Source organism: Elaeis guineensis, chromosome 1 (assembly GCF_000442705.2).
Source record: "Elaeis guineensis isolate ETL-2024a chromosome 1, EG11, whole genome shotgun sequence".
NCBI lineage: Eukaryota > Viridiplantae > Streptophyta > Magnoliopsida > Arecales > Arecaceae > Elaeis > Elaeis guineensis.
The window spans coordinates 20,031,879-20,103,967 of record NC_025993.2 but is presented as its reverse complement, the minus strand read 5'-3'; the positions used below and the strand labels follow the sequence as shown (position 1 = coordinate 20,103,967).

Genomic DNA, 72,089 nt, shown 5'->3' with positions numbered 1-72,089 from the left:
ATCCAATTAAAATCTATATAAAATAATTCATATTCATGTATCCCTGAGATCAATTGGAACAAGCCCTATTATTCAATAGGGATGCATCCAATCAATCCATAACCAATCTAATTGAATCCAATTCAATTAGATCTAATCCAATCTCCATTGATCAATCAAATTGAGTCAATTAATAATCATATTATTAATTAATTATTTTTTTAATTTATCAATCATTAGTAAATTATTTATTATAATATTTGTATAGGATTAATCATCAATCAAATTGATAATTAAATCCTTCAACGATTCATAATCGTCGATCAGTCATTTGATCAGATAAGTACTTTTATGTGTATAACCCCATAAGTTCGAACCTAAGCTGGTAGCACAAGAATAATTTATGTACTAATCGATGTAACTATCTAGCAATGGGATCCGACGTTCGGATAGATCAAATGTATGCTTAGCAACACTCTAGAACTCATGTGGATATAGTTATCGTATAATTCATCCCTTTGACACTCGATGCTCAAGGACGACTTTGGGTTTAACTATCAACCCAAGATGAGTAGTCCACATTGTGTCTCAACCTCAAAAATTCAGTGACTCCTCACTAGGACTAATTTGGCCAAAATTTTGCTAAATTGAAACACAGTGATCTATTATCTCTAATTTTACTTGGAGTGGTCAATCTCATCTTGACTCGCACTCAGACTTCATAAGTATTTGACTGTACCCAGCAACATTCTATCACCGAATTAGAAATTCGGATAGTCCGACATTAAAGCACAATGAGTTACTTCCAAGTCATTAAGACAGCCTCAGATCAGAGGGATACATATACCCATATCCCATCAGAGTAACTCTTGACAGCAGAGTGCTCCGGAAGTGATCACGCTCAGTGAAATATACTCCTATATATCATCTGTATACCATGCCCATGTCATCACACATCTTGATTAAGAGGACAACCAACTAATATGGCACACAACAACCTACACTCGATACAATTATCGTCCTTATAACAATTATATCATTTGATCGTGAGTAGAATTTAAGAACCACATGATAAATCCTCCTTTATCATTTTAGTAGTAGTTCTAAGAACTTCATCATGACATATGAGTTCTATTTTGATAAATATATTTCTTATGATGAATCTACCAAATAATATTTATTATTTTATAATTCATATACTTATATGGAGCACAATCATCTACAACCTAGATGATTGACTTTAGGACATATTTTTCAATAACTCTCACTTGGACTAAAGCCAATCAGATCGGTATCAAATATCCATCTTCCATTTGTGATCATCGAACTCTTTAGATCTGATTGCTCTAGTCAATGGGTCGGTCAAGTTCTCCTTTCGATCGATCTTTTCAAGGTCGACTTTATTTCAATCTTATCAAACAAGATGATTACAATATAGAAAATATTTGGTTCTTAGATAGAATATCAATTCTTCAGCTTGAGCTATGGCTCCAGTACTGCTGTCAATACAGAAAGACTGGACCATCAATAGAGAGTGCCACTCCATGCTCGCTGATGAATTTTTATAACCAAACAACTTCTTTACCAGTATCAGATACCACAAAGAACTCCATATCGCAAATAAAATTGGCTACTAACTATTGCATGGAACCTTTCCAGCATGTCGCTCATCTTTTTATGATAAAAACACAATCTGACACAACTTTATCATTTTCATCTGACTAAAAACTAGAATCAGTATTCCATAAGTTTTAAGTAAGATTCTCCATAAACGCGCCATTGGTCCTTAGTATTTCATAAATATTTAAGGATGGTTCTCATAACCTTCTAAATCTTTATGGAGAACAGAGATGACAACCAAGCTTTTATTCTCTGTAATGTAGGGATGTCATTCTCGATTAACAGAATTTCATCCAAACAGCACAAAGAATGGTTTTATAGAACTATTAGCCCATTTATACATACAGGATTCTATTTCATTCTTAACGAAGCCATATATTCAAAACATATATTCTAACTCTGAGAAGCTTGATTTAATCTGAATGGACTTGAGGATTGTCACAAGAAAATCATCTCGTCATAGTCAATACTATAACTTAGATGAAATCCTTTGGCAATCTGACAGAATTAATAGATCTCCATCTTTTCATCTACGCTTCTTATCCATCTAAAATTCACTCACACTTTATGGGTCTTATGCCTTCAGATGAACCAATGAATGTCCATACATTATTGATCTTCATGGACTTCATTTCAAATTTAATGGCTCCAAGCCACTTCTTAATGTTAGATCTCTGTATTGCATCCGTATGGGAGATCAAATCTCCATCTCGAATCTAGAAATTGAAGTATCTGTTCAGTTGATACGATACTCTACTGTATCTATTCAAGGATACCTTTACATCAGGTTTCAGATTTGATCTAATCAACTTCGATTTTATTGGTTTATATCAGAGTTGGTTTCTCTACCTATCAAGCTTCACCAAGTTTGCTCTTAACGGTATCAGTTCCTTCACTAAGGAACTTCTTTTTCAAAAAGAATGCCTTAAGATACATGAACATCTCATGTCCATCATAAAGATAGAAAAAATATCCCTAATGTAATATTTATCAGACCAAGATCCAAGCTAGTTGGTTTGTAAATATTTTACATAAGTTCGACATCCCAAACCTAAGGTAAGAGAGCATCGAATTATCCAAGTTCATATCTCATATGGAGTTTTTGATGATCGATTTGCTCGAAATATTCTTGAGCACATATCAAGTAGTCTCTAAAGCATAACCTCCGACTGACTAGCAAACCCATAGTAGATCGAACCATGTCTAACAAAGTTCAATTTCTTCTTTCAAATAGTGGTGTCCCAAGAGAGGTCCATTGAGAGAGAATCTAATTCTTTTCAAGATATGTCAAAAACTTACTGTAAAGATATTTACTTCTTCAGTCTAACTGATGAGTTATAATACTCTTTGCAATTTATTTTCTACCTCATTACAGAATCATTTGAACATTTCAATCGACTCAGATTTATGCTTCATAAGCAAACTACACCTATGTCAAGATAGGTTGTCCGAGATTTTAATGTAGTAAAGCTCGCTTCTGGAACTTATATTCATAAGTGCAAATACATTAATATGTATCAAATTTAGATCATTGGCTCATTCGCCCTTTCTAATAAAAGATGAATAAGTCAACTATACCAAAAGCAGGCTTCAATGATATTGTCTAATCTAGGATGCTAGTTAGATATGTACTTTACACTAATAGGCTATAGTAATGAGTTTATATCATTTTTAATTACCCACATATTATTACAATATTATTCACAATGATATCATAATAATCATTCTTATTGATACAATCAATAAGATTAGACAATAGTGACAATCACTTAAAATAACATCTTCAGGATTGAGAGCAAGCTCGATGATTCCTAATGTTAAGACTGAAACAGACTTCCATGTCTTGCATTCAAGAGTCTCTTGCCATTTTCAAACCTTCTACTATCTTGAAATTTTTTACAACTATTTGCAAATATGACTTGCACTATCAATATTCTATACCCTGATAGTAGTATTACCAATAGAGAAACTTCAAAGAGTTATCACATAATATCTTGACCAGCAATGATTTGCTGATTTCTCTTTTAAGTCTATTTGGGTTAGCTTGAGACTTCTTGATTAATTTTTTCAAAAACTATATTCAACTTTCGATACTGACTATCGAAGTCAGGTTTGATAATATTGTCATTGTCTAACAATGAACAGAGCGACAATATTCTAACCATTTCTGAAAAGAGAACAATTGACCTATTAGTATATGAATTATTTTAAGCCTCAAGACTTGATCTTCAGTCTAAAGGTTCTTCCACTATTTTATACGAATTGGTAGCCTCTACCTCCAATTTAAAGAATTACCTTAATTTTTTAGCCCGTACTAGAATCCACACAGATTGCATATAAGCCCAAGGATGGCTAGATCAACCCATATGCATCCATGGGTAGGTTCTCAACCAATTGTTTCTCCAAATAACTTCTAGTATTTAATTTTACCTCAGATTTTATTTCAGTAGGTGATGGGCCTCCACTGAAAGTTCTAATTAGGTCCAACCATTAACATGAACCTACTCAATGATACTAGCTAAAGAATGATCAGGTTCGAGGATGGCTCGATCAACCTAACCATCATCAGATAGTTTAACAGAGTCATCATATGATGAATGATAATTCTATCATTCAGAGAGAACACCAGATAGATGGTGTCTGCAATGTCAATCTAAAGTAATGGACCTATTATCATTCACCTTAATGGGAGGCTATGATCTAGTTATACCCATAATTAGCTCATTTTATAGATCTAATAATTTAGAAGATTTAGTTAATTTATTTTATAAAATATTAGGAGATCTACAAGTCATAAATTCTTCCACTGATTTCACCAAGTCATAAAGAGGACTAGTGACTAGCTGGTCCAATCGACACATCATAAATCCTCCCACTGACTTCACCAAGTCATGAGAAGGACTAGACATAAGTGAGTTTAGGGTACCTAAATTAGTCATACTGATTAACCTTAACAACATGAGTCAACTCGAGTCACCTAACGATCTAATCAGCTTAATGACTCGGGCTCAACATTTGAGCCTCAATCAAGGTCTATTTGGTTTGATCAAAGATATGGACTCGATCAATTACAACTATTATGTTTGATCTAGAGTATCTTAATCTAATCTAAATCAACTATTAGTTAGATTTGATCAACTACTCTTTTTAGTCCATTATGTCTTTGATTCTAATCTTAGGTCTAACCCAATTAAAAAGACCTGATTCGAGCCAACCCATGCCCCATATTTTATGCAATATCATTAGATCTTTAATCATAATTCTAGATCTAAAATACATCTCTTAATTCTCAATTAAGTATAGCATCAATATAGGTTAAGGTTATAAAATAATTTCTTATGTAAACCTTTTACATTAAATCATAAAATCTTTTAGATCAAATCTAAATTTTTTTTATGATTTTTAATTAAGATAATTTTGATTAATCAAGATTAGATGTAACTAGTTTCTTCGCAACTTGTATCACATACAACAACACCTAGGATTTCAAGATCTAGGATTTTGCAAGAAAGTAAGTTTTCTCCTTTCGCTTTCTTCTTCATGGGACCTCACAGTGGCACCTCTACACACCATGAAGAGCACCCCATTGAATAGGAAGAGAGAGTCATGTAATCCTACTTGCTCCTATAATCGGACGGCCTGGTGATTACCCAATCTAAGTACTTTGCTACTCAGAACATCTAATCTAATTCACATATCATATATGCAAAAATTTAGATCAAATCTAAATTATATCAGATCTGATTTTTACATTAGATCATATCTAAAATCAGATCATAGGACATCTCATGCATTGTTAAATCTAGATTTCAACTCTACATGCATATATATTCATGTCATAATGAACCTCTGCTCTGATACCATTTGAAGGGAAGCATGGTGGGTGATGTGCATATATTTTTAAAAATTTTATAGTGAAATATATATAGATTAAATAATTTAATCTATAATATATGCATAGATCAAATTTAAATCACCATACAGGATCTATGACATAAACTAATATGCATGTATGCACATTTGAAATCTAAAATTTAGCAAGTATAGAACATATCTAATTTTTATTTAGATCACATCTAAATATTAATTGAGATCAAAACCTCATACCTGAGTGCGAGTAGTAGATCACCACATTCGAAATCCATGGTAGATGGTTCTTCATGATGCTTGGTAGGCGCACATGCATCCGATCTCTACAGCTATCCACACGAAGTCCTTGTGCTGATCGATCTCCTCGAAAGTGCTAGCTCGTGAAGACACTATTTTTTGATTGATCTAAGAGAAATATGATGAAGATAAAGAATAAGGAGACCCTCTCCTTTTCTTTCTGGATTCATGCATTTGATCTCTACAATAGAGATCAAGAGAAGAACCCTTTCTTCTCAATTTTTTATGCATAAGAGAAAACCTTTCTCTCTTTCATTCACGACCTTAAGAAGAATTTTTCTTCTCTAATTTTTCATGATAAAAATTAGATCCAATCTAATTTCTCATACAAAATCTTGAGATCTAGAAAAACCCAAAAGAGGGATCCAAGAGAAGAACCGTTCTTCTCTCTTCCTCTCCCTTTTTCTTCTTAATCAAGAACTCTAAGAAGCCCCAAACACCCAATCATATTTTTTTGATATTTTTTCTCTAAATTTTCATATGAAATATTAGATCTAATCTAATTTTTATTTAAAAAAAAATAAAAAAAATTTGAAAGAACTCCTTCTTCTTCAAGGCTGCGCATAAGAAAGAAGACCCATCTTCTTCCTTGATCTTTCTCTCTTTGGGAAGGACTTTTCTTCTTTAATTTTCTACTGTAAAACTAACAAAGATGTCTCTCTTTGATGCCCAAAAACCAGTAACAAAAGATCTCAAAACACCTTTCAAGAGGGCAAAAGAAGAAGGGTTGGCGTGTGGATGTTGGGGCGTCCAACTCTTGGACGCCCCTTCTCCTATTTTTTGGGCAACAAGAAAGAGGGGAGACGCCCCTTATTTCTCATGGGAGGAAGAGAGGGGGTGCTCCTCTTAGGTGGGGCATAGGATTTCTTTTTAACATGAAGAAGAGTGGGCGTGGAGAAATTAATTATCATATGAGGTGGCTTGGTTTGGGTTTAGTCCTATTCCAAATAAGATTTAAGATCTTGATCAAATTCTAACTAATTCTTGGATCCAATCCTAACTAACTTAAGAATTAATTATAACAAACTAACTAATTGGATCCTAGCCCAATTATTAGGCTTCAATCAAATTTGTAATTAGTTAGATTAAAACTTTATTGATCCAGGGATTGATTCTTGATGGATATCAGGGAAGCTATTTAATAATAGGACTTGATTCAATCAAACCTATTATCTAATAGAGTTTGATCCAATCAAAATCTATATAAAATAATTTCATATTCATGCATCCCTGAGATCAATTGGAACAAGCCCTATTATTTAATAGGGATGCATCCAATCAATCTAAAATCAATCTAATTGAATCCAATTCAATTAGATCTAATCCAATCTTCATTGCTCAATCAAATTGAGCCAATTAATAATCATATTATTAATTAATTATTCTTCTAATTTATCAATCATTAGTAAATTATTTATTATAATATTTGCATAGGATTAATCATCAATCAAATTGATAATTAAATCTTTCAATGATTCATAATCATCGATCAGCCATTTGATCAGACAAGTACTTCTATGTGTGTGATCCCATAGGTTCGAACCTAAGTCGGTAGCACAAGAATAATTATTATACCAATCGATGTAACTATCTAGCAATAGGACCTAACGTCCAATAGGTCGAATGTATGCCGAGCAACACTCTAGAACCTATGTGGATATAGTTATCGTATAATTCATCCCTTTGACACTCGATGCTCAAGGATGACTTTGGGTTAGACTGTCAACCCAGGATGAGTGATCCACATTGTGTCTCAACCTAAAAAATCCTGTCACTCCTCACTAGGATTACTTTGGCCAAAGTTTTGCTAAATTGAAATACAGTAATGCATCATCTCTAATTTTACTTAGAGCGGTCAATCTCATCTTGACTCGCACTCAGATTTTATAAGTACTTGACTGTACCCAGTAACCTTCTGTTATCGAATTAAAAATTTGGATAGTCCGGCACTAAAACACAGTGAGTTGCTTGCAAGTCACCAAGACAGCCTCAGGTCAAAGGGACACATGTTCCCATATCCCATCAGAGCAATCCTTGACAGCAGAGTGCTCCGAAAATGATCACGCTCAGTCAAATATACTCCTACATATCATCCATATGCCATACCCATATCACTACACATCTTGGCTAAGAGGACAACCAACTAATATGGCACACAACGACCTACACTCGATACAATTATCGTTCTTATAACAATTGTATCATTTGGTCACGAGTAAGATTTAAGAACTACATGATAAAACCTCCTTTATCATTTTGGTAGTAGTTCTAAGGACTTCATCATGACATATGAATTCTATTTTGGAAGATGTATTTCTTATGATGAATCTGCCAGATAACATTTATCATTTTATAATTCATATACTTATATGGAGCACAATCATCTACAACCTAGATGATTGACTTTAGGATATATTTTTCAATATTCGTATGGTCACACTCAGTACTAGTTGTTCCCTAATAACTACTCTCACTCATCACTCAGTGTCTCTACACTGTAGATCAGAGACTCATCTATCCTGAAGGAAGTGATCTGTGTGTCGGTCTATCCAGATCGATCACCATCCTTATGATGATACTATGACTGGAAGCACTTAGGAATTAATTATACATACCTCTAATTCTCAATACCTTGAGAATATGCATCAAAGTATTAATTTCATGGATGATTCAAGGATACATCAATCTTGAATGAAAAAAGAAACTTGCCTATTTATTGATTAAATCAATATATTAAGTACAAAATTATGTCCCAAAAGTATTACAATGTGTCAGCCAGATTAACTTCTAAGACATACATCTAACAATCTCTCACTTGGATTAAAGTCAATTAGCCATTAATCCAAGTCCCATCTTCTCTAGGTGGACTTCCATCTTTGGCTCGCTCAATTGCTTTGTCAGTGGGTCTGCCATGTTCTCCGCAGAGTCTACTTTTCCCACCTCGATATATTTCTTTTTGAAGTAGTTGCGTGTGATATAGAACTGCCGCTCAATGTGCTTTGATTTTTTATAAGACCTCGATACTTTAGCAAGTGATATGGCTCCATTATTGTCGCAATAAAGTGATATGGCATCCGATGTCATAACTTCGAGCTCCATGATGAACTTTTTGAATTAAAAGCCTTCCTTTGTAGCATTCGAAATAGCAACATATTCAACTTCTATGGTCGAATCCATTATGATGAGTTGCTTGAAACTCTTCCAGCTGACTGCACCACCATTACATATGAACACATATCCTGATGTAGACTTTCTATCATCAAGATCGGACATAAAGTCTGAATCAGTATATCCCTCGACTCACAATTCAAATTTTTCTCCAAAGATCAAGAATAAATCTTTAGTTTTTCTCAAGTATTTAAGGATGTTCTTCACAGCTATCCAGTACTCCTCATCTAGATTCGACTAATACCTGCTTGTGACACTCATAGCAAGGACAATATTAGATCGAGTACACAGCATGACATACATGAGACTTCCTATGGCCGAGGCATAAAGAATCCTACTCATATGCTGAATTTTCTCAGATGTGGTCAGACACATTATCTTAGAAAGCCTAATACCATGCTTAAGAAGTAAGAGTCATCTTTTAGAGTTTTTCATATTGAATCTCTTCAGTATTTTTTCTATGTACAGCTTTTGTGATGGACCTAGTATCTTTTTAGATCTATCCTTATAGACCTTTATTTCAAGAATATAGGATGCTTCTCCTAGATCTTTCATGAAAAATTTTTTGGACAACCATCTTTTGACTGAGGTCAGCAAGGGAATATCATTCCCAATGAGAAAAATAACATCCACATATAATACGAAGAATGTTATTGTGCTCCCACTGACCCTCTTGTATATATAAGGTTCCTCTTCATTCATGATGAAATCAAACAATTTGATCGCATCATTAAAATGAAGATTCCAACTCCGAGAAGCTTGCTTTAAACCGTATATGGACTTTTGCAGCTCGCAGACTCTGTGATTGCCATCACCAAATGTAAAACCCAAAAGTTGCTCTATATAGATATCTTCCTCAAGATATCCATTCAGAAAAGTAGCTTTCACATCCATCTGCTAGATTTCATAATCATAATAAGCTACAATAGCAAACAGAGTACGAATGAATTTTAGCATGGTTACAGGTGAGAAGATTTTCTGATAGTCAATACTCTCGCATTGACTACAATCTTTTACCATGAGCCTAGCTTTATAGGTCTCTACCTTACAATCGCATCTATTTTTCTTTTGTAGATCCATTTACATCCAATAGGTATTATACCTTTGGATGGATCCACTAAGGTCTATATTTGGTTCGAGTGCATCGAGTCAATCTCTGACTTCATTGTATCTAACTATTTCTCGAAATCGATGTCAAACATCATCTCGTCAAAGGTAGTAGGATCATCATCATGACCCTTATCTCCCATAAAAATATTTTTTTTACTTCTTCTGTAAGCATACCCATATACCTTTTAGGAGGTCGGGATACCCTGCTAGATCTACGAGGTGGTGGAAGAACATCAACTACTGGCTCATGAATAATAGATTCCTAAGGATTGATAACTCTTTGCTCTTTAGAGACCTTCTCTTCAAGCTCAACTAACCTTCCATTGCCACCATCCTGGATAAACTATTTTTCTAAGAATATGGCATTTTGACTCACAATCATATTGTGATCTTGTGAAAAGTAGAAGTAATATTTCATTGATTCTTTTGGATACCCTATAAAACAAGCTATTACAGATCTATCCTCTAATTTATCAGCCATCTGTCTCTTGACATAGGTCGAACATCCTTAAGTCTTAAGATAACCTAGACTCGGCTTCTTACCGTGCCATATCTCATATGGTGTAGTAGGAACAGATTTTGAAAGAACCTTATTCAATAAATGAATTATAGTTAACAAGGCATGTCCCCAAAGATATAAGGGTAAATTAGTGAAGCTTATTATGGACCTAACCATATCTAATAGGGTCCTATTCCTCCTTTCGAATATCCCATTGAGCTGAGGTATTCTAGAAGAAGTCTATTGGGAGACAATATCATTATTTTTTAGACATCTCAAAAATTTCTGACTAAGATATTCACCTTCTCGATCAGATCGAAGAATCTTAATAGATTTGCTTGTTTATTTTTCTATTTCATTTCTAAATTTTTTAAACTTTTTGAAGACTTCAGATTTGTGTTTCATCAGGTACACATACCCGTACCATGATAAATCATCGATTAAGATGATGAAGTAGCTATAACCACTCTTGATCTGCACATCAAATGGCTCACACACGTCGGTGTGTACCAGGATAAGTAACTCGGTGGCCTTTTTTCTATATCCCACAAAGGATAACTTGACCATTTTTTCTTGAAGGCAAGATTCACAAGTTGGATATGACTCTGAATCAAAAGAGCCAAAGATCCCATCCCTTTTTAATTTGTTTATCCTATCCTCTCCAATATGGCTCAGTCTAAGATGCCACAAGTACTTTTGGTTAATTTTATCTTTGGATCTTTTTTGACTTATGGCGCTCACTATTTGCTCGTTTAAATTCACATTCGCATCAACATGCAAGTGATAAAGACTGTCAATTAAAAGACCACATGTAACTAATTTATTTCATAAATAAATAGAACAAAAGTCTTTATTGAAATTAAAATCAAAACCATCCTGTGCTAGCACAGACACAAAAATTAAATTCTGACTAGCTATAAGAACAAAATAATAGTCTTTCAAATCTAATCTAAATTCTGACGATAATTGAAGAGGATAAGTGCCAACGAGTTCTACAGTAATTTTACTCCATTGCTGACTTGAAGGATCATGTCACATTTTTTTGACCTCCTACTTTCTATTAGACCCTACATTGAAGTACATATATGAGCATTTGAATCAGAGTCTAATACCTAACTAAAAATAGAAGAAACTATAAGGTTAGATTCAATTACGAGTACATCTTCTGAAGGTTTATCATTCTTTTTGATTTTTAGGCTCTCTAGATAAAATGGACAGTTCCGTTTCTAGTGGCCTTCAGCATTGTTGGGTATAAAATACCCCCAGTCGAAGTTCGTAAAAGGCCGATCCTTTCAGGGCTCTTTCGACTTCCGACCTTGTGTGGCATCTTTCTGAACTCCCCCGACCGTCCGAGCTTCCATAATACCATCCAAACTTTTTCGATAATGAGCTCCTCCATTCATCTACCGGGCTGCTCCAAACGCTTTCTGAGCTTCACTATCAACTGATTTTCTACAGTGATCGACTATTCTCCGAATCTCTTCCAGACTTCTTCCGGCCGCGAATGACTTTACTTCGAACTTCTTTCAGACTTCATCAATGTCCAAGCTTCTCTAATAGTAGGACTTCTACAGTAACCAGACTCCATCCAAGTTTTTACGACGGTCGACCACCTTCCAGATTTCATCCAAGCTCCTACGAGAGCCAGATCCCAGCTGAACTTCTACAGCGGATGGATTCCAGACGAATTCCTACAACAGACGGGCTCCACCAGCCGGATCTCTACTCCGAACTTCTATTACAAGTAGACTTCATCCGAGCTCCTACAAGAGCCGGACTCCGTCCGAACTTTTACAGTGGATGGATCACAGATGAACTTCTACAACGGACAGGCTCCACCAGCTGGGTCTCTACTCCGAGCTTCTACAATAAGAAATCTCTATCCGAGCTTCCACGGCAATCGATCTTCATCCGAGCTTCTACAATAAGCGGCCTCCTTTCAGACTCCTACAAGAGCCAGACTTCGTTCGAGCTTTTACAACAGAATTGAATCCCAGACTCCTCCAATGTTCAACCTTCCACAGTGTCTTCAAGACTCCTCCAACGGACGAACCTCCACAACACCATTCGAACTCCACTGTCAGTCGACCCTTTGTCAGATTCCTCATAAAATCGGACCTCTCCAGTGGACGGTCCTCAGATGAGCTTCTACATCATGCAAATTTCAGACGGACTTCTCTAGCAATCGGACTCCTGCTGGACTTCTCCAACAGAAAGTCTCCGTCTGAGCTTCTACAGTAGATGACTTCCACCTGCAGCATCAGCGCCCAAGGCACCCGACAACAGTGGACTCGTCAGCAACCTCAGAAACATCCGAGCTTCTCTTAGATTGCTGAGACAGAGAGCCATTCCGCTCCATCAGATATCCCAATCGAGCTTCAGCCGTCAGGCCTGAACTCTCTGGCAAGTCACGACAACGGACACCACTCCACTCTCTGTAACAGATTCTACGTGGCACCACCACTCTCCGATAAGTCGCGACAACGGACACCACTCCACTTTCCATAACAAACTCCACATGGCTCTGAACGGCCCCCTGATGCCACTACTCTCCGTAACAAACTCCGCGTGGCCCCGAACGACCCACTACCAGACAGTTATAGACGTCGCTGTCAATCAGTTACACTCTCTATCTATAAAAAGGGACCTCCAGATACGTTCTTCTCTAAGCTCTAAATTCTATCTCGAAACTCTGCTAAAATCCCATTCGAGTGCTCTATTTCTATTGAGGCAGAGTACTACTTGAGCATCGGAGGATCTTGTCGGAGCACCCCCAACTCCAGTTTAGACTTTCCTTGCAGGTTCCGATGGCGGATACGATCTCCTCGACTCCAGCTTCTCCGACGTCGATAGAATTTTGCACCAACAAAATTGACGCTAGAACAAGGGCGGTCTATGTCTTCGCAGTACCCTTATTCTTAAAGGAGTACTCAACGGGATTGTCTTTGGTCATCTTCTTCGACATGTTCTCCTTCTCCTGCCAGATCTCCACCTGATGCCTCCCCGAAAGGCATCCACCAAGCGATCCACGGCCTCTGCGGCCAGATCTCAGTGAGACCCACAAGCTCCGGCATCGTCTCCAGTTTCTCAAGCTCCTCCTCCAGCAACGGCAGTCGGCATGGAGTAGTTCGACTTGCTGGTTCAGCAGGTCAGGGGCCTCACCAAAGCAGTGCAAGTCATGCAGCAGCAGCCACAACAGCCGCAGGCATCGTGCGGTTGGAAAGAGCATCATCGGAGTTTCAGAATCCGACGATCGGGCGGGCCACTTGGGCCAGTCACCCTGTCTTTCTCGAAAAGGAGAAGTAGAAGGCGGAGAGCCCTCCGTCCGATCATGATTCCACCCTCGGAGGGTCTCTACCTTCATTCTATTAGAAGACCCTCAAGACTCATAGTCGAGAGGACCTCCTGGATTAAAGATTTTAGGAGATGAACCGGTGGATCGAAGAGCTCCATCATGCTTCCACTGCTTACGGTGAGGACATCGGTACTGACCCTCTTTTTTCTCAAATGATTATGCAGGAACCAATCCCGCCAAACTTCAAGCTCCCCCAATTCGAGAGCTACGACAGGACCTCGGATCTGATTGACCACCTGGAGGTCTTTCGGACAATGATGCTGCTCCATGGTACGTCAGACGCCATCCTGTGCCGAGCTTTCCCATCCACCTTGAAGGGAGCAGCAAGAAATTGATACTCGACACTGAAGTCGGATACTATCTTCTCCTTTGATCAAATGAGCCACCAATTTGTTGCTCATTTCGTCAGCAGCCGGCATCTCCGGAGAGGTTCGGAGTCTCTCATTAACATCAAGCAGAAGGAGGGAGAATCCATCCAAACTTACGTTAACCATTTTAACGCCGTCACGTTGGAGGTTCGAAACTTGGACGAGTCAGTTGCAATGGCCACCCTGAAGAACGGTCTTCAAAAAAATGATCTTCTATTTTTCCTGAAAAAGAAGTATCCCAGAGACTTCACTGATCTGCTGGCTCGGGCTGAAGGATATGCCCGAGCAGAGGAAGCCTTCAAGCTGAAGGACGAGGAGGCCGCGAAAGAGCGGCAGGCGGGTGACTCCAGCAAGCTCGCAGTTGAAAAAGGGCCGAGTGAAGCTCAGCCACATTCTCGAACTCCCCCATAGACACAAGCGTGTCCGAACTCCCCCCTGAGCTCATAGGCAGAGGAGCCCGGACCGTAGGGTTCAACGAAGTTGTCCCTAAGGAAGATTCTACAGCTACGCCCCCCTTAATGCTCCAAAAGCTCAAGTGCTGATGGAGGTCAGGGAGCAGCTGCCAAGGCCGGAAAGAATGCGCACACATCCTGAGAAGTGCAACCCTAACAAGTTCTGCCTCTATCATCGTGATCATGGCCACAACACGGAGGAGTGTATTCAGCTCCGAGATGAGATCGAGGAGCTCATCAGATGAGGTCAGCTCGACAGATTCATTCGACGTCGGCCTGAAGGTAGAGAAGATCGATCGAGGGCTCTACCACAATCAGAGCCACCAAGGAGGGAGGAACAGCCTGAAGATCGACCTTCAATCGGAATCATCAACACCATCTCTAGGAGACCCCGACGGGGAGCAGACCTTCCACAACTATGGGATTCGAAAAATCTACGAATGTATTACCAATAACTTTGTCTTAAATAAAAGTTTCTTTCATATTCGCATATCTTTTTTTTTGGCATGAGCTTGTAATGACAGGGAGTAGCTCCTTCAGAAAATCGAAACTAAGTGTGTCAGGAACAAGAGGAGGACCTCATCCCGACACAAATGAAGGTCCGATTATTTATAGATCGGATGGAGGGAGAGGCCCTTGCAACGGCCCTTATGCACCCCCACAGCCATATTAGGAACAGGAGGAGAACCTCGTCCTAACATGAGCAAAGTCGAAGGCCCGATTATTTAGAGACCGGATGGGGGAGAAGCCCTTGCAATGACCCTTATGCGCCCCCACAGCCATGTTAGAAATATGAGAAAAACCTCATCCTAATATGAGCAAAGTCGAAGGCCTGATTATTTAGAGACCGGATGGGGGGAGAGGCCCTTGCAACTGCCTTTATGTGTTCCCACAGCCATGTTAGGAATAAGAGGAGAACCTCGTCTTAACAAGAGCAAAGTGGAAGGCCTGATTATTTAGAGATCGGATGGGAGGAGAGGCCCTTGCAACGACCCTTATGCGCCCCCACAGCCATGCTAGGAACAGGAGTAGAACCTCATCCTAACATGAGCAAAGTCGAAGGCCCGATTATTTAGAGACCGAATGGAGGGAGAGGCCCTTGCAATGGCCCTTATGCGCCCCCACAGCTCTGTTAGGAACAGGAGGAGAACCTCATCCTAACATGAGCAAGGTCGAAGGTCCGATTATTTAGAGATCGGATGGGGAGAGAGGCCCTTGCAACGGCCCTTACGTGCCCCCACAGCCCTGTTAGGAATAGAAGAAAAACCTCATCTTAACATGAGCTGAAATTAACTGTGTCAGGAACAGGAGGAGAACCTTGTCCTGACACAAACGAAGACCTGATCGTTCAAGATCGGATGAGGGGGAAAGCCTCCTCAATGGCTCCTCTACACCCCTACAACCCCGTTAAGAGCATAGGAAAAATCCTCACTCGAACACAAAAAAAGAGAGAAGAGAAAAAGGGAAAGCGATGAGCCACGCCAGTGATAAGGGAAAAACAAACTACATCAAAGACACAAGGAACCTCGTCTCAACGAGAAAGGAGACTCTTGTCAAAAACCCTCAGTCTCTAAGAGGGAACCCAACACTGGCAGGAGAAAATCGACTTCCTCAAGGTAACGAGAAGTTTGGACCCTCAAGCTCAAGCACCGGGAGGAAGCGTCAAACTCGAGTGGCCTCGAAAAGACCTTCGATCATGAACAAAAAGAAAAAATCAACACGACGATGATCAAGAACCTTCAAATAACATCGACATCGAACAAGACAAAAGACAAAAGAAGTTTGGTAAACAACAACTCAAAGCAAGAATAGATAAGGTAATAAAAAAATTCTTTTTCATTTCATTAGTAAAGTGCGCATTACAAAGCCTTTGAAAGCCAACAAAAAAAAAAGCAACAAGAAAAGAAAGGAATACATAGAATAAAAGGTAAAAAAGCTCTAAGGAAGCTCGGCTTCTTCCGACTTCGAACTCTCTATTCCAGCCATCATCAGGGATTGCTTTAAGTTCTCAACTTCTTCTTCTAGTTCCTTCTTTCTTAACAGCATCTCCTGATACATTTGTTGGAACCGCCGACTCTCGCCCTCCGACTCCTGAAGCCTCTTCCTCAGAACTTCAGACTCTGCCTCGGCATCCTTGACCGCTTGCTGCTCATAGGCCAGCTGAATCTTCAGCCGCTGTAGTTCGGCCTTCTCCTACCCAAGGGCCATGGACAGTTCTTCCATGGTCCCCCTTAAAGAGTGAAGCTCGTCGGAGCCTTGTACCGAAACGGCCTGAACTTTCTCAGACAACTGCCTCTGAAGGCGGGCAACCTCGTCGGTCGCCATCTTGAGCCTCCTTCGGTGGTCGTCTATTTGCCCGCACCAGCCGACTCGATAGGCATTGTAGTTCGCCTCGACGTCCTGCAGCTGCTTCTGAAGGTCGAAGAATTTCTTCGACCAGTCCCGATCGCGGTCGGCCTGAGTTGTGAGCCAGGATGAGCTCCCTTCCAACTGGCCGATCTTCTCCCGTGCAACTGCCAGCTTGACCTCAAGGGAGCTGATCTTGGAAGCCTGAGTCCAAGATCGATCGCTGGTATGTTTTCGAAGTTCCTCAAGCTCCTTCACGAAGTCAGCCTTCCTCCGGGTGTAATCCATGAAGCTTTTTTTGTGGAAGTCCCGAAAGCGAGTAGCCTCCGCAGTGGCTTCCGAATGGCTCTTCCTCAGCCGGTGAAGTTCGTCATCCAAATTCTTTGATTTCTTCGTTAAATAATGAACTTCCCTTCTCAGATCCCGGATCGTCGACTTCAAAGGGATCCCCTATGGCAGGAGAAGAGCTTCGGCAGGGAACTATTGTTGGGAGACAAGAGCGTCACAACGCAAATCAGTGCAAGAAGATAAAAGAGAAGAAAAAGAATGCAGAATAAGAAAAAGGAGCTCTCTGTAAAGAAGAATCCGATTTCATTGACTAAATAGTTCTTAAGTACGAGAGAATGAGGAAAAGTCACAACAAAGGGGAAAAATACAAAATTAGAAGTTTCGGACCTCTGGGGCAGAAGTGGAGGAGCTCGGTGCCTCCGGAAGGTCGGTCGCAGCAGTCACGGTAGTCGAAGAAGTTCCGACTGGAGGAAGACCGGCAGCGGCTTCAGAAGGTCCGGCTTCATCATCGGATGCCTCATCCAGGAAGCCGAGGTCCAGTTCGGAAAATTTTTCGATCACCTTCTCCTGGCGGAGCTTGAAGCCCTTGATGTAGGCAGCCTGGCCGAACTGGACCTTCAGATCCCTCATCTTGGAGGAGGTTTTGAACTCCTCCACTGCTCGGACAACTAACAGAATCATTATTGTATCGTACCTAGAGCAATGCTCCAACAGAGAATTCTAAAAAAATCTTTTCGGATCGCCTCTATTTGAAAAGGCTCCAGCACCAGCGCGCCAAACACCAAAATATCTGGAAACAACCAAGTACAGAATCGAGGGAGGCAACTTCGGCTGTAAAATTTTTTCTGTACTTCCTTCATTCGGAACCCAAACTTGGAAGTAGAGAGACTGGTGTTGGGTATAAAATACCCCCAGCCGAAGTTCGTAAAAAGCCGACCCTTCCAGGGCTCTTCCGGCTTCCGACCTTGTGTGGCATCTTTCTGAACTCCCCCGACCGTCCGAGCTTCCATAATACTATCCGGACTTCTCCGATAATGAGCTCCTCCATTCATCTACCGGACTGCTCCAAACACTTTTTGAGCTTCACTATCAGTCAATTTTCTACAGTGATCGACTATTCTCTGAATCTCTTCCAGACTTCTTCCGGTAGCGAACGACTTTACTTCGAACTTCTTCTGGACTTCGTCAATGTCCGAGCATCTCCAACAGTAGGACTTCTATAGTAACCAAACTCCATCCAAATTTCTACGACGGTCGACTGCCTTTCGAATTTCATCTGAGCTCCTATGAGATTCGAATCCCAGCCGAACTTCTATAACGGATGGATTTCAGTGAAATTTTTACAACAGATGGGCTCCACCAGCTGGATCTCTACTCCGAACTTCTATTACAAGTGGACTTCATTCGAGCTCCTACAAGAGCCGGACTCCATCCGAACTTCTAAAGTGGATGGATCATAAATGAACTTCTACAATGGACAGGCTCCACCAGTCGGGTCTCTACTCCGAGCTTCTATAATAAGAAATCTCCATCCGAGCTTCCATGACAACTGGTCTTCGTCCGAGCTTCTACAATAAGCGGCCTCCTTTCAGACTCCTACAAGAGCCGGACTCTGTCCGAACTTCTACAATAGAATTGAATCCCGGACTCCTCCAATGTTCGACCTTCCACAGTGTCTTCAAGACTCCTCTAGCGGACGAACCTCCACAACGTCATCCGAACTCCACTGTCAGTCGACCCTCTGTCGGATTCCTCATGAAATCGGACCTCTCCGACGGACGGTCCTCAGACGAGCTTCTATATCAGGCAAATTTCAGACGGACTTTTGTAGCAATCGGACTCCTGTCGGACTTCTCCAACAGAAAGTCTCCATCCGAGCTTCTACAGTAGATGACTTCCGCCTGCAGTATCAGTGCCCAAGGCATCCGACAATAGTGGACTCGTCAGCAACCTCAAAAATATCCGAGCTTCTCTTAGATTGCTGAGACAGAGAGCCATTTCGCTCCATCAGATATCCCAGCCGAGCTTCAGCCGTCAGGCCCGAACTTTTTGGCATGTTGCGACAACGGGCACTACTCCACTCTCTGTAACAGATTCCACATGGCCCCACCACTCTCTGACAAGTCGCGACAACGGACACTACTCCACTCTCCATAACAAACTCCACATGGCCCTGAACGACCCTCTGACGCCACTACTCTCCGTAACAAACTCCGCGTGGCCTCGAACGGCCCACTACTAGGCAGTTACAGACGTCGCTGTCAATCAGTTACGCTCTCCGTCTATAAAAAGGGACCCCCAGATACGTTCTTCTCTAAGCTCTAAACCCTATCTCGAAACTCTGCTAAAATCTCATTCGAGTGCTCCATTTCTGTTGAGACAGAGTACTAACTTGAGCATCGGAGGGTCTTGCTGGAGCACCCCCAACTCTGATTTAGACTTTCCTTGCAGGTCCTGACGGCGGACGCGATCCCCTCGACTCCAGCTTCTCCGACATTGATGGAATTCTGCACCAACAAGCATCACAGTGGAAACACTTTCTCTTTGATTCAGCCTTCTTCAACCTTCTTTGGCTTGCTCTCTTTCTTCTGTTTCTTTACAGATTTAGTCTTCTTCTTTCAATCAGACTTTCTTTTGAAAGAAGTCTGCTCCACAGCGAAAACAGTATCCCTTGAACTCTTTAAGGTTTCCTCAATAGTGGCTAACATATTGACCAGTTCAGGTATAGTGCAATCAAGTTTATTCATATGAAAATTTATAATAAATTGACTATATGAACTCGTAAGAGATTGAAGGATCAAATTCATCCATAATTTTTTTTGCATATCAAGTTCGAGCTTCTCAAGCTCCTCAATATCCTTGATCACTGTCATACAGTGCTCATAGACAAACTGCCCATTGTGCATCTTTAAATTGAAGAGTCTTTTGGATACTTCGAAGCACGCTATACGGCTCTGCTCACCATATAATTCTTGTAGGTGAGTGATTATAGTCCTATTAGTGGATATATGCTCATGCTAGCTTTGCAACTCATTTGACATGGATGCTAGCATATAGCACTTAACTCGGTTGTCTTCATCCATCCACTTTTCATAAGCTGTTCTTTGCTCAGCAGCAGGATGGTTTGGTAACACTAGAGATTCCTGATCAAGTACATGAGTTAGTTTTTCAGAAATCAAGACAATCTTGAGGTTTTTTAGTCAGTCTTTATAATTAGTTCAGATCAAACGATTGGATTCAAGGATGCGGGCTAGAAGATTTGAAGCTGATATGGTTTAGCTGCGAGAGTAGAGATTCAAGTTAGACTTTTATACTTTAAATTTATATTTGATCTAGAGATTTCAAGAAGTAAATAATAACTCCCACTAATTTTTTGGATCCCTCCACTCTCTGGGTGAAAAATGAAAATCCTAATGCGATAACTGGATTTCTAGTGGATGTTGTGGTCCCACCGATACAATATACCTTATCTAACAGTTATTGATAACATACACACCGATGCATGGATAACTCTTTGCCCAGATGTTTCTCTAAGCATGTTGCAGTGACTTAGTCTTTAAGTCATATGGGCTCACCTAACAGTTATTGACCACACTCCTTAGTTAAACCTGACCCACTGTTCACAAGCAGGTGCAAGGTCATCATTGACACCCTTACCTAATAGTTATTGAGTCCAACCCCATCTTTATCTTGGAGCAACTCTTTGCTAATAGTAAGGTTGTGTGTTCTCGGTGCAACTGAACTACTGTAACCAGTCGATAACAATCAACACCAGTAGCATGCCTGCACTTCTATAAGGGTAGAAAACCTATGGACTTAATATTTATAGGGAGGTTTAGGTTTAGATTTAGGTCTCATCTAATCAGTCATCAAATGATCAATCTAATTGGCATGGGCTAAACCAAACCATCAAGCAACCTTATTCAAGACTTAATCTTTCAAATTGATCAGATAAGTGGAGATCGGTGGGGGTCCCCCTTGCTTTCTTTAGATACCAATAAATTGATCAGATCAGTGAATGAAATCAATTAAATAATCATCTCTCAATTACTTATCTTAGACACCAACAGGTCAATTGATCCAAATAGATTAGCTTAAGCAAATCAGATTTAAGCCATCGATCCGAATTAGGTCCTTAGATTAATCAATTCTACATATAGATTTAATTGATTTGATCAACAATAATTACATGATCTTATAACTTAATTGACCTAACCCTAATTAACACTTGAATTAGATTGATCAATTACTTAATCGAATCAGACCCATTATGTTCAAATCAAAAACTCTAAATGCAATCTAATTATATGACCTAATTTTTGATTTTTTTCATAACCAAAATCCTCATGTACAAACACAAATTTGAGATTTCAAAATTAAATTTTAGATCTAAATTCTTTACATGAAAGATAAGTTTTAATTATGAAACTAATTTTTAGATTTAACATGCAAGCATATATCTCATATATGTATGTAAATTTGGATCTAAACAAAAATTCAGATCATAACATGATATCATATATCTCATATACAAATCATGAATTATATTAAAATTAATTTTTAGACCTAAGTATATGATCATACATCTCATATACGAATCATAAATTAGATCAAATTAATTTTTAGATTTATGTATGCATCTACATATCATGTATATATGGACTAAAAATCAATCTAAAATAAATTTCAGATCTATGCATACCTTCTCATATCAAATATATGAACTAAAAATTAAATCTAAAATAAATTTTAGATTCAAAATAATTATCTATATATCTCATGTATCAAAAAAAAATCAGATTTTAAAACTTTTTTCAAAAATATGTATGTCAATTTCATGCATATAAAATCCGTGGCTCTGATACCACTATTGAAATTTCATGTTGGGGCATGCATGTATGTTTTAAATTTTTTTTTTCTAAATGATGTAGTGATATAGAAGATTAAAATATTTTTTAATCTTAATCATGCATGCATAAAATATAAAACACAAGGATCTACTTCATATGCTGAAATTGAACACATGATAAATTTTATGCTGAAATTGAATATGTGATCGAATCACATACCTATTTCATAATTTTTTTTCTTCAAATCTAGATCTAGAAGAGAGTAGGTTCTCTCTTAGCTGTGTAAGTACCCGATCTATATGGGTATCCATGCAAGATCAGCTTAGAACAGTCCTCTTTAATGTTGATCTTTCTTTTTTAAGAACAATCTTCCTGTGAATTTGAATGAAGTCTGGATCGCGATCAACTCTTTAATCCTTTTCTTGATCTTTTCTTCTCTTTTTCTTTTGCTCTTTTTTTTTTATTATGAAGCAATCAAGACCTGAAAATCAGCAAACAAGAGGATGCCCAAGCTCCTCTTGGGTGTGGAGATGTTGGATGCCCAATACCTTTGGGCATTGGAACCTTAGGGGAGAAGAGAGGGAGAAGAGAAAGGGGGCATGGAGAGCTCTTATGGGGGCATGGGCTGCAGAAAATCAGATCTAAGGAGCCTTAGGAAAGGCTTCTTTAAATAGGCAAAAGATTTGAATCATATTCAAAATTAAATAACCCCTTAATACAAGTCCTACTTGCATTAGGAATCCTTATTTCCTTAGTTATTTGACCCTTTTAGGAAACCCATTAGGCGCCAACTATTGGAGTCTTTGCACCCACTTTTGCACATGCTACATGGCACTTATGGGATGCTCCAGTCTGATCCCACACGCCCTCTTTTAAGTGGGCATGCTTAACTTGATCAAATCAAGTGGTGTCCCATCCAAATAATCAAGAAAATTGATTAAGGGTTTGATCCCTTAATCCATATGATCCAAAACCCTACGCACTCAATAATTAAAGCCCAATAAATCTAATTTATTTAGATTATTAGCAGATAGTTAACTTAAATTAATCTTATCAAATAAATAATTCAAATATAAAAAAAAAATTGGATCCAACTATATGCCAGCAAGGTTATCCTGAACCCAATAAGATTTTTCTAAATCCAATTGAGACTTCATAAGTTCAATTACTTATTCTAGATCTAATTTCTTTATTGTGAGATTCCATAGGTTTAATTCTATCTGGTAGTAAGATATGCAAAGATCTCTATCAAAGTATCATTAAAACTCTTTTAAATAGATCGAAACGATTCTACTCTAACTCATCAAAGATTGTTGATCCTGAGCAACCTTAGTGAGCTCTCATAATCCATTAGTGACACCTAACAGTATGTAATAGCAATCTAGTAGAACCGAAAAAGAATCTTAAGGTATAGTTAACATATGATTCAGTCCCTCTATCATGAGTTTCGACTAGATGGCAGGTTATGGATAAATCAACAAACCTCATCATCAGTCATATGTAGATTCGTTCAGCTCAAGTTCAATTGTGATCCTCATAAAAAAAATTTTCATCAATCACACTACCGTGGCTACAGACTCTCGGACTTAGCCTCTCGAATCTCATAGGACTACTCCTCTCTATCAAGGTCGATATATTTTATTTAGATGCGCACCCTACTTTTGTAGTGGATCAACTATCACCAACATCCACTACAAGATCTCAATGAGGTCGTGTTTATGTGTCAGACAAATTTCAGTAGTCTTACTGTGAGCAGTCATCCCATCATAGATCAAAGAATCACTCACACAACTACAACATTGAGACAATCATTGATGATCGATTAAAAATCTAAGTGATCTCTCATATGGTCACGCTCAGTACTAGTTGTTCTCTAATAACTACTCGCACTCGTCGCTTAATATCTCTATACTGGAGATTAGAGACTCATCTATTCTGAAAAAAATGATCTGTGTATCGGTCTATCCGAATCGATCATCATTCTCATGATGATACTATGATCGAAAGTATTTAGAAATTAATTATACATGCTTCTAATTCTTAATATCTTGAGAATATATATCAGAGTATTAATTCTATGGACGATTCAAGGACACATCAATCTTGAATGAAAAAAAAAACTTGCCCATTTATTGATCAAATCAATATATTAATTACAAAATTGTGTCTCAGAAGTATTATAGTGTATCAGTCAGATTGACTTCTAGGACATACATCTAACAACGATTGATATCAAATTTGGAGTAGAATTCTCTAAATCAGACATTATTGAAGTATTGGCCATTGTCGATGATATGGACTTAAGAAATTCTAAATCAACAAATAATAGACTTCCACACAAAACCTTGTGCATTTTCCTTCATGATCCAAGCTAAGAGCTCTGCCTCGATCCACTTTATAAAAGAGTCAACAGCGACGATAAGAAATTTTGTTTGCCTGATTGCTTGTGAGAAAGACCAAGAATGTCTTCCCCCCAATGGACAGCGGGCCAAGTAGCATTGATTGAGGATAGTTCCACAACTAATTGATGTTGGATGTTAGCATGCCTCTAACATTACTTGTATTTTTTGACAAATTGAGTAGCATCCTTCTGCAACATGAGCCAATAGTATCTTTACCTCAGTATTTTATATGTAAGGATCCAATCCCCTAAGTGGTCTCCATATACACCTTTATGGACTTCTCGAAGGGCATATTTAGTTTCAGTAAGTTGAAAATATTTCAGATACAAAATATTACTATTAAATATTCATAAAACCATTATTTCACAATAAATCATGAGTTTCATAATATCATTCACTTAATACTTAGTTTTTAGAAAAATATGAAGTCATTAATGTCAAACATCATTTTCATCCTTTATAAATTTTTAAGCATCAAATGTAAATCAATAATTAACAGCTAGTAAAGAGTTTCAGGGTTACTTGGCTCTTTCACCTTGAACTCTCAGAATTTAACTAGGTGAATCACTTGAACCTCTAAGGAGTATTGAATAACTTCAATGGTATTAAAACTTCAAGGGAGAGAAAAAGAAGGTGGTTGGTTGGGTAATGGTGCTTAGTGGCTCTTGGTAGATCTGATCTAAGCAACTTGATCAAAGGATCATAAAGTAAAAACACAATCAATATCCAAGATTAATTGACAAGGATCATTAATAGTGGGTTTCAAGAATACCCAGTAAGGGAGGGATGATGGTTCTAACGGCCCGTCGTATCACTACAGTCAATATGGGTCCATAGCAAAAGAGAGATGGGATCATTTGTTAGGACCCATGAATGAGGTGGAGAGAGAAAAATAGGTTGTTGAGATAGAAAAATAAGAGAGGGGCATAACTTCTCTCTCTTCTCTTTTCTTTTTATTGGGTGGATGAGCAGCCCTCTTCTCTCTCATTCTCTATCCCTATTTTTTTGGGGAGTAGAAAGCCCAAACATGAGAAGATTAGAATTTTCTAATTTCCCATTTGGGTCCTAAATAATGGACCTTTCTACTATTTCTATCAATCAAACTAGTCTAGATATTCTCATCCTAATCAGAATGCCTTGCATAAAGAACACCAAGCATTCTTTTCACATAAAATATGGAACTCCAGTTCGAAACTTAAGTGCTCCTTTTGTAGGGTTATAGATTTTTCATGAAGATTTTCATTAGTTATGTCTATATTGAAAAAAATATTTGTTTCAAAGAAATTCTTTGTGCACTGCATGCGGTACAATAAAATTGAAGTGAAGTACACCATCTAATCACATTAGACCACATAGTGCAGTTAATGATGAAACAGACATTGAATGCTGCTCGGCTTTTTCTTTCTCTAATTTTTAGTGATAAAAATATCTTTCCTTCTATAGAATAAAAAAATAATATTATTATTTTCTAATACTTTGTATGACTTTCTGTAAATATATAAGAGATCTTAAATAATATATATAATTTTTTATATTTTTATGACATCCTGAATAATATATATGACTTTCTATGAATATATATGATATTCTGAATAATATATATAGCTTTCTAATACCTTATATGACTTTTTATGAATATATATGATATTCTGAATGATATATATAATTTTTTATGAATATATATAATATCTTAAATAATATATATGACTTTTTAATATCTTATATAATTTTTTGTCAATATGTGTGACATTCTGAATAATATATGTAACTTTTTGTGAATATATATAATATCTTAAATAATATATATAACTTTCTGTATCTTTATATAACATTCTGTTGGTTATTATAACTAACAAAAACTTATATAAGACATCAGGAAGTCATATATATTATTTAGGATATCATATATATTGACAGAAAGTCATATAAGACATCATAAAGCTATATATATTATTTATGATGTCATATATATACATAGAAAGTCATATAAGGCATTAAGAAGTCATATATATTATTTAAGATATCATATATATTTATAAAAAATCATATATATTCTTCAGGATGTCATATATATTTATGAAAAGTCATATAAGATATTAGAAAGCTATATATATTGTTCAAGATGTTATATATATTTATAGGAAGTCATATATACTATTCATGATGTCATATATATTTACCAAAAATCATACAAGATATGAAGAAATCATATATATTATTTAGATTGTCATAAAAATACAGAAAGCCATATATATTATTTAAGATATCATATATATTTATAGGAAGTTATACAAGATATTAGGAAGTAATAACATTATTTTTTCTTTGTTCTATGAAAAAAAGGATATTTTCGTCCTTGAAAATTAGAGAAAAAAAGTTGAGCAGCATTAATGTCTGTCCCATCATTAACTGTGCTACGTGGTCCAATATGATTGGACTATGCACTCCACATCAATTTTGTTGCACTACACGTGGTGCACAAAAAAATACTCTTTTTTAATTAGAAGATAAATGTGACTTGAATTGTTCAAATGCTGACGTCACTAGTATAAGTAGAGGTTCTGTAATTCAATATTATAACTCATTATAGAAGGACAAATAGACTTAGATCCCACTTTTGCTATTTTTTTATATTTTTATTTTTTTAGAAAAAATAGAGTTGAGTGGATTGAAGAAATTTCTTCCTTCTTTTCAGTAAAATTAGAAGTAATATTGTTAACTAGCTTATTATAAAATTTGATCAATAATTAAATAATTTTTTGTATAAATAAAAATGCATGTATTTGCACAAGCCTTCCAAATAGATGGCCGATGAGGGTATGATTTGCAGGTTGGCAAATTTATAGCTGTCATCTGGTTTTGTACTAGTAAAAAGTTATTTATGAAATTGTATGTTTGTTATTCGATAACCTTCTATATAGATAGCGACATGGATACGATTTATAGGTTGGAAAATTTTCTGTCATCTAGTTTGATACTAATAAAAGGTTATCTATGGAATTCTGCGTGTTTTTAGATAATAGGAAGCAAACTTTCTGCATTTTTTTTTGGATATAACTATCTAATGGCATTAACAGCTCAGGGGATGCTAGGCCAGTTTCAGTTGATTGTCTTCCATGCATGTAGAGAATGAATGGAATAAAATGATACTCAAATATGAAATTCTATGCTAGGAAGATCCCAGGAGAGAAAGACTACTCCAATTGCCACTGCTGTGCAAAAGGTTCGTTTTCTAAATTTAATATATGCGGTTTTTCAACAAGAAAAAAAGTTTGCTTCATGAGGCCCTGGATCCAGATTTGCTGCCATCACGGGCAGCCATTTCTTTGAGCTCATGGTCCCAAATGCTGAGTTCCAAGCAATTTGGACTAGGGTTATTGATGTGCATGGCAGGTCCTATGAGCTGATCATTTGATCATTGAGAGTGATTCGGCGATAGTGATAACTTGAATCCAAGGATGTGTGAGGAGAGGTGCCACTCATTCTCTTCTTCAAGATATCGCAGTCTTGTTATTGGATGTACAGTACTGACCATCAGATATATTTTTTCGAAGATGGACATAATAGCGGACTAGATAGTTGCATTTGAAGCGGAGCACTCCAGAAATACTTTTTGATTGGATTTGAGTTTGGTCCTTTAATCTTTAGAAAATATTTTATTTTCTGGCCCTCCATATATATTCACAGAAAAATTATATGACTGATTCATTTTTATCAAAAGAATTAATTTTTTCTTTGTTGGACAAGGGAAGTATCAATTTTTCAAAACTTAATACTGTAGAGTAGGAAAAAGCTCTTACGCACTCCTCTCATCAATTGCCGAGGGACACCGAAAGTCTCTTAGCAAAGAAAAAATTGGGGTGGTGCTCACTGCTCAGAAAGCACAGCACCGTATATTATCGGCCTTCATGCTACCGTGTTGCGACCGGCACGTCATTTTCCAAACATGCGTCAACTCAACTAGCCATCACGAGAAATTATTGTCTGAACCAGGGAGTCATTTTCTTAACTAATACAAAAAAAAATTATTTATCTAAATAATTTAAATTTTAATTTATTTATAAATTTAATATAAAAATAAAAAAAAATATCATTTTGAATGACGTTTTATCAAAGTCACGTCACTTCCATTTTCTAAGTAGACATCGTTCAAAAAAAAAATAAAAAAATATAATTTTTAAATGACGTCTTTAAAAACACCATTCAAAATGGTGTTTTCTAATTTTTTCTTCTAAATAAAAAAAATAAAAAAAATAAAATTTATAATTTTAAATTTATAAATAAATAAAAATTTTAATTTTGAATGAATTGTAAAATATAAAAATTTAAATTTTCAATTCAAATAAAAAAGATAATTTTAAATTATTTTTTTCAAATTATTTTTTTAAAAAAATATCTAAATAAAAATCTTAAAAATTTAAAAAATTAAAAATATCATAGAAAAAGAAAAATTGAGAAAGAAATACGAAAAAAATAAAAATTATAATTTTGAATTTAAATAAATTAAAAATTTAATTAAAAATTATAAATTTAAAATTTAAAAAAATAAAAATTTTAACTTTAATTTAAATAAAAAATATAATTTCAAATTATTTTTTCCTTTTCAAATTATTTTTTAAAAAAATATCTGAAGAAAAGAAAAAAATTGGTATAAAAAATAAAAAAAACCATAAAAAAAGAAAAAAGGGAAAAGAATAGAATTGAAAAAAATAGGAATTGTATTTCTAATTCAAAAATAAAATTTATAATTTTGAATTTTAAGAAATAAAAACTTTAATTATAATTCAAATAAAAAATATCATTTTAAATAACTAAATTAATTTAAATTTAATTTTTAAAAAATATTCTAAATAAAGGAAGAAAATACCTAAAAAAATGCCAAAAAGAGAAAAAAGCAAAAAATGAGAAAAAAATATAAATTTAAAATTTAAAATTTGAAAAATAAAAATTTTAATTTTAGTTCAAATGAAATAGATAAATTCAAATTATTTTCTCTTTTTAAAATTTTTTCTTAAAAAAATATTTCAAAGAAAATCTTAAAAAATTAAAAAAATAAAATATACCATAAAAAAAGAAAAGATGAGAAACAAATGGTAAAAAAAATATAAAGTATAATTTTGAATTTTTAAAAAAAATTAATTTTAATTCAAATAAAAAATATCATTTCAAATTACTTTCTCCATTTAAAATTAATTTTTTTAAAAAAATCAAAAAAATAATAAATTAAAAAAATAAAAAGTACCATAAAGAAGTCATAAATTTAAAAAAATAAAAAAAATTAAAATTAAAATTTTAAATTTAAAAAAATAAAATTTTTAATATTAATTAAAATAAAAAATATAATTCAAATAAGAAACATCATTTGAAATTACTTTTTCTATTTAAAATTAATTAATTTTTTTTCTCATACCACACTATATGTACCTGTTCGTGCCTGTATCAGATCGAGATGTACCAGTATGATCCGATTCATCTCATAATTAAATTATTCGATATATTATTATTATTTATGTTATAATTTTTATAGTCCTTTTATCATAACTTTTTCTCTCCTAATGTTCTAAGACACATTCGAGTATGTGTATCCATATGCACAAAGCATAATATCCGATCACTTGAAATTAAATAATATAAAATAAAATTAATATTTAATATTATTAAATAGAATAAAAATATCAAACGTATAAAAAATAGTATAATAAAAATTTAAAAAATACTAAGTACAAATCTAACAAAGACTAAGTCCCACAAGGACGTCGTGGTGTCCGTGGTCGCTTGGATCTTCTTAGGAAGGTCCTCACCGGCTGCTCCTACTCCTGCTGTGATGGCTCCTCCCCTATATCAGTGGAGGAGATCTGCTGATCATGCTGCTCAGGAATAACTGATGCTGTCGGATCTCTATGGACTGAGTGACCCGCTCAACCCTCTCATCTGGATACACGGATGGACCTGAAAAAAAAGTATCATACTCATGTGGCCAACTGGTATCCGGTGATGTCATCTGAGGGATGTAGGAAGAGAAGGCGCTGCCATCTGTGGATCAAAAGGCGGTGGCATCTGTGCAGCATCTAATGATGACATTTGCGGAATATGCGGTGATGGCATATGTGAAACATATGGTGACAGCGTATATCTCATATCTGGCGTCGGAGTCGCTCCATATCCAAGCGCATAGCTATATGGATCAACACCAATCGCCACCAATGTTCTGAAACTTGTTCTCTCTATCTCCCGCAGTATCCGAATCCGTTCGTCTTTATCAGTTGTAGATAAAGCATGACGAGCGTCCAACACAAGATCCAACATAGAATCAGTCTACAAAATAAAAATAAAATAGTCAGTATACTGTAAAATATAAAATAAAAATATAACACAAATAACATAAAGTAATTTTCGTAATCTTATCAAAAGACGCACAGTAGAACTCTCATCCTCGTATCCGGGAACTACATACCGAGGCTGTCCAATGACTCGCACCGTAATGCTAAAAAACCAAGCCATGTAGTCATCGGTATATGAACGACCTCTTAAAATAGGATCATCATAAACAATGTGATCTCGACGTGCATCCCAAATATCGATGTACTCTGTATGTCTGATACGCCAGTCAATACGAGCTCTCTCTCGTCGATCAATACGATGAAGTCCCGGGCTGGTATCAAATTGCTCTGGGATGCCCTGAATCTGACCAAACTGCCGCAGGACATGATCGGAAAGATGTCACTCTACCACATCAAAACAAATAAGTGGCACCCTAGCAATCCATATGTCGTGTCCAACTGTACACATCTACGGCAGTATAGCCAATATCTTATCTGTATATGACTCCCACAAAAATTGATAGAGTTAAAATAAAAAAAATTAGTAAGCTAAAATTTTAATAGATTATGAATACTGTAAAATAATATTTGTAAAAAATTTAAAATTTACCTGTCTATATGTATCAACTAATGTATCCAACTGGCACCTATAAATCTGTGCCACTCTCGTCGATATGTGATGAACGTTGAATGCAACGTTCCATCTGTTTCACAATCTACTCATGTTAAATAAATTTTATCGAATTTAAAACAGTAAGTTTCAAATAAAAAAAGTAATATTTTTATACCTATATCCCAATGGTCTGTCTAGTCTAAATGGAACATCAGGATCCTGCTACTTTGATGGCATCTCGAGCAACTGTCGTTGTAATGGACTGATAGTCGGCATACGCTCCCATACCCAAATCTGCAAATTTCAAAAAAATCATACATGATATACCCAATGTAAAATATAATTGAATATTAAAAATAAAAAATTTTAATTCACATATCTATAATAATACAAGATAACCATCAATCTCGCTCTGATCAGCATAAGAATCTCGATACATAGCTCTGTATAGGCAAGCTAGTACTGCACTGCCCCAACTGAGTCTACGAGAGAAGTCTAAATCCTCTAATAATAGCAAAAACATCAACTTCATCTTATTCGATGAAGTATCGGATAATAGGACACCACCTAATAATCATAGCACTTGACCCCTAACATACTGCTGCACCATCTCCTTTGGTACATCATCCGCAATATGAAAATGTTGATAACGATCATCCAAACACTCAATCCTAAGTCATGAATGATCGAAAAAGTATGCGTCGGGCTCAAATCCTAGCAATCGCAAGCACAAAGCCTGCCACTCTGGAATGGTAAACGTGGGATCAACTCCGGTAACTGGATCGCCATCAACTGGTAGTCCAGTAAGGATGCTGACATCTTGTAAAGTGATGGTCGCCTCACCAAATGGAAGATGAAATGTGTCTCTGGACGCCATCTCTCAAGCAAAGCAGTAATAAGACCAACGTCCATCTGTATACGACCAATCCGATATACTCTATAAAATCCAAGATATCGTAAATAATTTAGCACTCTATGTGGGATGTCCTCTATCCTCTAGAAGTCAGCATCGGATCATCGTAGACGAAGGTGTCTGGGCTCTTGCAATAAAATATAATAATTAGATAATGTATATGATTTTTCAAAAAAAAATTAAATAGTAAATAAGATTGGAATGCTTACACCGCCATCTAAAATAGTCTGTGATCGATGGTGCTCCTGCAATGTAAGAATACTGCTATCTCGAGGATCGGAATACCACGGATCGTAAGCCATAATACGCTAATGAATCTAAAATAACGATATTATTACAGGTGTATTAAAAAATAAGAAATATGATAGATATTCATTTTATAAGAAATATATTTTCAACACAATATTGTCACACAATACAACTAAAACACAAAATTCAATTCACCTCAGGATATTAAACACGTATATTCAAATACAATCTCATAGAAATACATAAAACAATGACGAAAATAAGTCTTCGGAGTCTTTAATTTTTTTCACTGCTTGAAGTTGATAACATGCCACGTCTAAGAAGACTATCCTAATCCCACGGAGTCTTCAGAGTTCTTTTCCCAAGTCTTCGAAGTTTTCGGAAAAGAAAATAAGTCTTCGGAGTCTTCAGAGCCTTTAAACACGTCTAAGAAGAAGACCACCCTAATCCCACGGTCGATAACACGCCACATTAACCCTTGTATTTCAATTCCTGGTCGAGCGTAATCCACCATGCACGCGCTCTCAGATTTGTGCTGGTCTATGTCCAGGCAACAATTTCCCGTCACGCCAGAAATGTATCGTGTCCGTCCAAGTTTCAACATTAGAAAATTTTCAATTCCGAGCGCATCTGCCCTCTTCAAATGACCAAGGCCCACCTGACCTCCATGGACAGCTCCATCGTTTTTCTACCACTCAAAAACAGAGCTTGGCAAGCCTCCTGCACTTCCCAAGCAATGGCTCTCTACAAGTCTAGTCCTCTCCAGATCTTAGTTCTCTTTCCGTTGTTATTTATCCCAATCCCCCTTACAAGCCCACTCTCTTTCAACTTCACTGGCAATAAACTGGACCAACCGAACTTAAGCTTCTCTGGCGACGCCTACTTTAACGGCAGCATCGTCCAACTCACCAAGAACCAGATGGGCGTTAACCTTGGCGGTAGCGTTGGAAGAGCCATATACTCTGAACCGGTGCTTCTCTGGGACAAAGCTTCAGGAACGCTTGCCAACTTCACAACAAATTTCATATTCACTATCAACAGCTTCGGAGAAAATGTAAGTGCCGATGGGCTTGCCTTTTTCCTCTCACCCTTCCCTTTTGAGGACCCATCGAATTCATCCGGTGGAACTCTTGGACTATTTAAAAATACTGGCCAGAATATAACGAAGAATAAGGTTGTAGCCGTTGAATTTGATAGTTTCATGAACCCTGAGTACAACGATTCGAGCAACAACCATGTGGGCTTCGACATTTGGTCGATTGTTTCCATCAAACATGTGGATTTGAATGCTAGCATCAGAGAGAATGTACAATTCATTGCATCCATTAGTTACGATGCTATAACTCAAAATCTGAGCGTCTTCCTCATGAGTAATGCTTCAAATCGTCGGAGGACTTGGGGCTTGTTTTATATTGTGGACCTGAGGAAGTACCTGCCTGAGAATGTAGCCATTGGTTTCTCAGCTTCCACCGGGATCTATTATGAGGAGCATAGCATCTATTCCTGGGATTTCATTTCCTCCAATTTGAGTTCTCAGGATCGTGCTCCCAGTCCTGGTCCTAGTCCAATTAATGAAACTTCTGAAGGAAAAAAGAAGAGTAAGATGAGATCAGCGGTGGGGCTTGCTGTTGGTATTGGGATCTTGCTATGTGGGTTGGGTTTAGTGTCGTTTGCAGTATGGCATAGGAGGGCTAATGGACGGATGGAAGAAGAAGAAGATATGGCTCTTGAATTGACTATCAATTATGCATTTGAGAGAGGTGGCGGCCCAAAGAAATTTTCTTATCGGGCACTCGCGATTGCAACCAGAAATTTCATTAAGGAGGCAAAGCTTGGGGAAGGAGGTTTTGGGGAGGTTTACATGGGAGTGTTGCATGATACGAATCAAGAAGTGGCAATCAAAAGGATTTCTAGAGATTCTAAGCAAGGGAAGAGGGAGTATATATCTGAAGTCACGATTATTAGCAGGCTGAGGCATCGCAATCTTGTGCAACTCATTGGCTATTGTCATGAAAGAGGTGATTTGTTACTTGTCTACGAGTACATGTCTAACAAAAGCCTTGATTACCATCTATACAGCGAGGAGAGATTGCTCACGTGGCCGGAGAGGTACGAGATTGCATTTGGCTTGGCTTCGGCACTACTCTATCTTCACGAAGAGTGGGAGCAGTGTGTGGTCCATAGAGACATCAAGCCAAGCAATGTGATGTTGGATTCAGGGTTCAATGCTAAGCTTGGTGATTTTGGGCTTGCAAGGCTTGTGGATCACGATAGTAACTTGCCAACAACGGTCATGGCTGGGACCCGGGGATACATGGCACCTGAATATGCTACTACAGGTAGGTAATATTATAATTCTAGCTGCACTTTGAAGGCTCTCTGAATGAATGTTTTTCTGATGACAATTATACATAGAGATGCTTCATTTGTGCTAGTAGAGCTGAATTGCTGATTGTAGCTGGGCCTAGACCAAGGAGAGCCCAAGGCAGCCCTATGGTCTAGGCCTCCTTCCATGTGCACGATCCATTATCAGCTCCACTACAAGATAGACCAATCACCGGTATCCCAATCGCATGAATAGCCATGTTTGATTTTAGCTCGCAAAAGAATCTAATAGTCCTATTTGTGGAGAATTTTTACCATTAATCTTCTTTCCCTATTCTATATCATAGTTGACTTGTTTAGTTGGGTCTACATTAATTATTTTAATTAGCTTGAAATTAATAATCATAAATATAAATTAATTTTTGTTAACTAAATATATCATACTATTTTACAGGAAAAGCTAGCAGAGAATCCGATGTATACAGCTTTGGAGTTGTTATACTAGAAATTGCATGTGGTAGAAAACCAATTGACATAAGAGAGAGGCAAGATAGGGTAAACTTGATAGAGTGGGTTTGGGAGCTTCATGAAAAAAAAATGTGTTTAACAGCAGCGGATAAAAAGTTAAAGGCAGAATTTGATGAAAAACAAATGGAGCGCTTCATGATTGTAGGGTTATGGTGTGCCCATCCTGATTATAATTTGAGACCATCAACGAGACAAGCAGTTAATGTTCTTAAATTTGATGCTTCACTACCTGATCTGCCACCAAGAATGCCGTAGCAATATATTTTCCTCCAGCAAATATTTCTACATCTCTGGATCATCATCATCATCTGGTGGACCTTCAATAAGTAGCCACTCTTCAAGCTCCAACTCAAACACATACAGAGGTTATTGTGAGTAAGAAACCGAAACAAGTTTTTAAGATTGAGCTGTTTTTTTTCCAGAAGGTTTGATATGTTATCCATGGGACATGCAAATTAATCTAATGTGTTTATCAGTAACATGGTAAGAAAATTGCTTCTCAATGCCATCATGTGCCCTTCCCAATGATTGTCTATAGCTGCCCATTGGTAAAGTAATTTTTGTTCTTGACAATTGACATTCCTAATTTTGTGATAGATTTTTACCCAATTTACTTCTCAAAATGGCTGTAGCATTATCTTGATTAATCTTTAACACTGTTGGCTGTGCTTAATGCAAAAGCGCTCTAAGGTCTATAATGTTAAATTAATCAATCATGTTAAGAAATTCTCTAACTTCTTCGTGAATATCACCATTTTGTAATGCACTTGATGTCACGTTGTTTATGATAATATTGGTTATGCAATGGATATTTCTTTTCCCCAAAGATATACCATACATAATTTCTATCATATATTTGGTTATCGATCATCGATTAGTTAAATCTTTAGCCAAAGATTTAGTTTCTAGAGGTATATTACACACTAAATGTTAAGAAATATAAGAAGTACAACATCACGGCCATCATTCAATTAGAAATATGAGAATGAGAGAGTGCAAGAGAGAGTGAGAGATGACGGGGCTCTGTGGGAAAGGGAAAGACGAAACATGGCATGGGAAGTGGTGCTGAAGGAAGGGAACTAGAGAGGAGAGGGCCAAGGGAACTTAGGCATGCGAGAGAGAGAGAGAGAGGAGAAGTGAGAGAGCGTGAGAAAGATCAAGATAGAGGGCAAAAGGGGCGCCATACGTGGAGTGGGAGGAAGAGGGAAGTGCAATGGAGACAGGTGGGTGGTAATGGGAAAAGAAGAAGGCAGGATGCCTGTCTTCTGGTAAGGGAGGGCATATGGTGCCCCCTCTGAGTTCCGCAATACGAGGTCACTGCTTCAGGGTGGGCCTTGTTGGGTTTTGGGCCAAGTATAAACCTGAGCCTCACATCCTCCCAACTTAATAAAATTTTATTCGCAAAATTTACATATTGAATTGTCAAATAATTAGCACGTACACATCCTAGCTCAACCATGGTCGTGGGCTTAGATATCATATCCCTCAATATTATTATTTCTAACCAATTTCAAAACAACTTTACTGTCATACTTCTACTGTCTACTGTGATTCAAATAACTCCTTTAGTCTCTCGATAATTTCTAGCCAAATAATTATTCTACGTTAAGAGTAAGAAAATCCAAATTTTCAATTTTTACAATGGAACTTATACAAAGTTTTGACTTCTTGCTCCTAACTTATCTCAAGCATACTCTACCATGATTAAACCTCTAGTCACCACATTCAAAACTATTACATGAACTAGTTACTATATTCTATTTAACACATTACATAGAACTGTTGCCATTTTCTAAACTGGATTATTAGAATCCTATGGTGCTGCATGCCTATTTATCCGGTAGAATTAGTATATAAATATGGCCCTCAGTGCATGGTCTTTCCCCTTCCATTGCTCCTAAGAAGATGTTTGAGCTATCTGCGCCTAATGCTTTATGGTTTCTGAACTAATTGAGACTCCTAAACATTTTGAGGGCACTCAACTATCTTATAGTCCTGTTGGCCATACTTAAAATAAGCTCCAAACACCCGCTTACGATTCTTGACCTTGTGGTCACGATCATACATAGCACATTTAAAACCATCTTTTTAATTATTCATTTCATAACTTTTTTTTTTTTTCCCGACAGAAACCATATGAATATTGAGAACCTTTTGTTGCTCGAAATTTCATAGATCCTCTGAAACTCTATTTGCGCTAACCATCGTGAGCCTCAAAATCTCTATCCCTTTTCTGTTTCTTCTCTTCTTTTATATTTGGGGTTTCCTTCCAACTAATTTCCATGTTATTAGCCTTGTCTACTATATCATCATAATTTGTTGAGTGCATTATAATAAGACCCCTTCGAATATATGGTTTCAATCCATCCTCAAACCTTCTAATCCTGGACTCATCATCCGCAACCAGGGTAAGAGTGAACCGGGACAATTTGTTAAATTCAGCCTCATATTCATCCACAATCATTCCTCAATATGATAAATTAAAAAATTTTCTTTCCAATTTTCTTAGCTGGCTAGAAGGGAAATACTCGGAATAGAAGGCGGGGTGAAACTTTTGCCAAGTAACTTGCCTGTAGCCACGAGTCATTATATGCACCATAGACTGCCACCAACGATGAGCTTTATCATGAAGCATAAAAACCGTAAATCTAACCTTTTCCTCGTTGGTGCACTCTCTTGCTTTACAGGCTTTTTCTATCTCATCAATCCTACCCTCAATCTCATGGGGGTTCTCAAAAGCTGGAGGAGCCATCTTCCTAAACTTTACTATACTCCTATGCTCAACTGGACTAGGATTACATTACACTAGTTGTAGGAACTACTAAGGTAGCTCTCTCTGTTGATGCACCAACCCCACAACTTTCAAAATTAATTCAAGCATTCAATCCTAATGCCAAGCTAAGTTCCCCAATGGAAGTACTAGCTGATCCAGGATTGGCTGATTTATAGCTGGCTAATCCACCACCGCTTTTTGTTGAATATTAGGATTCGTATTCTAATTCAAATGCTCTTGATCCCGTGGGTTCTCAACAATCGATTTATAAGAAATTTTGTCCCGAAAACCTCCTATCAAGTCACTTCCTCTTCGACTACGAGTTCAGCAGGGCTGCATTCTTGATTTCAATAAAAATAAAACATACATCACAATAAAATTCAAACAAAATAATATAAAATTATCAACAAGAAATCGTACACAAATAGAGACACCTCATAACCTAATTTCTATCCAACTCTCAACCTTAATGATTAGTCCTAAGGATCCTATAAGCTAAACTCTCATACTGCTTCTCTTGTCTCAACCAATCTTATACCACTATTCTTGTCTTAACTAATTAAAATCTCCAGTGTTCTTAAGCCGAAGCTTCGATACCATTAAATCTATCATATCCCAAACAGAGTGCATAATAAATGTTGTATGCTTACAAGATGAACCAAACGAACTATCTGAGTAACAAATCTAATCATTCCATGATAATTTTAAATCAATAACAAAACAATCTTGATCCTAAAAAATTAAGATCTTACAAAAGCTCCAAAAAATCTAGCATGCTTTCCCAAATCTAGAATTTGAGCAACAAAGAAAAAGAATAATAATGAGCTGCCGGCCCAAAAAGCAACATAACACTTTAAAGTAGGTCCAAGCATGTTAATAGATAATAAATCAAATATAATATTATTGACTAAGCAAAATTTCATTCTTATGAAATTCTAGAGAATAATATTTTTTCTTTTCAAAATTATATTTTTTTAGAAACTAATACTAGATCCAACATTTGACATAGGTACTTAACCTAATAGCATAGGTTAGATAATAGATAAGGGTGCCCAAATACTGCTATGCTAATCAATGACGGTACGGTGTTGAATCTAGTTTCTCATATTATAAGTCGATAGGATCAATATATAATCCTTACATGCAGGGCCATAATAAATCATAGCTATACTAAATAATATAAAAATATTTTCATAAGTTATCTAGTCAAATTTTTCAAACCATTATTCAAAACAAATTATATATCCAACTTAACTTATTTATGAGAACATTAAATAGTTATTTAATTCTAATACCATTTTTAGAGACCAAAAGTAACATTATTGATAATTTAATAAAACAGATGCAAGAGTCATCAAAACTATTTTAAAAAAATTAAGAAGCATTAAGTCACTTAGCTTATGGATGTCAATAATCAGATAATTTAATCACCTTATTAGGATTCTTCGAAGCTAATAGTCTAAAATCACACATCTATATCCAATCAATGATATGCTAATATTTTAAACTTTATCACATCTTAACTTGACAGCCCTAGCCAAGCATGTGATAGACAACCGCATACCTTTAGGGTTTAAGCCCATACGATATGCATGGCTTGTCATCTCATTTATACATATTCCCATCATTCCAAACTTAGATAGTGGTACAAAAAAATAAATCTTCTAATACATTTATATGATAAAATAGTTCACAAACACTAATAAGGATGAATATACAAAGTTCAAAACAAATTTTATTTCTATCCAAAATTAAGCAAATGATATCTAAAATCCTACGCTCCTCACTACTCACACCAAGTCTCATTTGCTCTTTTGGATCAAGAAAAAAAATAAAAAATAGGAGGGTTAGCTTATAGACTCAATAAATCTCTATTATCTTTGAGAGATTAAGCATAATTTAAATTTTATTTCAATCATACTAATTTGACAAGAATAAGATATATGTACCAATATATTTCTTTTTCAAAACATGCCATTCATAATTATAAAATATAAAAATATCTCTCTCAATCTTTGATGACTATGACCACAATTAGCTCCATGATAAAGCTCAAAAGAGACTAGCCCCTATTGCCCAGAAAGATAGCAATCTAAGAGGAGGGGTGAATTGAATTTTTTAAAAATTTCAAACAAATCTTAAATCTAAATAAGTATGTGTTTCAAATTAAGCTAATTTAAGTGACTGTGGGTTATATGCAATTATATTGCAATGGAATTAAAGTAATAAAAGTAAAGTAAGAATGTAAAGCAAGAAGTAAAATAAGTAAGTCAATCATAAAAGGTATAATACAAATACAACCAAATTTGTAGTAGTTCGGTGCAATCTCATACCTACGTCTATCCTCCAAAATGTCTCTAAAAATTTAACTATAATCTCTTTGGTTATAGCATATTTGTTTTATCCAGAATCACAAATAAATCTAGTTAGTTTTTTCAAATCACTAACCAAAATCATAGATTGATTATTTTTCGAATTTATAATCAATCCAGTTAGTTTTACAGGCTCACCAACTAAAGTCTATAATGTCCAATTTTTGAATTAGATGGGTCTAAATCGCAAGTTTCTTTCTCCCAAAAAAAATTATAAAGAAAATAAAATATAATAACAAAAATTTCAGCACAAAGTAAAAATAGAAAATTAAACTCTTTGAAGTATGAAGAAGATGCTAAAGGATTGCTCTTTTGTAGCTTTGTCTTCTCTTTATGAATGCTTGAGAGGATTTGGAAATGATGAAGAATATCACTCTTGAAAGCCCTATGAATTCTATATTTAATTTCTCTCTTTTTTCCTTTGTTAAGTATATTCAATGATGCTCTTATCAATTTGATGTTTCACTCTTTAATTCCCTTAATCTTACTTTCCAAATGATTCTCTAGCTTTTAATAGGCTTGAAAGTTGCTAGAGAACAAGTTTGGACCATTGGAAGGCTTGGAATAGTCGTTAGAAGTAAAAAGTAACCGTTAAAAGTAGTACAAAAAACTAGTTGTTAGTACAGTCTGTCTTAGGATTAACTCCATTTTCTCAAGGGTCAACTCCAATTATCTTAGGGTCGACTCTAGCTCTTCAGAAGTCAACTCAAATTGCAGTCTTGAAAATATAATTTTCTGTCTTCTCTAAGAGAGTCGGCTCATCCTGTGCGTCAGTCGACTCGAGCATATGCCAGTCTCTTCCAACATGTCAGAGTCGACTTTCTTTTTTGGGGTCAACTTTTGAACTGCCTAAACTTGATTTTTCTTCTGTTTTAAGTCCATTTCATTATAGGGATTGGCTCCTAACCTCTCGGGGTCGACTCCACTAAGTCTGAAATTTAAAAAATTATCTTTAAAAATCTTGACTTAGCTTCTTTTAGGAGATCTTTTTCATAGATTAATTCTTCAATTTAAGTATCTAAAAAATTCTACATTCATCTTTGAAATGCATGATTACTACCATAATTATTTAATATTTTATTACCATCAAAATCAATCATAGGGTCAATAATCTTTTCTTTTTCGATGATGATAAAACTTTATGCACAATAAAACATAATGTGTTTCAATTAATTTTACCATTATAATCATGAAGTGAATAAATAAATACTTCAATATATGAAAGTTTCAACTCATCTTCAATTCATCATAAATTTATATGCTCAAGCATTTTATACATGATATTCAAGAAGGCATACATCCACAATATATACTCAATATATATGATTATTTCAGGCATAATTTTTTTAATGTATTTAAATTAAACATTGATGCATTTGAGAAATATCAAAACTCAAGCATATACTCAACACAACATCATCTCTCCCTTTTTGATAGCATCAAAAAGTTGAAGGAATTAGGATCTAGAAAATATCAACAAAATCAACTCAAGTCAAATATACACACATTCAATTTTTTAAAATAGATTTGAGTTGTCCTGCTTTCAAAATTAGCTTAAGTTCAACCATCAAATTCAGATTTTATAACTTTACTTTTTCTTTAAACATAATATATTTAAAAACAATTCCTCCCATTTCAAATTTTAACTTGAATTCAAATTTCATAATTTTTTCCCTTTTTGAATTCTATTTATGAATAATATAGATTTAAAAACTTTTCTCCCTCTTTTTGAATGATTTAGATGAAAAGAGCGAGTTCTTAAATTCAGTTAGAGAATTGCTTGGAACAATAAAAATATAAGAGAGATAGAACTTTTTGAAACTAAAGATTTTGAATAGATGATTGATCACTATCGTGGTTGGTCAAAATTAAATCATGAACTTACTACTATGTAGATAGTGCAAGTCAGGTTTATATTCACGAGGATTGTGAGCTGAGTTGCATTTCAGTAATTAAGAATAGATTAGAGAAAGAATAGATACTGATTGATTGATTAGAATATTATTAGAATAATGAATGAGCAATGGTAAAGTAAAATAGAGCACTAATAAAAGATTAATTCAAGTATGAGACAAAGATCTCAAGATTTCAACGATTTTCCTGTTAGACAGTTGGTACCCTTCCAATATGTAAATAATTAATATGTAACCAACCAAGATATAGCCTATCTGGGGAGAGCATGGCTCATACCTGTTGGATCATGGCCCATCTCTTTGGAGTATAGGTTAGTCAAGATTATGTATACAAAATAAAAGGAATCGTGTTTAAAAATAAGCTATCTCAAGAGCATGAACTGTATCTGTAGATCACGACTTGTCCAAGAAGTTGTAGGCTATTCTAGACTGTGATCTTATACAAAATAAATAAAAGACATACACAGATATGAAGAAATAAAACCAAGTCTTCTATTGCATATAAAGAAGAAGGTACAAAAGATAAAGAAAAAAAAGAACACTACCGTTACAAGCATTACAGTGATTTTTCGAGAAGATGGAGGACTAGCCAACTATGGAGCTTCTTCTTGCTGACATCCTAAGGCTGAGGGGGCACTTGGGCAATAGCTAGAAGGAGGATGAAAGTGGAGGAAAGGGAGATGATGATGCAGAGAAGAAAGAGTTAGGGTTTCTAGATGGAAGAAGATGGGAAATGGAAGGTTTATGGCGTGAAGGCCTTTGTGGAGGTTTGGAGAGGGGATAGAGAGAAGGGGTTTTGGCATGGAGAAGTAGAGGGCTATAGTGGTGTGGAGGCTAGCTAGGGCTTGGAGGAGAACTTCCCTTCCCTCCTCCTTTTATAGACCTTTTTCAAGAGCCTTGCGTATCTTGAATTCCTCTCCTTTCATCTTTGTCCTTGCCACCCCAAATCAAATCCTTTAACTCTAAATTGTGCCACCCCCCTTATTGCCTTGGTATCCTTCCTTCTTCAGCCCTCCTGGGTCCACAAGATCTTGCAAACTAGGTAGGTTTTAGCCACCCAAATAGAGGTCCCCTAGGCACCTTAGACTCTTCCTTTTGTGTCACTCCATACTTGCTCCTTTTGCCCATGCATGTGGATTCAATTTGAACTATTGTTGGCTGCCCTTGATCCCCTTCCAAGATAGCTCCTTGTTGCCCAAAAATGGTTGCCAAATTAGATCTCTACACCAAGAAAAGCTAGGTAGAATCCATGTGTGTCAGATGTTTCTTGTTGTATCCAACACTGTTACCAACTTTAATTGCTTGTACCCACCTCATCTGAAATCCAATTTAAATTTTGCCAATTATGTTCCTTAATTACTCCTCTCATGATTCTTTAGGATCTAGTTTTGCCAAATTTGGAGCCTTGTAGCCTACCTTTCAAGGGTCCTCATGCCAAGGTGTTCAAGAGCAAGTGTGGCCGGCTAAATGAGAGAGATTAATTGCTCAATTTAATTCTTGCACCCCTGGTTTCTTCTCTAGGCTGATGGTGCCAACAAGGAGGAGATGTGAGGTCCATTGATTACTTGATTAGGCTCTTTTGGTATGAGATGTAGTCTAATTTCGATGAAAGGCCTTGATGCCTCCGAATGGCTTCCCCGTTGAACTGGACTTAATCACTTTTAATTGATTTAAACCTTGAGATATGATTAAGTCCAATTAAGTGTGACCTAACTCAATTACTTATAATTGGCATAACACATATCATAATTAAGATCAATTAATCACATATTAAGCTAATTAATATGTCAATTTATTAGATTGATCACATCTCCCAACTAAGCTTTTGCTAGCTCATTCTCGAGTAAAATAGATAAATCAGCAGTGTGTACTGACTTATCCTTGAATTAAAAGTTATCCTAGATATTTCTAAAGATAGCTGATACTTAGCCAGACTATTAAATAGATATTTTATTGGATTACTAATTTAACTCAATTAGTGGTTGAGTATTAGCCATAGAAATTTTTGAAGATTTTCTTTCATCAACTCCCCACTCTACTCTTTAAGTCTCTAACTTGATGTGAGCTGGATTTATTATCTTCTTACAATTTAGTTCTCTTATTATTTACTATTTTTATCTCTTTTTTTTTTTTTAAATAGAGTCTAATGCAATATCTTAGTCTCTTAAGCCTTCTAGCTGACCCTTATAGCAAGCTTTTAGTCAATGACTTTCAAATCAGTTGGCTTTAAGGTATTAGGTGTAGAACATCCTTCGAGCTTACTAACTCGAGTTTAAAAAAAGCTATAAGATAAGACTGACTCTATAATAGGTCTCTTGGCATCCCCACCTTTTGATATGAACCATAATACTTACTTAAGAGAGGGGGCCCGATTATTTAGTGAGACAATGCTAAATTTTTTTTTTTTGAAGATTCTAAGGGGGACTTTTGCATAACTCGACCTTTCCACCCATTCTTCCGTAAAGTAGATTCTTCATTAAGATAGATAGGAAGAGGGTTCTGAAATCACTCTAAAATTTGATTTGGTCTAAACCCTACCATTCATTGGATTTTCTTAATAATTTATCCCTCAATATCTTTAAAATTATCTAAATCGTTAATCACTCATGGATAAGGGTGTCTAATTAACTTCAAATTGAGATAAATTTTGGATAAATAAAATTAATTATTTTTGACCATACTTGAGGACTTAATTAAATTAATTATCCCCCCCTCTCCAACTTAATTTCTATTGTCTCCAATGGAAGAAGAGAGAAACTACAATAAAATGCAACAAAGAAGGATGCCACCTGAACTGGATGTGCTTGTTGTTATAGAAAGGCCTTTCATTTTACTCCATCTGGCCTTGAAGGATGTTGATAATGTACTCTCCCTAACTTGTCTAGTCATCCTTATTAAGCTTCAATAAAGTAAAAAGAATTGGGTAATCGAAAAGACATGCAAACACTAGGTTGCCTCCCAATAAGCCCTAAGTTTAAAATTTTCTGTCAGACTATATTGATTTTCAAGATGATTCATAGACTGAATCTACCAGATCCATGATTTAATTTGTTCTCCATCACTGATCCCCTCCACACTGGGCTTTAGTCGCTGGCTGTTCACCTTAAAATTGTTTTCCTATTTCGGATCTCTGAGTTCTATGACTCCATGAGGATATACCTAGGTCACGATAAAGGATCCATCCCATCATGAGTAAAGTTTTTTAGGAAAAAGATGCAACATAAAATTGAAGAGCCACACTTTTTGATTGGGCGCGAATATTTTTCATGCAATGAATTTATAGTAGTAGGCTTTAGTTTGAGCCTTATAAATTCTAGCACTCTTATATGATTCATTGTGCAGTTCTTCTAGTTGATTCAGCTGAAGTCTCTTATTAAAATGCATATTTTTTATGTCAAAGTTAAATTGCAATATGGCCTCAAATGTGCGGTGTTTCAATTCGACCTACAGATGACAAGCTTTTCTGATTACAAGTCGGTAAGGAAACATCCCTATGGAGGTTTTAAACTATTAAGAAATATGTTCTAAAGCCAATCATTTAGATAATTGTGCTCTTTTTAATCTGTATATGAATTATGAATGAATAAAAATTATTTTAGCATTTTTCTCACTTGGTGTACATCTTTCTTATTAGAACTCTTGTATTATGATGAAATCCTTAGAACTATATATGATCGATAAAAAAAGATTTATCGAATAGTTCTTAAATATATTTGCGATCAAATGATATGTCATTAAGGGATGATGATGTTTATCGAATGTAGATCATTGTGTGTCATATAGGTTGGTTGTCCTCATAACCAAGAAGTGTGGAGACACTGGTATGACATACAGATGAAATGTAGGAGTACATCGTTACTGAACAAGTGACTCACCTATGGAGCGTTCTGCTGTCAAGAGCAGCCCACGAAGCATATAGGCATAAGTATCTCTCAAATCTGAGATCACCATAGTAACTTACAAGCAACTCATTGTACTTCGGTACCGATTACCTGCATTTCTAATGTAGTCACGGAAAGCTACTATACTCCATAAAATTCAAGATATCGTAAATAATTTAGCACTTTATGTGGGATGTCCTCTGTCCTCCAGAAGTCAGCATCGGATCGTCGTAGATGAAGGTGTCTGGGCTCCTGCAATAAAATATAATAATTAGATAATGTATATGACTTTTCAAAAAAAAAAAAAAATAGTAAATAGGATTGGAATGCTTACGCCGCTATCTAAAATAGTCTGTGATTGATGGTGCTCCTGCAATGTAAGAATGCTGCTGTCTCGAGAACCGGAATGCCGCGGATCATAAGCCATAATACGCTAACGAATCTAAAATAATGATATTATCACAGATGTATTAAAAAATAAGAAATATGATAGACATTTATTTTATGAGAAATATATTTTCAATACAATATTGCCACACAATACAACTAAAACACAAAATTCAGTTCATCTCAGGATATTAAACACGTATATTCAAAAACAATCTCACAGAAATACATAAAACAATGACGAAAATAAGTCTTCGGAGCCTTTAATTTCTTCCACTGTTTGAAGTTGATAACACGCCACGTCTAAGAAGACCACCTTAATCCCACGGAGTCTTCGGAGTTCTTTTTCTAAGTCTTCGGAGTCTTCGGAGTTCTTTTTCTAAGTCTTCGGAGCCTTTAAACACGTCTAAGAAGAAGACCACCCTAATCCCACGGTCCATAACACGCCACATTAACCCTTGTATTTCAATTCCTGATTGAGCGTAATCCACCATGCACGCGCTCTCAGATTTGTGCTGGTCTATGTCCAGGCAACAATTTCCCGTCACGCCAGAAACGTATCGTGTCCGTCCAAGTTTCAACATTAGAAAATTTTCAATTCCGAGCGCATCTGCCCTCTTCAAATGACCAAGGCCCAACTGACCTCCATGGACAGCTCCATCGTTTTTCTACCACTCAAAAATCTAGCTTGGCAAGCTTCCTACACATCTCAAGCAATGGCTCCCTGCAACTCTAGATCCCTCCACATCCCAGTTCTCCTCTTTCCGTTGTTATCTGTACTAATCCCCCATGCAAGCCCTCTATCGTTCAACTTCACTGGCGATGAACTGGACAAATCGAACTTAAACTTCTCTGGTAACGCCCACTTTGATGCCGGGCTCCAACTGACCAATAACCAGGTGAACACTAACCTTTACCACAGCATCGGAAGCGCCACATATTATAAACCGGTCTCTCTCTGGGACAAAGCTTCAGGAACGGTTGCCAACTTCACAACAAATTTCAGATTTGCAATCAACGGCTTTGGCCAAAACGTAAGTGCCGATGGGCTTGCTTTCTTCCTCTCACCCTTCCCTTTTGAGGCTCCATCAAATTCATCTGGTGTAGGTCTTGGACTATTTACAAATAATGATTTCGTAGGACAGCCGAATACGGGGGTCGTGGCTGTCGAATTTGATAGCTTCAAAAACCCTTTGACCAACGATATAAGCGCTAACCATGTGGGCATCGACATCGGTTCCATCAATTCCACAGCACAAGTGGACTTGAATGCTAGCATCAGAGAGAATGGGTCATTCATTGCATCCATTAGTTACAATTCTGTTACTCAAAATTTGAGCGTCTTCCTCAGGAATGATTCAAATCCTCCAAGGAATTGGAGCCTGTTTTATGTTGCGAATTTGAGCAAATTGCTGCCTGAGAATGTAGCCATTGGTTTTTCAGCTGCCACTGGGGCCCGTTACGAGACGCATACCATCTATTCCTGGGATTTCAACTCCTCCGATTTAAGTTCTCAATATCTTGCTCCCGGTCCTGCATCTAGTCCGAGTATTGGATTCTTTGAAGCCAAGCACAAGAGTAAGATGAGATTGGTGGTGAAGCTTGCTATTGGTATTGGGATCTTGCTATGTGTGTTGGGTTTAGTGCTGTTTGTAGTATGGCATAAGAGGGCTAATGGTGGAATGGAAGAAGAAGAAGAGATGGCTCTTGAGTTGTCCATCCATAATGCATTTAAGCGAGGTGGCGGCCCTAAGAAATTTTCTTATAGGGCACTCGCGATTGCAACCAGAAATTTTGTTAAGGAGGCAAAGCTTGGGGAAGGAGGTTTTGGGGAGGTTTACATGGGAGTGTTGCATGATACGGAGCAAGAAGTGGCAATCAAAAGGATTTCTAGAGATTCTAAGCAAGGGAAGAGGGAGTATATATCTGAAGTCACGATTATTAGCAGGCTGAGGCATCGCAATCTTGTGCAACTCATTGGCTATTGTCATGAAAGAGGTGATTTGTTACTTGTCTACGAGTACATGTCTAACAAAAGCCTTGATTACCATCTATACAGCGAGGAGAGATTGCTCACGTGGCCGGAGAGGTACGAGATTGCATTTGGCTTGGCTTCGGCACTACTCTATCTTCACGAAGAGTGGGAGCAGTGTGTGGTCCATAGAGACATCAAGCCAAGCAATGTGATGTTGGATTCAGGATTCAATGCTAAGCTTGGTGATTTTGGGCTTGCAAGGCTTGTGGATCACGATAGTAACTTGCCAACAACGGTCATGGCTGGGACCCGGGGATACATGGCACCTGAATATGCTACTACAGGTAGGTAATATTATAATTCTAGCTGCACTTTGAAGGCTCTCTGAATGAATGTTTTTCTGATGACAATTATACATAGAGATGCTTCATTTGTGCTAGTAGAGCTGAATTGCTGATTGTAGCTGGGCCTAGACCAAGGAGAGCCCAAGGCAGCCCTATGGTCTAGGCCTCCTTCCATGTGCACGATCCATTATCAGCTCCACTACAAGATAGACCAATCACCGGTATCCCAATCGCATGAATAGCCATGTTTGATTTTAGCTCGCAAAAGAATCTAATAGTCCTATTTGTGGAGAATTTTTACCATTAATCTTCTTTCCCTATTCTATTTGACGAAAACATGCATGTTAAACTCAGCTGAACTTTTGTATTGTTACTGATGTTCATTAGGCATATATAAATTCCTACTGACAAATTTATGCCCAAAAAAATTATGTTACGGAATTTTCCTAAGTCAAGCTTGTCTAACCTAGCAGTCAATTGGTCCAGCCTATAGGAAAGGCCATTGATTAAGCAAACTGAATATCCACCCTCAAGGCCGACTCCAACAATCATTGTATCCATAAACCCAAGCTAGCCTGCCTCAATAGGAACACAATCATAACAATGTCAAGTCTATATCATAGTTGACTTGTTTAGTTGGGTCTACATTAATTATTTTAATTAGCTTGAAATTAATAATCATAAATATAAATTAATTTTTGTTAACTAAATGTATCATACTATTTTACAGGAAAAGCTAGCAGAGAATCCGATGTATACGGCTTTGGAGTTGTTATACTAGAAATTGCATGTGGTAGAAAACCAATTGACATAAGAGAGGAGCAAGATAGGGTGAACTTGATAGAGTGGGTTTGGGAGCTTCATGAAAAAAAAATGTGTTTAACAGCAGCGGATAAAAAGTTAAAGACAGAATTTGATGAAAAACAAATGGAGCGCTTCATGATTGTAGGGTTATGGTGTGCCCATCCTGATTATAATTTGAGACCATCAATGAGACAAGTAGTTAATGTTCTTAAATTTGATGCTTCACTACCTGATCTGCCACCAAGAATGTCGTAGCAGTATATTTTCCTCCAGCAAATATTTCTACATCTCTGGATCATCATCATCATCTGGTGGACCTTCAATAAGTAGCCACTCTTCAAGCTCCAACTCAAACACATACAGAGGTTATTGTGAGTAAGAAACCGAAACAAGTTTTTAAGATTGAGCTGTTTTATTTTCCAGAAGGTTTGATATGTTATCCATGGGACATGCAAATTAATCTAATGTGTTTATCAGTAACATGGTAAAGAAATTGCTTCTCAATGCCATCATGTGCCCTTCCCCATGATTGTCTATAGCTGCCCATTGGTAAAGTAATTTTTGTTCTTGACAATTGACATTCCTAATTTTGTGATAGATTTTTACCCAATTTACTTTTCAATATGGCTGTAGCATTATCTTGATTAATCTTTAACACTGTTGGCTGTGCTTAATGCAAAAGCGCTCTAAGGTCTATAATGTTAAATTAATCAATCATGTTAAGAAATTCTCTAACTTCTTCGTGAATATCACTATTTTGTAATGCACTTGATGTCATGTTGTTTATGATAATATTGGTTATGCAATGGATATTTCTTTTCCCCAAAGATATACCATACATAATTTCTATCATATATTTGGTTATCGATCATCGATTAGTTAAATCTTTAGCCAAAGATTTAGTTTCTAGAGGTATATTACACACTAAATGTTAAGAAATATAAGAAGTACAACATCACGGCCATCATTCAATTAGAAATATGAGAATGAGAGAGTGCAAGAGAGAGTGAGAGATGACGGGGCTCTGTGGGAAAGGGAAAGACGAAACATGGCATGGGAAGTGGTGCTGAAGGAAGGGAACTAGAGAGGAGAGGGCCAAGGGAACTTAGGCATGCGAGAGAGAGAGAGAGAGGAGAAGTGAGAGAGCGTGAGAAAGATCAAGATAGAGGGCAAAAGGGGCGCCATACGTGGAGTGGGAGGAAGAGGGAAGTGCAATGGAGACAGGTGGGTGGTAATGGGAAAAGAAGAAGGCAGGGTGCCTGTCTTCTGGTAAGGGAGGGCATATGGTGCCCCCTCTGAGTTCCGCAATACGAGGTCACTGCTTCAGGGTGGGCCTTGTTGGGTTTTGGGCCAAGTATAAACCTGAGCCTCACATCCTCCCAACTTAATAAAATTTTATTCGCAAAATTTACATATTGAATTGTCAAATAATTAGCACGTACACATCCTAGCTCAACCATGGTCGTGGGCTTAGATATCATATCCCTCAATATTATTATTTCTAACCAATTTCAAAACAACCTTACTGTCATACTTCTACTGTCTACTGTGATTCAAATAACTCCTTTTGTCTCTCGATAATTTCTAGCCAAATAATTATTCTACGTTAAGAGTAAGAAAATCCAAATTTTCAATTTTTACAATGGAACTTATACAAAGTTTTGACTTCTTGCTCCTAACTTATCTCAAGCATACTCTACCATGATTAAACCTCTAGTCACCACATTCAAAACTATTACATGAACTAGTTACTATATTCTATTTAACACATTATATAGAACTGTTGCCATTTTCTAAACTGGATTATTAGAATCCTATGGTGCTGCATGCCTATTTATCCGGTAGAATTAGTATATAAATATGGCCCTCAGTGCATGGTCTTTCCCCTTCCATTGCTCCTAAGAAGATGTTTGAGCTATCTGCGCCTAATGCTTTATGGTTTCTGAACTAATTGAGACTCCTAAACATTTTGAGGGCACTCAACTATCTTATAGTCCTGTTGGTCATACTTAAAATAAGCTCCAAACACCCGCTTACGATTCTTGACCTTGTGGTCACGATCATACATAGCACATTTAAAACCATCTTTTTAATTATTCATTTCATAACATCTTTTTTTTTTTTCCCGACAGAAACCATATGAATATTGAGAACCTTTTGTTGCTCGAAATTTCATAAATCCTTTGGAACTCTATTTGCGCTAACCATCGTGAGCCTCAAAATCTCTATCCCTTTTCTGTTTCTTCTCTTCTTTTATATTTGGGGTTTCCTTCCAACTAATTTCCATGTTATTAGCCTTGTCTACTATATCATCATAATTTGTTGAGTGCATTATAATAAGACCCCTTCGAATATATGGTTTCAATCCATCCTCAAACCTTCTAATCCTGGACTCATCATCCGCAACCAGGGTAAGAGTGAACCGCGATAATTTGTTAAATTCAGCCTCATATTCATCCACAATCATTCCTCAATCAATTTTCTTAGCTGGCTAGAAGGGAAATACTCGGAATAGAAGGCGGGGTGAATCTTTTGCCAAGTAACTTGCCTGTAGCCACGAGTCATTATATGCTCCATAGACTGCCACCAATGATGAGCTTTATCATAAAGCATAAAAACCGCAAATCTAACATTTTCCTCGTTGGTGCACTCTCTTGCTTTACAGGCTTTTTCTATCTCATCAATCCTACCCTCAATCTCATGGGGGTTCTCAAAAGCTGGAGAAGCCATCTTCCTAAACTTTACTCCTATGCTCAACTGGACTAGGATTACATTGCACTAGTTGTAGGAACTACTAAGGTAGCTCTCTCCGTTGATGCACCAACCCCACAACTTTCAAAATTAATTCAAGCATTCGATCCTAATGCCAAGCTAAGTTCCCCAATGGAAGTACTAGCTGATCCAGGATTGGCTGACTTATAGCTGGCTAATCAACCACCGCTTTTTGTTGAATATTAGGATTCGTATTCTAATTCAAATGCTCTTGATCCCGTGGGTTCTCAACAATCGATTTATAAGAAATTTTGTCCCGAGAACCTCCTATCAAGTCACTTCCTCTTCGACTACGAGTTCAGCTGGGCTGCATTCTTGATTTCAATAAAAATAAAACACACATCACAATAAAATTCAAACAAAATAATATAAAGTTATCAATAAGAAATCGTACACAAATAGAGACACCTCGTAACCTAATTTCTATCCAACTCTCAACCTTAATGATTAGTCCTAAGGATCCTATAAGCTAAACTCTCATACTGCTTCTCTTGTCTCAACCAATCTTATACCACTATTCTTGTCTTAACTAATTAAAATCTCCAGTGTTTTTAAGCCGAAGCTTTGATACCATTAAATCTATTGTATCCCAAACTGAGTGCATAATAAATATTGTATGCTTGCAAGATGAACCAAACGAACTATCTGAATAACAAATATAATCATTCCATGATAATTTTAAATCAATAACAAAACAATCTTGATCCTCAAAAATTAAGATCTTACAAAAGCTCCAAAAAATTTAGCATGCTTTCCCAAATCTAGAATTTGAGCAACAAAGAAAAAGAATAATAATGAGCTGCCGGCCCAAAAAGCAACATAACACTTTAAAGTAGGTCCAAGCATGTTAATAGATAATAAATCAAATATAATATTATTGACTAAGCAAAATTTCATTCTTATGAAATTTTAGAGAATAATATTTTTTCTTTTCAAAATTTTATTTTTTTAGAAACTAGTACTAGATTCAACATTTGACATAGGTACTTAACCTAATAACATAGGTTAGATAACAGATAAGGGTGCCCAAATACTGCTATGCTAATCAATGATGGTATGGTGTTGAATCTAGTTTCTCATATTATAAGTCGATAGGATCAATATATAATCCTTACATGCAGGGCCATAATAAATCATAGCTATACTAAATAATATAAAAGTATTTTCATAAGTTACCTAGTCAAATTTTTCAAACCATTATTCAAAACAAATTATATATCCAAATTAACTTATTTATGAGAACATTAAATAGTTATTTAATTCGAATACCATTTTTAGAGACCAAAAGTAACATTATTGATAATTTAATAAAACAGATGCAAGAGTCATCAAAACTATTTAAAAAAAATTGAGAAGCATTAAGTCACTTAGCTTATGGATGTCAATAATCAGATAATTTAATCACCTTATTAGGATTCTTCGAAGCTAATAGTCTAAAATCACACACCTATATTCAATCAATGATATGCTAATATTTTAAACTTTATCACATCTTAACTTGACAGCCCTAGCCAAGTATGTGATAGACAACCGCATACCTTTAGGGCTTAAGCCCATACGATATGCATGGCTTGTCATCTCATTTATGCATATTCCCATCATTCCAAACTTAGATAGTGGTACAAAAAAATAAATCTTCTAATACATTTATCTGATAAAATAGTTCACAAACGCTAATAAGGATGAATATACAAAGTTCAAAACAAATTTTATTTCTATCCAAAATTAAGCAAATGATATCTAAAATCCTACGCTCCTCACTACTCACACCAAGTCTCATTTGCTCTTTTGGATCAAGAAAAAAAATAGAAAATAGGAGGGTTAGCTTATAGACTCAATAAATCTCTATTATCTTTGAGAGATTAAGCATAATTTAAATTTTATTTCAATCATACTAATTTGACAAGAATAAGATATATGTACCAATATATTTCTTTTTCAAAATATGCCATGCATAATTATAAAATATAAAAATATCTCTCTCAATCTTTGATGACTATGACCACAATTAGCTCTATGATAAAGCTCAAAAGAGACTAGCCCCTGTTACCCAAAAAGATAGCAATCTAAGTGGAGGGATGAATTGGATTTTTTAAAAATTTCAAACAAATTTTAAATCTAAATAATTATGTGTTTCAAATTAAGCTAATTTAAGTGATTATGGGTTATATGCAATTATATTGCAATGGAATTAAAGTAATAAAAGTAAAGTAAGAATGTAAAGCAACAAGTAAAATAAGTAAGTCAATCATAAAAGGTATAATACAAATACAATCAAATTTATAGTAGTTCGATGCAGTCTCGTACCTACGTCTATCCTCTAAAAAGTCTCTAAAAATTTAACTATAATCTCTTTGGTTATAGCATATTTGTTTTATCCAAAATCACAAATAAATCTAGTTAGTTTTTCCAAATCACTAACCAAAATCATAGATTGATTATTTTTCGAATTTATAATCAATCCAGTTAGTTTTACAGGCTCACCAACTAAAGTCTGTGATGTCCAATTTTTGAATTAGATGGGTCTAAATCGCAAGTTTCTTTCTCCCAAAAAAATTATAAAAAAAATAAAATATAATAACAAAAATTTTAGCACAAAGTAAAAATAGAAAATTAAACTCTTTGAAGTATGAAGAAGATGCTAAAGGATTGCTCTTTTGTGGCTTTGTCTTCTCTTTATGAATACTTGAGAGGATCTGGAAATGATGAAGAATATCACTCTTGAAAGCCCTATGAATTCTATATTTAATTTCTCTCTTTTTTTCTTTGTTAAGTATATTCAATGATGCTCTTATCAATTTGATGTTTCACTCTTTAATTCTCTTAATCTTACTTTTCAAATGATTCTCTAGCTTTTAATAGGCTTGAAAGTTGCTAGAGAACAAGTTTGGACCATTGGAAGGCTTGGAATAGTCGTTAGAAGTAAAAAGTAATCGTTAGAAGTAGTACAAAAAACTAGCTGTTAGTACAGTCTCAGTCTTAGGGTTAACTCCATTTTCTCAAGGATCAACTCCAATTATCTTAGGGTCGACTCTAGCTCTTCAGAAGTCAACTCAAATTGCAGTCTTGAAAATATAATTTTCTGTCTTCTCTAAAAGAGTCGGCTCATCCTGTGCGTCAGTCGACTCGAGCATATGTCAGTCTCCTTCCAACATGTCAGAGTCGACTTTCTTTTTTGGGTCAACTTTTGAACTGCCTAAACTTGATTTTTCTTCTGTTTTAAGTCCATTTCATTATAGGGATTGGTTCCTAACCTTTCGGGGTCGACTCCACTAAGTCTGAAATTTAAAAAATTATCTTTAAAAATCTTGACTTAGCTTCTTTTGAGGAGATCCTTTTCATAGATTAATTCTTCAATTTAAGTATCTAAAAAATTCTACATTCATCTTTGAAATGCATGATTACTACCATAATTATTTAATATTTTATTATCATCAAAATCAATCATAAGGTCAATAATCTTTTCTTTTTCGATGATGATAAAATTTTATGCACAATAAAACATAATGTGTTTCAATTAAATTTACCATCATAATCATGAAGTGAATAAATAAATACTTTAATATATGAAAGTTTCAACTCATCTTCAATTCATCATAAATTTATATGCTCAAGCATTTTATATATGATATTCAAGAAGGCATACATCCACAATATATACTCATTATATATGATTATTTCAAGCATAACTTTTTCAATGTATTTAAATTAAACATTGATGCATTTGAAAAATATCGAAACTCAAGCATATACTCAACCCAACATCATCTCTCCCTTTTTGATAGCATCAAAAAGTTGAAGGAATTAGGATCTAAAAAATATCAACAAAATCAACTCAAGTCAAATATACACACATTCAATTTTTTAAAATAGATTTGAGTTGTCCTGCTTTCAAAATTAGCCTAAGTTCAACCATCAAATTCAGATTTTATAACTTTACTTTTTCTTTAAACATAATATATTTAAAAACAATTCCTCCCCTTTCAAATTTTAACTTGAATTCAGATTTCATAATTTCTTTTCCTTTTTGAATTCTATTTATGAATAATATAGATTTAAAAACTTTTCTCCCTCTTTTTGAATGATTTAGATGAAAAGAGCGAGTTCTCAAATTCAGTTAGAGAATTGCTTGGAACAATAAAAATCTAAGAGAGATAGAACTTTTCAAAACTAAAGATTTTGAATAGATGATTGATCACTGTCGTGGTTGGTCAAAATTAAATCACGAACTTACTACTATGTAGATAGTGTAAGTCAGGTTTATATCCACGAGGACTATGAGCTGAGTTGCATTTCAGTAATTAAGAATAGATTAGAGAAAGAATAGATACTGATTGATTGATTAGAAGATTATTAGAATAATGAATGAGCAATGGCAAAGTAAAATAGAGCACTAATAAAAGATTAATTCAAGTATGAGAGAAAGATCTCAAGATTTCAATGATTTTCTTGTTAGACAGTTGGTACCCTTCCAATATGTAAATAATTAATATATAACCAACCAAGATATAGCCTATCTGGGGAGAGCATGGCTCATACCTGTTGGATCATGGCCCATCTCTTTGGAGTATAGGTTAGTCAAGATTATGTATACAAAATAAAAGGAATCGTGTTTAGAAATAAGCTATCTCAAGAGCATGAACTGTATCTGTAGATCACGACTTGTCCAAGAAGTCATAGGCTATTCTAGACTGTGATCTTATACAAAATAAATAAAAGACATACACAGATATGAAGAAATAAAATCAAGTCTTCTATTGCATATAAAGAAGAAGGTACAAAAGATAAAGAAAAAAAGAACACTACCGTTACAAGCATTACAGTAATTTTTTGAGAAGATGGAGGACTAGCCAACTATGGAGCTTCTTCTTGCTGACATCCTAAGGCTGAGGGGGCACTTGGGCAATAGCTAGAAGGAGGATGAAAGTGGAGGAAAGGGAGATGATGATGCAGAGAAGAAAGAGTTAGGGTTTCTCGATGGAAGAAGATGGGAAATGGAAGGTTTATGGCGTGAAGGCCTTTGTGGAGGTTTGGAGAGGGGATAGAGAGAAGGGGTTTTGGCATGGAGAAGTAGAGGGCTATAGTGGTGTGGAGGCTAGCTAGGCCTTGGAGGAGAACTTCCCTTCCCTCCTCCTTTTATAGACCTTTTTCAAGAGCCTTGCATATCTTGAATTCCTCTCCTTTCATCTTTGTCCTTGCCACCCCAAATCAAATCCTTTAACTCTAAATTGTGCCACCCCCCTTATTGCCTTGGTGTCCTTCCTTCTTCATCCCTCCTGGGTCCACAAGATCTTGCAAACTAGGTAGGTTTTAGCCTCCCAAATAGAGGTCCCCTAGGCACCTTAGACTCTTCCTTTTGTGTCACTCCATACTTGCTCCTTTTGCCCATGCATGTGGATTCAATTTGAACTATTGTTGGCTACCCTTGATCACCTTCCAAGATAGCTCCTTGTTGCCCAAACATGGTTGCCAAATTAGATCTCTACACCAAGAAAAGCTAGGTAGAATCCAGGTGTGTCAGATGTTTCTTGTTGTATCCAACACTGTTACCAACTTTAATTGCTTGTACCCACCTCATCTGAAATCTAATTTAAATTTTGTCAATTATGTTCCTTAATTACTTCTCTTATGATTCTTTAGGATCTAGTTTTGCCAAATTTGAAGCCCTATAGCCTACCTTTCAAGGGTCCTCATGCCAAGGTGTTCAAGAGCAAGTGTGGCCGGCTAGATGAGAGAGATTAATTGCTCAATTTAATTCTTGCACCCCTTGGTTTCTTCTCTAGGCTGATGGTGCCAACAAGGAGGAGATGTGAGGTCCATTGATTACTTGATTAGGCTCTTTTGGTATGAGATGTAGTCTAATTTCGATGAAAGGCCTTGATGCCTCCGAATGGCTTCCCCGTTGAACTGGACTTAATCACTTTTAATTGATTTAAACCTTGAGATATGATTAAGCCCAATTAAGTGTGACCTAACTCAGTTACTTATAATTGGCATAACACATATCATAATTAAGATCAATTAATCACATATTAAGCTAATTAATATGTCAATTTATTGGATTGATCACATCTCCCAACTTAGCTTTTGCTAGCTCATTCTCGTGTAAAATAGATAAATCAGCAGTGTGTACTGACTTATCCTTGAATTAAAAGTTATCCTAGATATTTCTAAAGATAGCTGATACTCAGCTAGACTATTAAATAGATATTTTATTGGATTACTAATTTGACTCAATTAGTGGTTGAGTATTAGCCATAGAAATTTTTGAAGATTTTCTTTCATCAACTCCCCACTCTACTCTTTAAGTCTCTAACTTGATGTGAGCTGGATTTATTATCTTCTTACAATTTAGTTCTCTTATTATTTACTATTTTTATCTCTTTTTTTTTAAAATAGAGTCTAGTGCAATATTTTAGTCTCTTAAGCCTTCTAGCTAACCCTTATAGCAAGCTTTTGGTCAATGACTTCCAAATCAGTTGGCTTTAAGGTATTAGGTGTAGAACATCCTTCGAGCTTACTAACTCGAGTTTAAAAAAAGCTACAAGATAAGACTGACTCTATAATAGGTCTCTTGGCATCTCTATCTTTTGATATGAACCATAATACTTACTTAAGTGAGGGGGTCCGATTATTTAGTGAGACAATGCTAATTTTTTTTTTTTTGAAGATTCTAAGGGGGACTTTTGCATAACTCGACCTTTCCACCCATTCTTCCGTAAAGCAGATTCTTCATTAAGATAGATAGGAAGAGGGTTCTGAAATCACTCTAAAATTTGATTTGGTCTAAACCCTACCATTCATTAGATTTTCTTAATAATTTATCCCTCAATATCTTTAAAATTATCTAGATCGTTAATCACTCATTGATAAGGGTGTCTAATTAACTTCAAATTGAGATAAATTTTGGATACACAAAATTAATTATTTTTGACCATACTTGAGGACTTAATTAAATTAATTATTCCCCCCTCTCCAACTTAATTTCCATTGTCTCCAATGAAAGAAGAGAGAAACTACAATAAAATGCAACAAAGAAGGATGCCACCTGAACTGGATGTGCTTGTTGTTATAGAAAGGCCCTTCATTTTACTCCATCTGGCCTTGAAGGATGTCGATAATGTACTCTCCCTAACTTGTCTAGTCATCCTTATTAAGCTTCAATAAAGTAAAAAGAATTGGGTAATCGAAAAGACATGCAAACACTAGGTTGCCTCCCAATAAGCCCTAAGTTTAAAGTTTTCTGTCAGACTATGTTGATTTTCAAGATGATTCATAGACTGAATCTACCAGATCCACGATTTAATTTGTTCCCCATCACTGATCCCCTCCACATTGGGCTTTAGTCACTGGCCGTTCACCTTAAAATTATTTTCCTATTTTGGATCTCTGAGTTCTATGACTCCATGAGGATATACCTAAGCCACGATAAAGGATCCATCCCATCATGAGTAAAGTTTTTTAGAAAAAAGATGCAACATAAAATTGAAGAGCCACACTTTTTGATTGGGCTCGAATATTTTTCATGCAATGCATTTATAGTAGTAGACTTTAGTTTGAGCCTTATAAATTCTAACACTCTTATATGATTCATTGTGCAGTTCTTCTAGTTCATTCAGCTGAAGTCTCTTATTAAAATGCATATTTTTCATGTCAAAGTTAAATTGCAATATGGCCTGTTGGGTATAAAGTACCCACAGCCAAAACCCTCGGCAGAATCGGCAACGGCACAGCTCCGCCCGGACTCCTACGGGAGCCGGGCTCCGTCGCAACATCAGAACAGCTCCGCCCGGACTCCTACGGGAGCCGAGCTCCGCCGCAACATCAGAACAGCTCCGCCCGGACTCCTACGGGAGCCGAGCTCCGCCGCCGACATCGGAACAGCTCCGCCCGGACTCCTACGGGAGCCGGGCTCCGCCGCCTACATCGGAACAGCTCAGCCCAGACTCCTACGGGAGCCGGGCTCCGCCGCCTACATCGGAACAGCCCTGCCCGGACTCCTACAGGAACCGGGCTCCGCCGCAACATCAGAACAGCTCCGCCCGGACTCCTACGGGAGCTGGGCTCCTCTGCAACTTCAGAACAGCTCCGCCCGGACTCCTACGGGAGCCAGGCTCCGCCTCCGACATCAACTACAGAGCAGCTCCGCCCGGACCCCTACGGAGCCAGGCCCCGCTCTCAGTATGAACTGCTGGTAAGCTCCATCCGGACTCCTACGGGAGCCGGACTTCACCTCTAACTTTGACTACTGGTAAGCTCCGTCCGGTCTCCTACGGGAGTCGGACTTCACCTCTAACTTTGATTGCAGAGGACTTCGCCCGGACTCCCACGGGAGTTGGGTTCCACCCACAACTTTAGCTCTGAGAGGGCTCCACCCAGACTCTTACAAGAGCCGGGCTCCGCTTCCGACATCCTCTGCAGCACAGCTCCGCCCGGACTCCCACGGAAGTCAGGCTCCGCCCACGGCCCCAGCCGCCAGGAGGACCTCTCCCGGACCTCTACAGGGGCCAGGCTCCGACCGTCGCTGAGCTTCAATCAACAGATCCGTGCCCCCTGGCAAGCCACCAAAACGGCCACGACCCTGCTCCACTTCCTGTGATGGATTCCGCACAGCTCCATCATTCCCTGACAAGCCGCAGTAACCATCGCCGCCCTGCTCCACTTCCTGCGGCAGATTCCGCACAGCTCCACCACCCCCTGGCAGGCCACGATAACGGCCACGAACCTGCTCCACCTCCTGCGACGGATACCGGGCGATTCTCCCATCTGCTGGCAAGTCACGACAACGGGCGCTGCTCCACTCCCTGCAACTGATTCCACATGGCGAGCTGCAGTGATGACCACGATCCCACTCCACTACCTCTCGCAATAAATTCCCCTGACCACGGGCGGCCCACTACCAGACGGTTACAGGTGTCGCCATCAATCCGTTGCCCCCTCCGCCTATAAAAGGGGGGACTCAGATACGTTATTCTCTAAGCTCATTTCTTGTCTCAAAACTCTGCTAAATTCTCCGTTCGAGCACTCCATTCTTGTTGAGGAAGAAAACTAACTTGAGCGTCGGAGGGTCTTGCCGGAGCAACCCCACCTTCGGTTTAGACTTTCCTTGCAGGTCCCGGCGGCGACCGCGGCTTCCCCGATCCAGCTTCTCTGGCGGAAGCAGATTTTTGCACCAACAGGATTGGCGCTAGAGGAAGGGCTGTGTCTTCGCAGCACCCTTGTTCTTGAAGGAGTGTTCAACGGAGCCGTCTCCGACCGCCTCTCCGTCACCCACTCCTAATCTTCCCCCGCGAGATCAGCACTCGATGCCTCCGCGCAAGGCATCCACCCGGCGGTCTACGGCCTCCGCGGCCAGATCTCAGGCTCCGGCCTTCCCTCCAGTTTCTCAGCCTCCTCCTCCTCCCCCTCCGACGGCGGCGGTCGGCACGGAGCAATTTGACTTGCTGGTGCAGCAGGTCAAGGGCCTCGTCGAAGCCGTACAAGCGATGCAGCAGCAGCAACCGCAGGCATCGGCGCATCCGAAGTGGGTGTCTCTGGAATGCCAGAATCCGACGGCGGGGCGGGCCACCTGGGCCAGCCGCCCCGTCCTTCCCGGAAAGGCGAATCCGAGGGTAGAGAGCCCTCAGTCAGATCACGACTCCACCCCTGGAAGATCCCTACTCCCGTTCTGCCAAAGGACCCTCGAGACTCGAAGTCGAGAGAATTTCCTAGACCGGAGGCTCCAGGAGATGAACCGATGGATCGAAGAACTCTGCCACGCACCTCCCGCTTATGGTGAGGATATTTGCACTGACCCTCCCTTCTCCCAAATGATTATGCAGGAACCGATCCCGTCGAACTTCAAGCTTCCCCAGTTCGAAAGCTACGACGGGACGTCGGACCCGGTTGATCATCTGGAGGCCTTCCAAACGATGATGCTGCTTCACGGCGCTCCTGACGCCATCTTGTGTCGGGCTTTCCCGTCTACTTTGAAGGGAGCAGCAAGGAACTGGTACTCGGCTCTGAAGCCGGGTACCATATTTTCCTTCGATCAAATGAGCCACCAATTTGTGGCCCATTTTGTCAGCAGCCGGCATCCCCGGAAGGGTTCGGAGTCCCTCATCAACATCAAGCATAGGGAGGGGGAGTCCATACGGGCCTACGTCAACCGCTTCAACATCGCGGTGTTGGAGGTCCGGAACTTGGACCAGTCAGTTGCCATGGCCGCCCTGAAAGGTGGCCTTCAGAAGAATGATCTTTTGTACTCCCTGGAGAAGAAGTACCCCAGAGATTTTGCTGATCTACTGGCTCGGGCTGAAGGATACGCCCGAGTGGAAGAAGCCTTCAAAATGAAGGACGAAGAGACAGCAAGGGAGCGTCAGGCGGGAGATTCTAGTAAGCCCGCAGTTGAGAAGAGGCCAAAGGAAGCCCGGCCTCGCTCCCGATCCCCTCCTGGACATAAGCGCGCCCATACTCCGCCCCGGGCACGCAGGCAGAGGAGCCCGGACAGCAGGTTTCGGTGGGGTTCCCCACCAGGGAAATTCTACAACTATGCCCCCCTCAACGCCTCGAAGGCCCAGGTGCTGATGGAGGTTAGGGAGCAGCTCCCTAGGCCGGAGAGGATGCGCACACACCTCGGGAAGCGCAACCCCAACAAGTTCTGCCTCTACCACCGTGACCACGACCACGACACGGAGGAATGCATCCAGCTCCAGGATGAGATCGAGGAGCTCATCCGGCGAGGTCGACTCGACAGATTCGTCCGTCGCAGGCCTGAGGGTAGAGAAGACCGGCCAAGAGCCCTCCCACCGCCTGAACCGCAGAAAAGGGAGGAGCAGCCCGGGGACCGGCCTCCCATTGGGACCATCGACTCCATCACCGGAGGGCCTCAAGGAGGAGCGGGAAAACTGTAAATGTGTCACTTACTATTTCGCCTTGAATCTACTTTTCTTTTTAGCTAACATGCTCCTCCCACCTAACGTGGATGTATTATGACTGGATATGATCCCTTCAAAAACACAGCCATGTCAGGAACAGGAGGAGAACCTCATCCTGACATGAGCAAGGTCAAAGGCCCGGTTCTTTTAGACCGGATGGGGGGAGAGGCCTCACAACGCCCTAATGTGCCCCCACAGCCCTGTTAGGGACAGGAGGAAAACCTCGCCCTAACTTGAGCAAAGTCAAAGGCCCGGTTCTTTTAGACCGGATGGGGGGAGAGGCCTTACAACGCCCTAATGTGCCCCCACAGCCCTGTTAGGGACAGGAGGAAAACCTCGCCCTAACTTGAGCAAAGTCAAAGGCCCGGTTCTTTTAGACCGGATGGGGGGAGAGGCCTTGCAACGCCCTAATGTGCCCCCACAGCCATGTCAGGAATAGGAGGAGAACCTCGTCCTGACATGAGCAAAGTTGAAGGCCCGATTCTTTTAGACCGGAGGGGGGAGAGGCCTTACAGCGCCCTAACGCGCCCCCACAAGCCAGGTGAGAGGCCTTACAGTGCCCTAACGCACCCCCACAAGCCAGGCGAGAGGCCTTACAGCGCCCTAACGCGCCCCCACAAGCCAGGCTGGTAACGAGAGGAGAACCTCGCGCCGGCTCGAGCAAAATGGAAGGTCCGGACTCCTACGGGAGCCGGGTTTCGCCGCCAAGGAAGACTTCACCCGGACTCCTACGGGAGCCGGGTTCCATCGCCGAGGAAGACTTCACCCGGACTCCTACGGGAGCCGGGTTCCGTCGCCGAGGAAGACTTCACCCGGACTCCTACGGGAGCCGGGTTCTGCCGTCGAGGAAGACTTCACCCGGACTCCTACGGGAGCCGGGTTCCGCCGCCAAGGAAGACTTCACCCGGACTCCTACGGGAGTCGGGTTCCACCGCCAAGGAAGACTTCACCCGGACTCCTACGGGAGCCGGGTTCCACCGCCAAGGAAGACTTCACCCGGACTCCTACGGGAGCCGGGTTCCGCCGCCAAGGAAGACTTCACCCGGACTCCTACGGGAGCTGGGTTCCTACGCCGAGGAAGACTTCACCCGGACTCCTACGGGAGCCGGGTTCCGCCGCCAAGGAAGACTTCACCCGGACTCCTACGGGAGCCGGGTTCCACCGTCGAGGAAGACTTCACCCGGACTCCTACGGGAGCCGAGTTCCACCGTCGAGGAAGACTTCACCCGGACTCCTACGGGAGCCGGGTTCCGCCGCCAAGGAAGACTTCACCCGGACTCCTACGGGAGCCGGGTTCCTACGCCAAGAAAGACTTCACCCGGACTCCTACGGGAGCCGGGTTCCGCTGCCAAGGAAGACTTTGCCCGGCCTCCTACGGAAGCCGGGCTCCATCCGCTACTTCGGCAGCAAGGGTTAATAATGGTGGCGAGACTCGGCCGCATGACAAGGTCGGATGAAAGGAAAGAGCCCCCCCCACGACGGCATCTACGTCAAACAAGCCAAACGACAAGAAAGGGTCAACAGATGACAATATCAGTGCTACGCGTGGACAAGGTAACACAAAGCGCTTTTTTTTTCATTTTCGATATACGTACTACAGGGCCAGGACGGCCAGGGAAAGAAGGACAAAATGACAAAAAGAAAATAACTACATAAAGACAAAAGAGCTCTAAGGAAGCCCTGCTCCCTCCGACCTAGGGTTGTCACCTCCATCCCTCAACCAGGACTGCCTCAGGTTCTCCATTGCTTCTTCTAGTTCTTCCTTCTTCCGCAGCGTATCTTGGAGTGCCTGACAAAGTTGCCGGCTCTCAGCCTCCGCTTCTCGACGCCACTTCCGCAAAACTTCGGACTCCACCTCTGCGTCCGTGACGGCCTTCCGCTCAAGCGCCAGTTGGATTTTCACTTGTTGCAGCTCGGCTGTCTTCTCCCCAAGGGAGACAGAAATCCCTTCGACGGTGCCTCTCAGGGATTGGAGCTCTTCGGTATCTTGGGCGGAAGTAAGCTGCGCCCTAGTAACCAGCTGCCTCTGAAGACGAACGACCTCGTCCGCCGCCTTCCGGAATCTCCCTTTGTACTCTTCCACTTGCCGGTGCCAGCTGGTCCACTGCACATCATGGCTCATCTCAGCGTCTTGAAGCTGCTTCTGGAGGTCGAAGACCTTTTGCGACCACTTCTGTTCATCATCAACCCGTGCCAGGAGCCGGGATGAGTTCCCTTCCAGCTGGCCGATCTTCCTCTTCGCAGCTGATAGCTCCACCTTAAGGGCGCTGATCCTGGCTTCTTGAGCCCAAGTTCGGTCGCTGGCGCTTTTCTTACATTCCTCGAGCTCCTTTGTGAAGTTTGCCTTCCTCCGGCTGTAATCCATGATGGCCTTCACTTGGAGACTCCTAAAGTGGGCGGCCTCAGCGGCGGCTTCGGAATGACATTCTCTCGACTTACGGAGCTCGCCCTCCGACTTCTTCAACTTCTTTGTCAGGTGGAGGACCTCCTTTTTCAGCCGCTGGATAGTTGACTTCAGCGGGACCCCCAGGGGCAAGGGAAGTGCTTCAGCAGGGCACTGCCATCGGAAGGTGCAAGCGTCAAAGACCGACTCATTACAAGAAGAAAGGCAGAAAGGAGGAGGAGGGGGAAGGAGAGACCATCCACAATAAGAAATTCGACTTTATTGATTAATTTTGAAGACAAACAGAAAGGAAATATGGCGACAAAATAAGGGCACAAGATCGGAGGTCTCAGACCTCAGGGGCAGGAGGTGGAGGACTCGGTGCGGGGGGTGCGACTGCGGTGGCGACGGACGAAGGGCCGGCCTCATCTTTAGATTCCTCAAGAAAGCCGAGATCGAGGTCTGGGTATCTGCTGGCCACCTTCTCTTGGCAGAGCTCGAACCCCTTGGTGAACGCCTCCTGGCCGAACTGAACGTTCAGTTCCCTCATCTCCGTGGAAGCCTTAAACTTTTCCACCGCAAGGGCCCTGACCTCCGAGACCAGAGCCGGAGTCTGCTCGACCAAATGGGCGACCTCGGCCTCCGCCTTCCTCACTGACTCCTCCAAGATTCGTCTCTCCTCCTCCCGGGCTTGTCTCTCCTCCTCCCGGGCCTGCCTCTCTCTCTCCAGGGCCTCCTGGAGGGCGGCTACTTCGGCCGTCTTCGCTTGGAGGCGAGCAACCTTGGCCTGACAGCGTTCCTCCACCTGGAGGAGGTCCCTTCTCATGCGGCTCGTCGCCTCGACATAGGCGAAGAGCTGGTGCCCAATCTGCAAAGACGGATAGAGAATTACAACAAAGGCCGAGTGACCATGCAAATAAGCATCCGCTTACCTCAAGGAAGGACCCCAAAGAATCCCAAGCCCGCTGCTCAGGATCGGCGCGGTCGATCCTCTCCACGACGTCGGACAGAATGCAGCCATCAAGCAGCCGCCTGATCAGGTCCTTGTCGTTGAAGGGGTTCTCTGATCCCCCCTCGGAGCAGACGGACTCGTCTGCAGCAGCTCGGTGGCTGCTCGCCCTGCGAGCCACCAATTTCCTCCTCCTCCCCGCGGCGGGCGCCTCCGTGGGGCGGGCCCCCGGAACTGGGGCCCCAGTCGGCGGGCTCCTTGAGGAAGCTCGGGGGGCTGCTGGCTCGGCATCCGAAGGAATGTCGATGGCCGGGGTCGCCTGGACGGGCACAGCCAAGCTCGTCTCCTCCGCCCTGGCCCTCTTCGCCGATCCGGAGGCCGTTGCGCCCTTCCTCTTCTGAGCTCTCATGCCCTTGGCGAGCATCCGCGTGGCTTCGGCGTCCATTGCTAAAAAAAAAAAAAAAAAAAAAAAGAAGAAAAAAGAGAAGAAAAGAGAGAAAAAGAAAAAGAAAGAAGAAGCGACACCGATCAGTCCAGAGTAAAAAAAAAAAAAAAAAAAAAAAAAGAAAGGAAGAGAAAAGAAGAGAGAAAGAAAGGGAAAGAAAAGAGCGGGAAGGAAAAAGTAAAGAGAAGAAGAAGGAGGCAAGAAAAGAAAAGATAAGTACTTGCTGGATCCTGAGGGCTCAGGCCGATGTTGAAAAGAAGCTGCTCCTTCAGAAGATTAGGAAGGGAAGGAGCGGGTAACTTAGAAGCTTCTGGGCGGCCTGGAGGTCGTCCTCTCCCAGGCTGGGAGCCCGACGGATGGAATCCCTCAGAGACCCCCAGGGGGCAGGCCCAGTTCCAGGGTCGGGCAGTAGACAAAGAAAATTTCCCCTTCCAATTATGAATCGAAGAAGGGGCGCCCTTCAGCAACCCCTTCTTACCAAACTGGGGGGAGAAGTACCACCAGTCCTTCGCCGAAGGATGGCGTTTGAAGGTGTAAAAATGTCTGAACAAGGAGAGGGATGGCTGGACCTCGGCTATGTGGCAGAGGAGAGAAACCCTATCAAAAACCTAAAGGAATTCGGGGCCACGGAGGTGAGAGAAATGTCTAAGAAGCGGAAGAAGGCGGCAACGAAGACAGAAAGCGGAAGCCGGAGTCCGGCACGGAACGCCTCCTGATACAACAGAAGCGACCAGGAGGAGGAGCGCTGGCCCGGTCAGAGGGCCAGGTAGCTCCAGGTCGTACTCCGGAGGAACCCCATACCGAACCCTTATCAGAAGGAGTTCATCCGGAGTCGACGAACATGGAATGGCGCCCGGTGCAAAAACGGGCGAGGCCCTGCCCCGGACGCGGGTTCGTCCGCAGAGACAGGGACCTGGGGGTTCGAAGCAGAAGAACTCTCAGAACTGACGGGAGCAGAAGAGTCGGAAGACATTTTGAGCAGTTTCGGAGGGAGAACCTAAAGGATCCTAAAAAGGCAGACCGAAAGGGAATGAGACGCCGAAGGCTAACTCGGAAGGAGACACAAAAGTAATGAAGAGAGGAGAAGCCCCTAGGCGGTGAGAAGAAGGTTGGCACTAACCTATATTGCTCTGGGGACCTGGGGAACGAGAAACGGGAGGCGCCTACGGCTCGAGAAGACGTTCACTAGAGCAGGCTCTCGAAGAGAAGACAGACACCAGCGAAAACTCAGGAATGGAGTAGGACGCCTGAAGGGGGGAGGATGGTTTAAATAGACCCTGGGATCCGGTGCCATAATGATCGCGAATCCCCCTGGCCAGTCCACATCCGACACGTGTCCCACTCCCCCTGGCAGACGGCTAAAAGTGGCTGACGGTTGGCAGGATCATAATTGCACCGTACCTAGGCCAGTGTACCTACGGGATTTTCGAAGCATCCCCTCGTACCGCTCCAATTTGAAAAGACTCCGGCACGTGCTCATTTAATGCCAAAATATCTGGAGGCGGCAGTGCGCAGGATTCGAAGGGACGGTTCTGGCTGTACCCATTTTTCTCTCTGTGTACTTCCTTCGCTTGAAATTCAAACTCGAAAGTAGGGGGACTGGTGTTGGGTATAAAATACCCACAGCCGAAACCCTCGGCGGAATCGGCAACGGCACAGCTCCGCCCGGACTCCTACGGGAGCCGGGCTCCGCCGCAACATCAGAACAGCTCCGTCCCGGACTCCTACGGGAGCCGGGCTCCGCCGCACATCAGAACAGCTCCGCCCGGACTCCTACGGGAGCCGGGCTCCGCCACCGAACATCGGAACAGCTCCGCCCGGACTCCCTACGGGAGCGGGCTCCGCCGCCGACATCGGAACAGCCCCGCCCGGACTCCTACAGGAGCCGGGCTCCACCGCAATATCAGAACAGCTCGCCCGGACTCCTACGGGAGCGGGCTCTGCCGCACATCGGAACAGCCCGCCCGGACTCCTACGGGAGCCGGCTCCACCGCAACATCAGAACAGCTCCCGCCCGGACTCCTACGGGAGCCGGGCTCCTCCGGCAACATCAGAACAGCGCATCCCGCCCAGCCATCCTACGGGGCCGGGCTCCGCCTCCGACATCACTACAGAGCAGCTCCGCCCGGACCCCTACAGAGCCAGGCCCCGCTCTCAGTATGAACTGCTGGTAAGCTCCGTTCCGGACTCCTACGAGAGCCGGACTTCACCTCTAACTTTGACTGCTGGTAAGCTCCGTCCGGACTCCTATGGGAGCCGGGACTTCACCTCTAACTTTGGATGCAGAGGAACTCCGCCCGGGACTCCCACGAAAGCCGGGTTCCGCCCGCAACTTCAACTCTGAGAGGGCTCCACCCGGACTCCTACAAGAGCCGGGCTCCGCTTCCGACATCCTCTGCAGCACGGCTCCGCCCAGAATCCCACGAAAGTCAGGCTCCGCCCACGCCCCAGCCGCCAGGAGGACCTCTCCCGGACCTCTACAGGGGCCAGGCTCCGACGACCGTCGCCGAGCTTCAATCAACAGATCCGTGCCCCCTGGCAAGCCACTAAAACGGCCACGACCCTGCTCCACTTCCTGTGACGAATTCCGCACAGCTCTATCATTCCCTGACAAGCCGCAGTAACCGTCGCTGCCCTGCTCCACTTCCTGCGGCGGATTCCGCACAGCTCCACCACCCCCTGGCAGGCCACGATAACGGCCACGAAACCTGCTCCACCTCCTGCGAACGGGATATCGAGCGATCTCCCATCCACTGGCAAGTCACGACAACGGCGCTTGCCTCCACTCCCTGCAACTGATTCCACGTGGCGAGCTGCGGTGATGCCACGATCCCACTCCACTACCTCTCGCAATAAATTCCCCTGACCACGGGGGCCCACTACCAGATGGTTACAGTGTCGCCATCAATCCGTTGCCCCCTCCGCCTATAAAAAGGGGGACTCAGATACGTTATTCTCTAAGCTCATTTCTTTCTCAAAACTCTGCTAAATTCTCCTGTTCGAGCACTCCATTCTTGTTGAGGCAGAGAACTGACTTGAGCGTCGGAGGGTCTTGCCGGAGCAACCCCACCTCCGGTTTAGACTTCCCTTGCAGGTCCCGACGGCGACCGCGGCTTCCCCGACTCCAGCTTCTCCGGCGCAAGCAGATTTTTGCAAAATGTGTGATGTTCCAATTCGACCAATAGATGACAAGCTTTTTTGATTACAAGTCGGTAAGGAAACATCCATATGGAGGTTTTAAACTATTAAGAAATATGTTCTATTTAATCTGTATATGAATTATGAATGAATAAAAATTATTTTAGTATTTTTCTCACTTGGTGTACATCTTTCTTATTAGAACTCTTGTATTATGATGAAATCCTTAGAACTATATATGATCGATAAAAGAAGATTTATCGAATAGTTCTTAAATATATTTACGATCAAATGATATGTCATTAAGGGATGATGATGTTTATCGAATGTAGATCATTGTATGTCATATAGGTTGGTTGTCCTCATAATCAAGGAGTGTGGAGACACTGGTATGGCATACAGATGAAATGTAGGAGTACATCGTTACTGAACAAGTGACTCACCTATGGAGCGTTCTACTGTCAAGAGCAGCCCACGAAGCATATAGGCATAAGTGTCCCTCAAATCTGAGATCACCATAGTAACTTACAAGCAACTCATTATACTTCGGTACCGATTACCTACATTTCTAATGCAGTCATGGAAAGCTACTATACAGTCAAGTATTTATGAAGTCTCTATGTGGATCAAGATGGGATTGATCCTTCCAGATTATAGGAGTTAATCGATCAATGGAGACTGAGTATGATGTGGATGTGTAGGATGAATTCTAGTTCTAATATTAGTTGTAGAATTAGATGTTATGTCATGACACAGTATTGTAAAGACAATGGCACCATAGCCCTTGCTAAGGAGTCAAAGTCTCATCAGAAGTCCAAACACATAGAGCAGCAGTATACGCGACTACCTCATATCGAGATGCAAAGAGTAGACTCCGTGGATAACGTGATAGACCCGCTGACTAAGTAGTTGAGCCAACTAAAAATGAAAGTCCACCTTAAAAAGATAGGACTTAGATTTGTAGCCCATTGACTTTAGTCCAAGTGAAAGATTGTTAGATGCATGTCTTAGAAGTCAGTATGGCTGACACATTGTAATAAATCTAGAGCATAATTTTGTACTTAATATATATTGATATGATCAATAAAAGGTCAAGTTCTTTTTTATTCAAGTATAATGTGTTCTTAAATCATTCATGGAATTAGTTTTGATACATATTCTTAAAATGTTGAGAATTAGATATATGTATTTAATTCCTAAAGACTCTCGGTCATAGGATTATCATGAGGACAATGATGGATCCAGATAGATTGGCACACAAATTATTTTTTTCAGAGTAGATAGATCTCTAGTCTACTGTGTAGAGACACAGGACAACAAGTGCGGATGGTTGTTGGAGAACAAATGGTATTAAACGTGACAATACGAGAGATTACTTAGATTTCTATTTAATCGTCAATGATTATCTCGATGCTATAGTTGTGCGACTGATCTTTTGACTTGAGATGGTACTACTGCTCGTAGTGAGGCTGCTGGAGTTTGATT

The 72,089-nt window shown here is 39.3% G+C and overlaps 2 protein-coding genes across 2 annotated transcripts; both read left to right on the top strand.

Moving 5' to 3' along the window:
• The first annotated feature begins 33,311 nt into the window (after positions 1–33,311).
• On the top strand, positions 33,312–36,060 carry LOC105032676 (L-type lectin-domain containing receptor kinase IX.1-like). The gene is given in 4 exon segments (XM_073251224.1): positions 33,312–35,038; positions 35,479–35,802; positions 35,805–35,834; positions 35,837–36,060. Coding segments are annotated over 4 exon segments (2,145 nt in total). The 5' UTR covers positions 33,312–33,342; the 3' UTR covers positions 35,932–36,060.
• Positions 36,061–47,502: 11,442 nt separating this feature from the next.
• On the top strand, positions 47,503–50,748 carry LOC140855338 (L-type lectin-domain containing receptor kinase IX.1-like). The gene is given in 4 exon segments (XM_073251217.1): positions 47,503–49,197; positions 49,928–50,248; positions 50,251–50,283; positions 50,286–50,748. Coding segments are annotated over 4 exon segments (2,121 nt in total). The 5' UTR covers positions 47,503–47,525; the 3' UTR covers positions 50,381–50,748.
• Positions 50,749–72,089: the final 21,341 nt, after the last annotated feature.